The sequence below is a fragment of the Pleurodeles waltl genome, chromosome 1_1 (assembly GCF_031143425.1).
Source record: "Pleurodeles waltl isolate 20211129_DDA chromosome 1_1, aPleWal1.hap1.20221129, whole genome shotgun sequence".
Taxonomy (NCBI): Eukaryota; Metazoa; Chordata; class Amphibia; order Caudata; family Salamandridae; genus Pleurodeles; species Pleurodeles waltl.
Window position 1 is genome coordinate 930,984,904 of NC_090436.1, and position 72,089 is coordinate 931,056,992.

Genomic DNA, 72,089 nt, shown 5'->3' on the forward strand with positions numbered 1-72,089 from the left:
TCTTAGAAAAGACAGGAGTCATGCCCACCACCCCAATGGCCAGCACAGGGGACAAGGGTCCCCTCGGCATAACCACTGCACCCTGTGCCATGCAGGGGGCCCCAAGTTGGACCACCGATGGCATTTTAATTAAAAAAAATAAAATACTTACCTATACTTACCCTATTTAGCTAAGATAGGGTCCCTTATCCCACGGTGTCCCTCTGGTGTGGGTGGAGGTGTTCCTGGGGCTTGAGGAGGGCACCAGTGGACCCATTCCATGTTGTTCAACCATGGAAATGGGTCCACAGGTCCCCTAACACCTGGTCTGACCCAGGAATTAAATAATGGTGTAAAACAAGCTTTGCACCATTATTTAACATCTCCTCCCACCCACATGGGGGATAAATATAGGGCTATGGAGTTAGCACAGTTTTTTAGAAGGGAACAACTACCTTGCATCTCATTGACACAAGGTAGGTTCACACATCTGACAAATGGTGCAAACTTCAATATTTTGACATTAGACAGGCCTAGCATCAAAATATAAAAGTGCAATTAGTTTTGAGCCGTATTTTACTAAAACAATGATGCAAATTCTGTGCAAATAGAGTATAAATATGCCCCTAAGGTGCATATTTATACTCTGTTTGTACCAAATTAGTGTCAGTTTTTTAAAACTTTAATTCGGTGCAAAACTAACTCCATAATTATACTTTGGCTCTAGACCCGTCTAGCACCAAATGTATGGAGTTAAAGTCATTTTTTGGATGTGGAAACCTACTTTGCCTTAATGAGATGCAAGGTAGGCGTTCCCGTGCAAAAAATAACTCTATGGCCTTCACGCCATATTTATACTCCCGTGCAAAAGTGGTGCACAGGAGAGAGGAGGGGTCAAAAAATGGGGCAAAGCTTACTTTGACCCATTTTTTAACGCCTAGGTCAGGGCAGGTGTTAGGGGACAGGTGCCCTCCCCAGGGACATCCCCACCCACATCAGAGGGACAGCAGAGGATGGGGAACCCATCCCAGGTAGGCACAGGTAAGTACAGGTAAGTATTTTATTTTTTCAAGTGCCATAGGGGGCCCTGAAATGGGCCTCCATACATGACCCAGGGTGCAATGGCCATGCCCAGGGAACCCTGGTTCCCTGTGCTTGCATTGGGGTGGTGGGTATGACTTCTGCCTTTTCTAAGAAAGGAGTCATGTGGTATGGATGGTTTTGCATCAGAAAATGACTCTAGGCAGGTTAGAGTCTTTTTTTTTTTTACTATAACCTGCCTGATGTTATTTTTTGGTGCAAAACCCTCCTCTTCCATACCGCCGGCACCATCCGACTACCGTCATTTTTTTCCCACTAGCCTACCCTTTGCACCGGCTTGCACCATTCCATAAATATGGTGCCTGGCTGGTGCACAGAAATGGTGCAAGCCGGTGCTAAACATTTTGGTGCAAAACTTTGTTACTGCAGTTTTGCCCCAAAAAGTATAAATAAGGGACTAAGGCCCTCATTATGACATTGGTGGTAAGTCCCGCTTACTGCTGCAAACATTCTTCAGCCGCCGCGGTTTACGGCTACCCATATTATGACCCACACATAGCAATCTGTCACTATACAGCCACACACACAAGTACGTAAGCCCAAAGGTCAGTGATTAACTGGCAGTACCAAAACCCACACTGTTACGCCAACAGAACTACGCCTAAAGCATTATATCCCACGAATCACCACAGCGGGCATTCAACCACGGTAAACCATTGGCGGTACATACCGCCACGCTCAAAATACACATACTCAAACAAAGCAACACTACATTCGACAATTCAAACTACAATCAACTGACACACATACACACACCCACACCACTATAAAACACACACATACTACCCACAACCCTTTACGACTCAAACAAATTGACAACTGAGAGAAAGACACACCAAGAGCACCCACAGAACCAGAGCCACAGAACACCATCACCCATACACCATCCACGCACCTTACAGCACACACCCCAATATATCACCCCACACACCCTCACCCACACCACACACACTACACCCATGGCACCAAAAAGACACCCCAGATTCTCTGAGGAAGAGCTAAACGTCATGGTGGAGGGAATCATCTGGGTAGAGCCACAGCTATTCAGAGCACAGGTGCAGCAGACATCCCTTGCAAGGAAGTTGGAGCTATGGAGGAGAATTGTGGACAGGGTCAACTCCGTGGGGCAGCACCCCAGACAAAGGGATGAAATCAGGAAGAGGTGGAATGACCTACGGGGGAAGGTGTGTTCTGTGGTTGCAAGACACCGGTTGCTGTACAGAGGACTAGCGGTGGACCCTCACCTCCTCCCCCACAACTAACAACATGGGAGGAGCAAGTCTTGGCAATACTGTATCCTGAGGACCTGGCAAGAGTAGCAGGAGGACTGGACTCTGGTAAGTCAACTCTCTATTACTATCACCCCATACCTGCATACTATCACACACCCCCACCGCAACCCTCACTCCTATCACCCCACCACCTCACATACACCCTACCATCACAACCCACCCATCCCAATACCAAGCCCTGCATGCACCACCAATGCATGGTCACCACTCACAGCCTTGCATGGACACCCATCACTAAAGCATGCACATTAGAGAGAATCACCTAGTCCACACAATCACTATTCACACAAGGCAAAGCTGACAAGGCAATTACAACCATACAGGGCAACACACCCATGCACAAGATGTCACACGCAGAAACAATAACACTAAATTTACATCCTCACAGGTCCCCCACACAACGTCACCAGAGAGGAGGTGCCAGCAACATCCAGTCCCCCCACAGAAGAGGCCCAAAGTGATGACAGCAGCACTGGAAGCCTGGATCTGGATGACCAACCTGGCCCATCAGGGATCTCCGGACAGTCGGTTTCCCAGGCACAGTCCCATACCTCCACAGAGCTTCCCCCCTCAGGAAACACCAGCACAGCACCCACCCAGCAGGCCCATACCTCTGTCCCCAGGACACATCAATCAGCAGTGTGTCCACCACTACAAGGACCCCAGGCAACCCAACAAACACAGGACGATCAGCGACCTGGGGTCAGTGGCAGTAGGCACACGGGTCAGGGGACAGAGGCACAGGACAACAGGGATGCTGGGAGGACTGCTGTGTGCCATGGGGAGGACAGGCCCAGGGAACCGACTCTCCACGAGGCACTCACCAACATCCTGGGAGCATACCACCATTCCCAGGAGACGATGGGCCAGATACTGGACAAGTTGCAGGAGACCCAGCGGCTGCAGGAGGGACAATGCCTGGGGATCTGGAGGACCTGAAGTACATCCACTCTACCATGGTCACCATTGCAGGGGTGCTGACAGACATAGCCAACACCATGAGGGAGGCAGTGGCACACCACCTGGTCCCTGACACTAGCTACACTGATCAACAGCCCTCCACCTCTGCTGCCGCTAGTGGACAGGGGGCCCCACCACAGGAACAACAGGCCACCCGCACCCCTCCCCCTGCAGAAGGAGAACCACCCTGCAAACGGTACCTGCGATCCAGGCAGATGCCAGAGAACATTGCCAAGACCCCTTCAGGAAATAAGACTCACCTGATTGTCACCCTTGTGTCCCACTCTGTCACCCTGTACACCTTGAACGGCCTTTGCTCCCCTTCTTATACCCCCTTGGGCAATGCAACTGTGATACAAATAGACTGGACTCTATCCTGGACTTTCCTCCACCATCACCCCAGCCCATTGAACACACCCCTCTACATATTAGCACTGAAATAAACACCCTTTGAAATAATACAAGTATGGAGTATGTCAAATGATTTAAGTATGTATTTGTTTAACAAGGTTTAAACACTTCAATATAACTGTACAGTAATGTTTACACAGGAATGACCTGTAGTTGGCTGCAGTCAACACACCAGATGCCAGAGTGGGGCACAGATATCTGAAAATAGAGATGCCAAAGAGTACAGTAAGTGGCCATAGAATCGGGAGAACCTGCCTGCCATGTACAATGTCAAATACAAAACTGTCAATGCAAAGTGAAGTTACAGTGTTTTACCTGTGTGTCATTGGAAGTACTGTCGTTTAATAGCTGTTCTGTTGTCATCATCCTCTTCCTCTGCCTCCTCATCTTCACTGTCCACAGGGTCCACTACTGCCACACGCCCATCTCCAGCCTCATCCTCCTGCAGAAAAGGCACCTGGCGTCTCAAGGCAAGGTTTTGCAACATGCAGCATGCCAAAGTTATCTGGCAGACCTTCTTGGGTGAGTAGTACAGGGATCCACCTGCTAGATGGAGGCAACAAAACCTGGCCTTCAGGAGGCCGAATGACCTCTCTATTATTATTCTTGTTCGCCCATGTGCCTCATTGTAACGTTCCTCTGCCCTTGTCCTGGGATTCCTTACAGGGGTCAGTAGCCATGAGAAGTTGGGGTAACCAGAGTCACCTGTAAAAATCGAGGGACACCTGTTAGCCACACACTAACCCTGAGGGCCCACACCATACCCATACACCAACATATACTGGGTGGGAACCAGGGCTCACCTATTAGCCACACCCGGTGCCTCTGGAGTTGAGCCATTACATATGGGATTATGCTATTCCTCAGGATAAATGCATCATGCAGAGAGCCAGGATACTTTGCATTGACATGGGAGATGTACTGGTCTGCCAGGCACACTATCTGCTCATTCATCGAGTGAAAGCTCTTTCGATTTCTGAAGACCTGTTAATTTCTCCTGGGTGGGACAAATGCAATATGTGTACCTTCAACACCCCCAATAATGTTGGGGATATGTCCCATTGCATAGAAGTAAGCTTTCACTGTGGCCAAATCCTCCACCTGGGGGAAAACAATGTAGCTGCACATGTGTTTAATCAGGGCAGACAACACTCTGATCAGCAATACTGAGAACATTGGCTGAGACATTCCTGCTGCCAAGCCCACTGTCACTTGGAAGGAGCCAGTTGCCAAGAAATGGAGCACAGATAGGACTTGCACAAGAGGGGGGATCCCAGTGGGCTGACAGATAGCAGATATCAGATCAGGCTTCAATTGGGCACACAGTTCTGTGATTGTGGCCCTGTCCAGTCTATAGGTGAGGATAATGTGCCTGTCCTCCATTGTTGCCAAGTCCACCAGGGGTCTGTGCACTGGGGTATGTCGACATCTCCAATTCATCCACAGCAGTTGTAATCTAGGGTGCAAAACGGTGAGCAGCTGGTCAGTATTCCACATTTCCAAACACTACACTGCATTGCATGTTGTGACTGTAGCAGTATGTAGTTGGATAGGCCCAAATGGTGCCTATGTGTACTGTGATGCAGTTAGGTGCCATGGCCTGCCCCCCCAAAATGGCTGGACATATGGAAATTAGGTAATGCCGCTGATGTTGTGCGCCATTGCGGGAGGCGGTCAAGTACCGCCGTGCAACTCCTCATTGGTTGTCATTGGGCCCTATGGGTTACAGTGGCCAATGGTGTTGTACGCCGGAGTTGACGGCACGCACCACCACGGACGTGACTGCCATTTTCTATCAGTTCACTCACTTGCTACCTGACCTTTAACAGGAGAGGATCTACACTGCAAGTGCTGCTGTGACCTGTGTCTGGAACCTACCATGGCTCGTGTCACTGGGGAAAGGGCCTCTGCCTTCACCGCTGCAGAGTTGGAGAGACTGGTGGATGGGGTCCTACCCCAGTACCGAATGCTGTATGGGCCTCCAGAACAACAGGTAAGTACACTGTGAGCACGATGCAAGGGGCATGGATGCATGAAGTGCTGTGTGTGATGGCCTCGTGTAGGGGGTGTTGGTAGAAGGGTGCTGGGCAGCGTGATGCATGTATGGTGGGCAATGCCTGTGCATAAGGGGATGTGAGGGCTATGATGGGCCATGAGTGTAACAGGCCAGACGGTATGACTGATACCTTTTTCTTTGTTTCTTTTTCTGCGGGTCAGAGCCCATCAGAAAATGTGTAAATGGCTTACCATCGCAAAGGATGTGCGGACCCTGGGGGTCTATGGCAGGGGCAGCACCCACTGTTGCAAATGGTGGGAGGACCTAAGACACTGGGCAAGGAAGATGGCGGAGGCCCAGCTGGGAATGGCCTCCCAATGAGAAAGGGGTGCCCGTCAAAGCCTGACCCCCCTGATGACCCGCATACTGGCAGTGGCCTATCCGGAGCTAGAAGGGCACTTGAGGGCATCACATCAGCCACAAGGGGGTGAGTTCAGTTTCCAAATATACTACTTGCGCGTGGTGGGGTGCTCTCCGGGCCGGGGATTTGGGCCAGTGGGTGCCCCTAGGCCAGGCCTGACATTGCAGGGTAGGTCCCATGTTGGTCAGGGGCTGATGAGCACCACCTCCTACCAAGCTAGTAGGCATCCACTACTGGGCAGGGATCTGTGGGTGTCATGTATGCTGCTATTGGCATTAGGTATTCCTGTCCATGGGCTGGTGACTAGCAGTGTGACTGGTAGTGCTTTGCCTAGGGCATAGGGCTGATCCCTGTGTGTGTGTGTGTCGTGTACGTCAACAGTGATGTTGTTGCTGCCATTGACCAAGTGTATCTTTTGTCTCTCTCCCCCGTTTATGTTTTCTCACCCTGTCCTTATGTGTATTAGCATCATCTGGTGGAGGAGCAGAGGCACTGGTGACGGAGCTGCATCCCACAGGGCCCAGGAGGCCAAATCCACGACGGTGAGGGCACCAGTGACACAGAGGGTGAGGGGAGCACCACAGCAGGGACAGGAGGGGACATTTCTGACAGTGATACCTCCTCTGATGGAAGCTCCCTGGTGGTGGCGGATACCTCTGTGCCCACCCCAACTACAGGTACAGCCGCCACCCCGTACCAGCACCACCCTCCCAGCAGCCCCTCTGTGAGTTTCCTGTACCTGCTCACCCAGGAGGGTGGGCATCTCCTTCGCCTCAAGCACCTCAGGCCCTGCCACAGTTAGTCCTGCTGCCCTGAGTGAGGAGGCTATTCACCTCCTACAATCTCTGTTGGGCAGTCAACCATATTGAATGCCATCCAGGGGCTGGCACCCCATTTGCAACAAACAAATACATTCCTGGAGGGCATTCACTCTGGCATGGTGGCCCAACAGAGATCCATCCATGCCCTGGCCTACTCCTTGGTGGCAGCCATTATCCCTGTCTCTAGCCTCCCCCTCCAACTTCCTCTACTCATTCCTATTCCCCTCAACCCCAACCTATCCCAAGCACACATTCAGACTGGCATGCTCCCAAGACAACACACAGGAGTGGCTTAGGCAAACACATGCACCACACATCATCCCACAGGTACTCACAAAAACACCATCCAGATGCAAACATACCAACATCCACTGCCTCCACTGTGTCCCCTTCTTCCTCTTCATCCACCACCCTCCCAGTAGCGTCTCCACTCACACCTGCATGCACTACATCCTCATCCACTACCCCCATCACCATCACGCCTATCACTACAAACCCCTCACTGGCAATCACCACCCCACATCCATGTACACGTCCCTTGTGTCCTCTCCCACTGTGTCTATGCCCCCTTCTCCCAAAGTTCACAAACGAAAGCACTCAGGCACCCAACAGCCAACCACCTCACAACAGCATCCAGCCCATGCACCTGCACCCACACACAGCAGACAGACACCTCTTACAACCACTCCCTCTTCCTCCACTCCCAAATCTTCACCCTGTTGCCGCCACAGTGTCCCTAAGAAGCTTTTCCTCTCCGCCGTTGACCTCTTTCCTAAACCTCCCTTGTCCTTCACGTTGGGCCAGGGTGGTCAGAACCCAGGCGAGCACCTCAGCCACCCAGTCCACAGCCACAGTAGTGTCAGCAACTACTGCAGGTGGGAGAGGCTCCAGGGGACCAGCCATCAGCACTGACAGTGTGTCTGCACCAGCTGCCAAAGGGAAGGGCAAGGAGGCACCACCAGCTGCCGAGGGGAAGGGCAAGGATGCACCACCTGCTGCCAAGGAGAAGGGCAAAGAGGCACCAGCATCCACCAGCTGCCAAGGGGAAGGGCAAGGCTGCACCACCAGCTGCCAAGAGGAAGGGCAAGGATGCACCACCAGCTGCCAGGGGGAAGGTCAAGGATGCACCACCAGCTGCCACGGGGAAGGGCAAGGATGCACCACCAGCTGCCAAGGGGAAGGCCAAGGGGCCTGGTGCTGGGACTGATTCTGAGCCCCCACCACCAACCATGGTGGTTCAGCCGTCCGAGGCTGCAGGGGAAGGGCTGGAGCCTCCCCCCATCACTGGCATCCCCGACACCAGCACCGCCACCAGCACCACCATCAGCACTGCTACCAGCAATGCCACCAGCACCACTGCCAGCAGCAGAAGCCCCAGTGGGAAGCCGTCCGAGTCTGCAGGGGATGGGCTGGAGCAGCACCCCACCACAGCCTGCACTGCCACCAGCACCACTGCCAGCAGCAGCAGCCCCATTGGGCAGCCGTCCAAGCTGCAGGGGATGGCTGGAACCTCCCCCACCACTGGCATCCCCGACACCAGCACCACCACTACCACTACTGAGCAGCCATCACCGCTGGTGGGCAGTGTGTAGTCCTGCCTCCATGGGCTGTGGTGCATCCTGGTCCCTTCAAATCCTGTAGGTGTGACACCCAGTTGAGAGACTGTGACCTTGCACTCCCCTAGGCTGCATCACAGGGCACAAGGCCCCCTCCAGGACCAGTGGAAGAAGCCAGCCACTCACCCCTTCCTTGCCAGAATGAAGAACACTGGGTACAAGACCCTCTCCAGAAACAGTGGAAGAAGCCATCCACCCACCCCCTCCTTGCCAGGATGAAGAACACTGGGCACAAGGCCCCCTCCAGAGCCAGTGGAAGAAGCCATCCACTCACCGCATCCTTGCCAGGATGAAGAACACTGGGCACAAGGCCCCATCCAGAACCAGTGGAAGAAGCCACCCACTCACCCCCTCCTTGCCAGGATGAAGAACACTGGGCACAAGGACCCCTCCAGAACCAGTGAAAGAAGCCATCCACTCACCGCATCCTTGCCAAGATGAAGAACACTGGGCACAAGGCCCCTTCCAGAACCAGTGGAAGAAGCCATCCACTCACCCCCTCCTTGCCAGGATGAAGAACACTGGGCACAAGGCCCCCTCCAGAACCAGTGGAAAAAGCCATCCACTCAGCACATCCTTGCCAGGATGAAGAACACTGGGCACAAGGCCCCCTCCAGAACCAGTAGAAGAAGCCATCCATTCACCCCCTCCTTGTCAGGATGAAGAACACTAGGCACAAGGCCCCCTCCAGAACCAGTGGAAGAAGCCATCCACTCACCCCCCCCTTGCCAGGCTTAAGAACACTGGGCACAAGGTCCCCTCGAGAACCAGTGGAAGAAGCCATCCACTCACCACCTCCTTGAGGGGATGAAGCACACTGGCCACAAGGCCCCCTCTAGAACCAGTGGGCAAACCACCCACTAGAGAGACTGTGGCTTTGCACTGCCCAGGACCAAGCAGTGGGGAAACCACCCACTTGAGAGACTTTGGCTTTGCACTCCCTAGGAACAAGCAGTGGGCAAACCACCCACTTGAGAGACTGTGGCTTTGCATTCCCCAGAACCAAGCACAGGGCATGTAGAACCCTCCAGGACCAGTGGTGTTGTACCATTTTCTGGCTGAGGTGCCACCTATTCCCCGCCCCCCTGAGGTGCCTGTGTATTTTCAACCTGATACCCCTGCAGTGTTCGCTCCGTGTTGTTGCAGGAGTCAAGTGGGGCCTTGGACTATGTGATGTGGCCCTGTGGCCCACGAACATTGAGGACTGGGTAGTGTCCCTCCATTAGTTTATATGTATATACCGTTTTGATTTTGAAGCATGAATTTCTACTATTTTATCGTATTACACTCACTTTAATCAATTCCTTTTGTACTTGCATTATTCCTGAGGTGTAGGGGGTGAACATGTAATGTTAGTGCATCTGGTTGTGTGTATGGTGCTGGGAGTGGGGATGTTGCATGTTGTGTGTGTGTGTCACTCTCTTTTTCCTCCGCCCTTCCTTGTGTGCCTGGCGGCGTTACTCACCCTTGTCATCTTCGCCGGAATTGCTGTTCGTAATGCATAAAGAGGTATACAAGTATGGGGAAGATGTGCAACTCGGGCTCCATAGCGTTGTGGTTGTTCCTTGAGTCTCCAGAGGTGAATCCTTTGCCTTCTGTGTACTGCTTCCACCATGCTTTTGATGTGGCTGGTACCATCCCAAAAAAGGTGGCAGATAGGCCTGTTGTAATACTGCGGGTGGTACATTGTCTTCCGCCTTGCTGTTGGCGGTTACCGCTGCGGTGCTTGTTGCTACCGCCGTGGCGTTCAGTGTGTTAAAGTGGCTGTCTGTGTGGGTGGTTTCGGCCGTAGTCATAATTCCATTTTTTTACCGCCGGCCTGTTGGCGGTATTACCTCCGCTTTATCACTGACCGCCAGGGTTGTAATGAGGACCTAAGTGTCCAAACCATATAAACCTACTGAGGGTCTGCTCTATGATCCGCCTGTTTCTGGAATGCTAAATGATGTGTACCCCACACTGTTGATATAGATTGTGGCCTGTGTTTATTGAAAAATGCAAATTGTGAGTCTGTTTCACAAAGATAAACATACACTTCTGTGTAAGTTTAGAACTGTTTGCTATTTTCAAAGTATTGTACTAGTAGTATCATTATGACTGTGGAGACTCCACACATAAAAAAGACAAGACAGTCCTATCTTATTATGTGCAGAAACTTCACAGTCATGAAGATACTACTAGTAAAACATCTTGGTGAATAGCAAACAATTGTAAACCTATGCAAAAGTTTAAGTTTACCTTTGTAAATCATGACCAAGTGAAGAGTAACAAATTTTTAACAGTCAGAAACAACCAATTTCTACAGTAAGCCAGGCTCAGTCCAATATGGAAATTTTTTGATAGCTAGATCACTGGAACTTTTCTGTTGTCATCATCCTCATTTCATCCTCAAAGAAGATTAGCGGTGGAGTGTCTAATACTGGATTTTAATTTTATTGTCTAAAACACCATTGACCTTTGGTTTGGTGCTGGGATCTGAAGGGCCAACAATGTTCGGGGGTTCTTCTGGCTCACGATTCTACTAGGACCAAAGTGTTAATCTGCACAACACAGATTGTGCTGCTAATGAAACCTCCAAGAACAGCGGTATGTGTTCAAGTGTGTGTTTGTGGGTGAGGGCACAACAGCACTTGAATCGGGAAGGTGAAGTTTTGTGTAAGAGCCATTATGGTATCAGTGGCCATAGTTCACTAGTGTTGGGATTGGGAGAGTAGCGTGTGGTGGCCTGAAGCATTCTGGCAGTATTCCTCTTATGTGAGTGGGGTGGGGATTAAAATGGGATGCTCTGGTAATGCCAATACTGGCAGCCCTGGGTTTCCAACAAAGGACAGGTTGCCAACTGATGCTTGTTTCTGTCCCCAAATAATGCATATTTGTGAGTCATGAGACCACACAATGTAGCACCTCTAATTACAACCACAAACATAGACTTTGGTCCAGAAATAGGAGCTGATATACTCACACAGACCAAAAAATTGACCTACAATAAGCAATTAAATTAAACTACCTATGGAACACTTTGAACCTTAGATCCAAGCTTGACTTTCAAGAGAGGGTCCTTGCATGCTTGTACAAGGGCCACCCTCATCTTCAAGAAGGGGCTGAGTTCTACCAAGAAGCACAGAACTGATTGAAGAGATGTTTACATTTTCTCTCTGACCTTCATTTCAGTCCATTGTTTTGCACCCTTTATGCCATGCCAGAAAAAGCCAATTTACACACAAATCTGTTTTGTTTTTTATCCGTATAAATAAATAAATAGCAGGCCTCTGACCTTGACATCAGGACATTGGTTATCCGAAGGCTGTAGGCTGAAGTTGACGGGGTAGGAGCTGTAACACTCCATGACAGAAACAGTTGTAGGCTAACGTGTGTGACAGCTATGCACAAAAGTCAATTACTGTGTCCATCTCCATTGTGGATTGCATACACCATGTGCTTGTATGCAGTGTCTCAAACAAAGCTCACTTGCCTCCTACATTGCAGCCAACAACATCGCTTTCACTTTTGCTGCTGTCGCCAACCTCTGGGAGCCACGATGCCGGACAAAGAAGAAGACAGGACCCTTGACTTCTCCTCTGAGGAGTTTGGGAATCCTCACCATGGAAGCCCGGTCCCTGTAGACATGCCTCTTACTTCCAGTGTCCACTAGAACTTTTACAACTAGAATAAAATAAAATAAAAGCCACATGTCAAAATGAGATAAATGTATAGTGCAAGAAGAAACTTACAAATTATAGAGTTGTCTTATGTTTTTGTTTCAACTGAAATTACATCCCATTTCCTGAAAGATGAGTGTATGTATGTGTTATCCATGTAATGGTGCCATATATGGGGAAAGGTATATCCTGTGCTTCAAGTATAAATGACACAGTTTCTCAATCACCCATACAAGTATGTCCCATTACTACACACACTTGTTCATACATCACTGAAATCCATACTCAAACTGACAGACATGGTACCCCTTCCACAAAGCCCTTAGTCATTGTATGTGTTTCAAACCATAGTATCTGCATCTAATAAACTTTGGCATTAAATGAATGAAGCTGTGCATGTGGGTGTGTCCTAAGATTGTACAAGTTGTTTAGCTGTTAGTAGCTTACAATGATTTAACTGCTCAGAAGTGGCTTTCATTACAGGAAAGGTTTCAGACGCCTGGCCTAGATGATGATTGTGGCTTGGATTAGTAACATGAGAGTTTTGAAAATGTTGAGGGTACTTATCAAGTCACTACAAATTAGTATTCCCTAGGAAAAAAATGTTGGTAAGTAATCTGTACTGGCTTTTTAGAAATGCTTGTGAGTGATGTTACAAAGCTGTGTCAAAGCAATACAGACAAACAAATCCACACAAAACTTTTTTTTAAATTTCTTTATTCTCCTATATACAGGTCAATACCAATCAGAAGAAGGCGATATAGAAGACCATCACCAAGAAGGTGCTGACCCTGGGGTTCTATCAGCAGCACAGCGTCCATTGCCTAAAGACGTGGGAGGAACTACAATGCTGGACCAGAAAGTCAGCCGAAGTCCAGCTCGGCCAGTCCTGCCATCGTGGGAAGTGCATGTAGCATGCCCTGACCCCTCTACTGGCCCACATGCTTGCAGTGGCCTGTCCAAACCTTTATGGGCTGTTGAGAGCCCAATCACAGCATCAAAGAGATAAGATCTAATGTGAGTTAAACATGTTAAATATCAATTCTTTGATACAGCAACAAATTGTGCCATCAACATTAAGGTTGACATATGTCCAATGCAGAAAAAGACTTCTTGACGGTTTGAGATTTGCTCATGATGATGATGTGTTTTGTAGATTAAAAATTGAGAAAAGACACCACCTGATTTGTGTTCACTACCAAAAGAAGGGTTTGAGCAGACACATGCCTGCTTAAACACAAACTATACATCAGGTAGTTTGATGTTGTAAAGGACGGCAATACCAAACAGGCCACAGGTCTTTATTGTGTCAGGTGTGATGCTCCTTCAATATTGTGAATGTTGTTACATTAGCTCCATTACAGATGACATTGCATAAAATGATATTATAATGCAGTGGATGTTCCAAATGTCACAATGGTAAGTTGGTTTTCTACACACACAAGAGTTAGCATGTGACCTAAAATTACTAGTAATAATAGCTTAAATGGATACATTTGTGTTTCAATACATATTCCCTATGTGTTTTCAAAACAAAATTTCATTCATGTTTGCATGATGTCTTACTCCTTCACAGATGTGCATGTAAGCCAGTCTGTTTTGTGAAAAATATTTATGATAGGCATAGATTGTTTGGTACAACACAGACAGGAATGTGTACACATTGGTGACAGGCTATCACATACCATAAACCATTTACAAATGTCCATTGTAATGTCCAGATCATAAAGCATGCTGGAGAAAAATGGGAAATTAAATGGACTTATACGGATGGAAGGTTCCCTTTAATAGATGTTGGAATATCCCATTTGGAAAACTCAATATCAGGTCCAAGTTATTATTAATTTTGTAAATGTATAACTGCATGAAGGCGTAATCTGTAGCAAATTGTGGATTGCAAACGTATATAATATTTGCTGTGATGTTGGTACACTTTTTGCCTAAAGTGAGTGCTAGCATATTTTGTGATACAGAAATGTATCAAGGCCTATGGCTTTACTTACGCTGTGTGATTCATTTGTCAATCCACCACAAATATTATTCTCAATGTCTTCAACTGCATAGGTATATACTCAGTGTGTGACACATTGATCAGCTACTTCAGAATAGAGGCCGTATAATCTTTTTTAGGTTTGAAATATACATTAGTTACTTGAAGTAAGTGTTCCCATTGTGATATGCAAAGGAAACAGACTTTCGGGGCCTGATTTAAGGTAAAGTGGTGCTGCACTCAGAGCAGCGCCACTTTTCTTGCTTCCCTTAGCACCCCCCTAATGCCACCATGTGTGCAGCGTATCTAAGAAACAGCACACCATGGCGGTTCTTAGGGGAACTAACGTCAAAATGTTTGGAGGCAGTTCAGAGCTTTCAGGATTAGCATAAAAATTGTTGACGTTAATTCTGCAAAGCTCACTGAGGCCCATTGTAAATAATGGTGTGCCTGCTCTGAGCAGGAGTTAAAAGTGCTGAAAAAATGACACAAAGAAATCTCTTAGATTTTTTTGCGCCATTTTTTTATCCCCCCTAACGAGAGAAAGACCCCTTTGCATATATTATGCCTGGTGTAGGCATAATGTAGCTGAAAGTGTTACAAAGTAGCACAATGCATGCATTGTGCCACTTTGTAAATTTGGTGTGACAATTTTGGCCTCATTGGGCCACATTAGAGTTAAAAAAATGGCGTTAATGTGGCACAAGGAAGTGCTAGGGTCTCTTAAATATGCCTCTCAATGTGTACAAATAATGGAATAACTTGGCAAAATTGTTGACTCATGTTTTACTTTTTGTGATTGAAAATAATGCAGATTTTTAGGACTTGTATACACACTGTCAAATGCTTTTTTGGTTAATTTCCTTTTTTGGAGACATAAGTTCACTATTCTAAACTACAAAGCCCTCAATTGAACAGTTTCTGCAGAGTAATTAAATTGCATATGAAAGTAAAGGTCATATATGACATGGGAGCCAACATGGGAAATTACAAAACTGTAAACAAATTGTTTCTGAAAATGTTCCCTACATGCATGAGATAATGATAATAAATAACTAAAGTTTAATAGCCTTGAAGCAGGTGAAATATTAAAACTTGGAAAATGTTTTTTGATCAAATTCATGATCAGTTCTATAAAACTGTTGTATCAGTCATTTCAGGAGCAGGTGGAGGAGACATCAGCCACATTGGTGGGGAAGCAGCTGACAACTGTGGTTCAAATGCTGATTTCACCAACACTGAGGGACCTAATGGCACACAGGGTGAGGAGACTGGCACAAAGGCCACAAGCTCAACATCTTCATCTTGTGAGGCCTCCACAGAAGACCAGTCCCCAGTGGTGGAAGACCCTACAGCTACTGTTCCACCTGCACACTTGTCTGCCACCCAGATTCACATCTCAACCCTTCCTCTTCCTCCCCCACAGTTGGTTGAACCCATTCCCCTAAAATGAGTGGCATCTCATTAGCTGCTGGCACCTTTGTCCTGTCACTCTCCCCCTAGCTGTGCTGAGTGAGGAGGCTATTGACCTCCTACGATACATTTCAGTCGGCCAAAATACACTCCTGAATTTCATCCAGGGACTTAGTGGCTACATGCAAAAAATGGTAGCATACCTGGAAGGCATTCTTAGTGCTATGTCTGGCCTACAGAGGTAATTTCAAGTTCTCACTGACCTCAGCCTCTCAACCATTCCAACCTTATGCCGCAACTCCAACCCCTTCCCATCCCAGTTCCCTATTCTCTGGCCTGTTCTAACCACACTCACTTTCTTGCACACACCCACCCACAAAGACACAGGCAGCACACACACATACACATAAATGCAAACACACAAACACAAGCATGCTCCCAGCCAACATGCACACACTGCTGCTGCAACACCCACCACCACACTCACCACCACGCCCACTACCACAACACCCACCACAGACACAACCACCACTCCCACACATCCAGTACCAGAGACATATCCACTATACCCACACCCAGAACACCCACTGCCACAGAAACATGCACCAACACCACCAGCCCATCCACAAGTACACCCGCAAGTACCACAAGCACAACATTCACCTCTCCATCACACTCATCCAAGCATATACACTCTCACACACACACCAACACGCAAACAACACCCACCAGTCGCACATGCTTACAATCACCAGATTACACTACATGTACAAAACCACGCACATCCTAACATGCACACTCATAGAAGAGCACAGACAGCTGAACACTCACCAACCACAGATGCACACACTCACCCGCACACCATACAACTTCCAAACCAATACCACCCAAACATGTTCCACATACACCAGACCCACATGCACAACAGACAGAAACACATTGGCATGCACTTCATCTTCCTCTACCTTCCAAATCCCATTCTCTCCCATCACTTGTGACCTTTCTCCTCCAAATGGTTTTGCTCTTGCCCTTCCCTGTCCTTGACCCCTGTTAAACCCAAACGTGCCACAAGGAAGAAACATAATTGAAATGCCTGATATGGCCACTATAAGCCCCTTACAGAGGAGGTTGTACCTAGCAGTGCAATTATGAGGCAAGTTCCACATCTGAAGCCCAATGTTCTCAGACTGGACTATTCCAAATCTGTATATATTTCCCATTATATTTGAGAGAATTATCTCATTGTCATATTAAAATTTTATTTATTTTCAATACATTTATCCTTGCATTAATTTTATATTATTAGTATTTGATTGTTGATAATGTTATTTATGCAAATGTGTGTGACATGCACTCATTCTCATTTTTGACAGTGACAAGCACAGGCTATATTTTTGACATATTTATATAGTGACTATATTAGTGTTGGACATTTGTGATGGACATGTTAATTTTGTCACAGGGATTCATCATGACATTGGACACTTACACCAAAATTATACATGTTTATATTTTTGTAACTTTAAAATTCAGGCGTGTTTCTTTTAATATGATATCTGTTAATAATATGTATATATGCATTACACAAGGAAAATGACACTTTAGAGTTGATTGACATCTAATATTGGACAGAAATTGTACTACAGGTGACATGTGACTTTAATACATCTCTGACATGTTTGAAGTTTAGAGGTGACATTGGTTGTACAATCTGTGTAAGCCCATTTGTTACATTTTGTAGTGCAATTACTAACTGAAATTGGATTTCTGTAGTTACAATGATGTGTGCTCTTTATGGACACATTTTTATTTATCGGTTGATGTCACTTTTTGTGTAGGTGTCTATTGGCATGAAGGCAATAAGCATCAGAATGATGAGTGCTATTGATATACAAGGTGTGTTTATTTAAGTTTTTCTCACTACCACATTGCACACATGTGAATTGCACATCATTGTACTATTGCTCTCACATATTTTTTAAACATTCATGAGTCCAGAGCTAATGTACACACACAATTACAATGAACAGTCACTTACCTTTGGTTTTGGCAATGACTGGGTTGTTTTTTGTCATAGTGCAGTAGCAGCAGCAAAGGTAGAGCGTATACGATCAGGTTCATGGTGGCAGTAAATGAAGAAAGACAGAAAAAAGGTAAAGTTTGTGCTTATATACTTCCCAATCTGCCAACTCAGGTGTGGAGGTTTAGCCACCACAGTTATGTAGGCAGGAATGCACATCATGATTGTTTCAGTGGGAAAACTGGTTGAGTCCCACTGCCAGCAGCTTTTGCCTATGGCGCCATTGTTGCAAGTGTACAGTCCTGGCGGTGACAATGGTTTGTGATGGACTTTCATCAATGGAACCGCCAACATCTAAAGAGATTGGTCGGACCGCTAAGGCGGCAGTCAGGCCCATGATGTGGTTTGTTGAAACCAGTAAATATCCAGCACTCTTTCATTGTAGTATTATTGAATTAATATACAAAAAAGACTAAAATACTGCTAAATACTCCTTAGAAAAAAAAGGCATCAGTGATGTTTAACCGTTCACACAAAGCTCTCCAAATCTTGTTATAAATCGATGCTGTTATATAAAAAACCTGCACCATAATACTTGTTGCATTAACAAAATTAGTCAAATTACTTTCGTTATAATTTGCAAGCCACGCTCTGAAAAAAGCATTATCGCAGCAAATTATCTTCTAATTAAAACTAAACAAGGCAGGCCATGATACAGAAATTACTTTCTCATTATAATTAATCATGAACAAAGCCACAATAGTAATGCACACACGTATAATTCAAAACAAAATTAGAAGAAATTCGGTAAAGAACTGTCCGAGATCACTCTTCTCAAAAGGTTGCCATGGAAAAAGACTCTTTAATTTATCGAGCATAAATGTGCATTAGCTATCTGAACTGCACGGAGCTAAAATGTAGTATAGCTAATTAATCTATCTAGCCAAGCCACTTTCTTAGCTATTTTAATTTTACGGTCGGACTAAGAATAACACCTTGGATTGTAGTCAGGGGCGAAGCTACAATTAGAGCAGCAGGTGCAGTGGCACCAGAGCCTAGAGCACTGAAGGGCCAATTGAAACCTGATAACTGATGTATTTACAGTCCCACCAGCTCTGGGGATATTTTCTTTGCTTACACTAGGGCCCATAGCATCCTTGCTACTCTGCTGCTAATAGTCAGGTAAATACAATTTATCTTCATTGTCTTTATGGTTATTTCTCTTCTTGGAATCTATACTTTGTCCATATTCATGTTCTACTCTGGTACTCTGCCCTGTATGTATCTATGTATACATATAAGGAGCTATCACTTAAGATCGCACAGATATATCATATATATATATGCAGAATCCTCAAACAGTTACAGTTTGGTGTGCCAATACAACGAATGCATACCTGCTACAAAGCACAGAAAGGTGTATAATGTGTAGCTATGTGTTGCCTGTAGCTTTCATAGAAATCCATTGCACATTGTGAAATTATTTGCAGCCTTTGTCTGTTGCTGTGATACCATGCCATTTCACAACGGAATGATGCCAAAATACCTTACACTACCTAAGTTGAATCTCCTTATATTGGAGGCATGGGGGGAAGGGTTGCTGCAGTAGCCCAAGGGATGTACTTAAAAGATGGGAGCTTAAGCTCCACCCACTAAATCCCCTTGATGTGCATCCACTGGGCAATCTGTTTTTGCATGGTAAATATGCTATCCTTTTAAGTGTATTTTTGAATTCGAACTTCCAACGTTTTTATGGAGAATTGAATGCAAAGAAAAGTAATTAAAAATAACATTCATGGGTTTTTCAGTGACCTTTTCTTTTAAAGATGAAGTGCTATCAACCTTATCTGATTCAGTGTATTTGAAACATTGATTAGATTCTCTGCACCAGTTTCTGGGACTATTGCCAGGCCCTGCACCAGCCTTATATGAGCCCCCATTTCATCTAAAGCAGCAACACTTGTCCTTCAGCCAAGCATATCTGGGCTACCCAAACAAGATGTTTACAGCTCTTACTCAGGTACAGTGGGCTTTGGTTGCAGAATCTGTCTTTTGGCTAGGCAGGCTCCAATACTGCCGATCCCAACCCAACTATGCCAGTACTTTGGCTATAGACTATAGACAATGGGTTCTGGGAGCTGAGCAAGCTGCAGTTGCCAACTTTGGTGTACATAGCTGTCATTTATGGCCAGGCTGTGTATCAAACTCATGCCCTAGTAAACCAAATGTACATTGTCTTTGACTGTTCAGTGAGATTTTGGCACTTGACATGGCCTACGACCAGGCCCTAAGCACTGACCAGCCCAGAAACCCATTTGCATGAAGCCTTTGATCACTGGCAGTGACTGCGGTTCTATGCATTGAGACATCCAACACAATTTGTACATGGCCATATGCCATGTCCATTGTGCAACAGATTTGTGTCAAAGGTCGGGTCTATGACAGGACTTGCATACAGGCCCTATCTCAGATAGCCAGGCAGAGGGGGCAGGTTCTGGCTTGAGGCCATACCCTGCTGTCAGTCCCCATTGTCAAGACAGGGCCACTCCCCTGAAAAGCATGATGCCTGCAGGGGCGATGGTATGTCCCTGACCTCCTGGAACACCTCTCAGCACTTCCTGGTGGACACAGAAACCCCGGCAGGTGTCCCAAAAAGAAACGGGGAGTGGAAGAGAAAGACACAAAACACTGCCACGTCTTGCCGGTCAAGCCAGGCGCCCTTTATCTTCGGGGGGCAAGTCATTGTTGACAGAGTGATAATAGAGTTAGTGCACTCAACTTCCTTGAAACTGAATCTTTCCTTCTGATATGGGCACGGGAGCGGTAGAAGAACACTGGGATGCTCCAGCACTTTTCTTGGATAATAATAACTGCTGGCACAATTACTATCACTACATTACCAAAAACCCAAACTGAGTACTATAACAATAAGTACTGTGACACTAGGGCTGGCTTCACAGAGATTCACTGTTGCACACTACAATTAGAACTGTGGTTGCACTTATGCACAAGAAAGACAAACAAGGGCGTTAATTATATCACATATAACTTTCCTGCATGCATAGGGTTAAACTAAAAAGAACAAAAACAATCCAAGAAATACAAATGTCCACTCTGGGTTTAAACAGTTAGGGTGGCACAGTTTGGTTTGGTTTCACTGTGTGTGTGAAAAACCCTTCAAAAGCAAATTCCTCAAACTTGATACACAGGCATGAAGGACACAATTTAAATCCAAGAGTTATGCCATTAGAGAAAGCAAAGTCACGTAAATGCTCTTTAAAAATTGCACTGTCGCTTTTTGTAGTACTTGAGCTCAAGCAGATTTCCTGAAGCACATTTAGGCAAGTAACTACAATAATAATGTAGAATGTTCAGAAATGCATTTGTCTCTTCAAGATAAGCACTCTGCTAAAATACGAAGTCTGAAATACACCAGCTGTTCTAGGAAAGCGCGGCGCTCAAAGAACAAACTCCCTGGAGAATACTAGTCACTTAGTTGCAGTCTTTTCCGGAGTGCTGGAGGAATGCCTGGTGTCAGCTGGTACAGGAACGAAGAAGAGAATTGCCTCAAAAGTCCTGAATACGAGGATGACAGAAGGGGCTGGACTGCCAAAACAGATGCTGAGATCAGGAAACAAAACAAAGCCAAGCAGGGAGGCATGCTTCACTCTGCTATTTATAGCCAATCAGGAAAGCAGTTGAGTTTCCACATGTGGATGAGTCACCACACCCAATTAGAAGCACATGTACACACCACACCCAATTAGAAGCACATGTCTACACCTGCTCACATTAGCAAACAAGCATTGGTAAAACAAGCATTGATAAAAACAATTATGTAACACAGCACATTATGTTTACTTAGAAACATGAAGGTTTAACCAAGAACGGAAATATGATTTAACCCTAATCCCTGGGAATGCTGACAGATAACACAGGAGGCACCTTGGGGTTCCTGACACCCATCAAAAAGAACCAACAGTGGCCATTTGTACTGAGCCCACTGCCAAGTCTTGTGCCATTACCACCCATTCCTCCCCGGGGAAGCCCCCTCCTGGCAGCAAAATGGACCTGTTGATGTTTCTGACCCCCCAGTAACTACCTGAGAGACGCAAGGGTTGCATCTTTGCATGATACCTGCCCTTAATGGTCCACAATGTGAGCAAAACCTAAGGCAGATCGGAGACACTTGCCTGTCTGGCAAACCCAGAATCATCCTACCTCAGTGCAGCAGTAGTGAGTGAGCATTGTGCCCCTGACTCACCTCTTCTAGGCCAACAGAAAGGAGGTATGAGGGACCACAGCTGATGCCTTCCTGTGCACCCTGCAGAGTGGGTGTGGTCTAATGAATCATGGGCTGCTTCCAGTTCTGGACAGCATCCCCAGAAGATGATACTGCATGGACCTGTCACTCTCACTCTAAACCTGGGACTGTAAAAAGAGGGACAAGACAGTGTGGCAAACTGCAGCATGGGCCTGATCTCCCTACAAGGACACATCTGTCTAGTCACTACTGTTGCTACGGTCGTGTCCTCCACCCATCAATCAATCAATCAATCAGGAATTTGTAAAGCGCACTACTCACTCCTGAGGGTCTCAAGGTGCTGAGGAAAGGGGGGGAGAAAAGAGGGAGTCCCCATGCTCCCCATGATCAACATCCTCCACAGCAGATTGCCTCACCAAATCCATTGATGGACTTCGACTCACTAACTTTGCTTGGGACCACCTGACTCCTCTTTCCCCTCTTATGCTGCAACTCACTTGAGCAGGACACAGCACACAAGGGTACACCATGGCTAAAGATAAAGGGTGCTAAGGCTGTCCAGGCAGCAGGTCAAATGAGGGCAAGCGTGGCTTCAATGAGACAACACATCCACACTCCAATGCACCAATGCAGTGGAACAAACACTCCAGGAACATTCTGGGAGATTCAAAAAGATTCTCATGGTTATCCTTGACATTAAATCCTTTCTGGGGCCTGAACTGGATGCCCTTCAGATTGATATGGGTTTACCGTGGACCACAAAAAGTTGAAAGAGAGGGTTGACAATGTTGAATCAATGCTAGCAACACTAAGGCCCTCAGGCCTGGATGCCCATTCAGAAATAAAGGACCTCCAAGACGAAATATGTCCCTTGAAACAGCTAGTCAAAGATGTAGCTGGCCGGTCAAAGTGTGACAATATCAGGATAGTGAGCCTTCCAGACTATGCAGAGGGTACTGAGCATGGAACATTTCCTGGAAGATTGACTGGTTCTCATGGTGCTGAGGGTTTGTCAATCTACATCCTTCTCTTTAAGTTGTGCACACAGGGTGCCAAGTAGGCAAACCCATTGGGGCACACCTATTCAACTACTGTGATAGAGACCATACTCTCCAAGTGGCCCGAGCAAAAGCCCCCTGGCAGGTATAGAACTTCAATGTCAACATTTTCCCTGATTATACCACTGAGGTTTAGAAGAAGAAAAAATCTTTCTTGAAGTCAAAAAGCACCTGCAACAACTGGACTTACAATATGCTCTCATGTTCCCCACCAAGTTCATGGTCATACATGGGGGGAGCACTCTGTTCTTCATGTCATCAGGTGAGGCCTGAACTTAGATGGAGGGCAGAGGAGATGAATCACCCAGTGAGCAGAGGTATAACTATGGCAAAAATGACAATGGATGGTCAACTGTGCTGTGCTGATGCCACATAGACAGGGACTCATGGAAAGGACCAACCAGGGAATAGGCTGTTGTGAAAAGATGCCCAGAGCTCACTCCTTTGATTGCCAATTGAGTACTCTTGAGTGGCTAAAGATTTACATGCTCTTACACTGCTATAGTGGGGGAAAAAACCCTTTATAGATTTATTTATTCTATGGGGGCTGTGCTTGGAGGGCACACCCATACTTGCTGCAGGTATAATGCTGGGTGGTCATTGCAGAGTGGAAGGTGCTTTCCTATCATTCTGGGTTATGGTTTATTGTTTTCCTGTACACCCTCAGCACCAGGGGAGAAACAGATTAAAGCAATACAGTGAAGTTGGATGAAAATCTGTTGGAGCATTGACCTGCGTTTGGGAGTTGGGGTATTCTTGGTACATTGGTTAACCTATGTTGTTTTCAGTGTCATCACCAGCATTCTTCATCCTTGGCCTAGGTACATGGAGGTTCAGGGGTATGCACATGGGGAACAGGGTACCCAGAGAACTACTTCACGCAACACAGGTGATGTGAGATGCAGCCAGTAATGGAGTACATCACTACAACATTCTAACATGGAATGTTTGGGGCATGGCTAATCATATTAAGCACTATAAGGTCCACCTCTTTATGAGACCATATACACATTGCCTGTGTGCAAGAGACACACCTCACCTTGGAGAATTAGCCAAACTTCACAAGAGGTGGAGGGGCACAGTAGTGGAAACCTCACACTCTAGGCATGCCAGAAAAGTTATAATATAGATCCACCTGGGGTTCCTTTCACAGCACAACATTCCTCTGTAGACATGGAAGGTCATTTTGTAGTGCTAGGCAGACTATTATGTGGGACCCTCTGTCACTGGTGGCATTCTATGCCCCTAATGAGCACTAGGCCACCTTCCTGAACATGTTCACTCCCTCACTTCTGATCAACACATTTTCCCCATGCATCTGGGGCAGGGACTTTAATACCGTTTCTGACATTAGCACAGATTGGTCCACTTCCCCATTCCTGCAACCCAATCAATTGCGGCAATGAAACACCTAAAAAAATGGGCTGCTCATGCTCAGGCATCCGACGTGTAGTGGCTCACACACCTGGTCACAAAGGAATATTCACATTACTCTGCGTTACAAGACCAACATATTAGAATAGACGTTATCTACCGTAACTCAGAGCTAGGGGCAAAGATGCTGGCTGCTAAATACCTGGGACTCATACTGTCTGACCACAGTCCCCTTCAGTTAATGCTTGACAGGGGGGGTGGTGGATGCACAATCCTACCCACATGGCATCATCCCACAGAGGCACCCCAAGACACAGTGTTTCACTCATCATTAGTGTACATAGTAAAACATAATTTCTGAAACAATACGGGTACAGCCTCTGATATTCTCCTAGAATAGGAGGCTTTCATGGTGGTGCTAGGGGCTGTGTATTATATCAATCTACAAGAGTATAGCGGTGCATTGCAGGCAACAGGTGTCACTGGAATCCAAGATAAGTGCATAAGAAATAGGCTCTATCTCTGACCACACAGTCTACGTCAAATTAGCCCAAGCCAAACTCAATCACAGGGCCACCCTAAAGTGGCTATGGGCACTGGTTACAAAAAGTACCTGGCTCAACAACATATGGAAGGAGATAAGGCAGGGCAGCTACTCACCTGGCTGCTAATCTCTTTCTAGTAGAATTTGATGCCACCTTTGACCAACTATTGGCCCTCAGATTGCTACAGGTGTGCAAGGTGGTGAGGGCAGGTGGACAACTTTCAACCACTGCCAGGGAGGTGACACTCACTGCTCTCCCTAACCCAGGTAGGGATCCACTCTCAGTAGAAACATAAAGCCCCTAATCTCTATTTAACTGGGATTATAAGATTTTAGGAAAAATACAGGCTAATAGACTAATACGAGTAGGGCAAATAATAGTTAACTGTTAGAAATGGGATCTATGGATGGCAGTCATTTTGCACTCTGTCCAAACAGGGACCCTCACTCTAGTCAGATCAATGGAGATATACACATTTTTTTTTTTTTTTAAAGAAAAATAAAATAATAATCTTTGCATTTATTTATGCGATAAACAACCACACACTCAATTCACAAATACTTATTCAAGCACAGATTGATATTACATCTTATCCCCTCTTAGGATTTCTGCTGAGTGGTACCTCTCTGTGAAGGCAGTGTCCTCCCTCACGCCCCATCTCAGTTGAGCACAGATTTATGTAATGGAATTTCCATCGTCATCCCTTATGTTTCTTTGTGTTCGCCTGGTGTCCATGTGAAGCTGGGCTGGGATCCAGTGTAATGCCTCTATGGCTTGCCCACCCATGTTAGATCTTCCCATGTTTTTGGGGACATCCACGTCTCTAACATATCGGTCCTTCAACTGTCCTGCAGTGATCCATAAAGTAGCTCATATGGTGGGTGGCGGGGTGGAGGTTTTTATTTTATTTTATTTTTTATTTTTTTATTGAGCATTTTTTCGTTATAAAAAATACAACAAACAAACTTGCCAATTATCATCATTAGTGTGTTACATATAGTATGCATTTAGGTGTCCTACAAGAAGGAACATATTACAGTAGTCATCATGTCCATATCAATAGAAATTACAAGCACCTAGACTGGGCACAGAGGCTCAGAAGGGTCACAACATTCTGCCTTGGTGTTTAGAGAGGGCAGCCACGGGAGAAAAAACAGGGGTAGCGATCAGGGTCATGCTAGTATTAAAGACATATCCTTCCTGATGTGAGAGGCGAGGAGTGCGATGTATCCCCACTGCCACCCCCCTCCCAAGGATCATTCACTTAGGGTATCTCCCTCTGATTCCCGGCTCTGATGTTCACGAGCCCAGCTCACAAACGGATCCCAAATGTCACGGGGTCTAGATGCAGCCGGCATTAACTCCCAGAATGTGGTTAGCTGCGTGTGCCCGTAAGTTACATCCGCCAGCCAATCCCTCACCGCGGGCACCCTCTGCCTACCCCAGTGTATCGCCACCCGTCGCTTAGCAAACAGTAAAAGTAATGCATGCAGCCTGTGCACTGCTGGCGGAGTGTCTCTGACATAACCTAGTAGCCCAATCAGAGGGGAAGGGACGTCAGAGCGGCCCACTATCTGGTTTACCGATACAAAAACCTGAGACCAATAACCCTTCAACCTCGGGCAGGACCAAGCAATATGTAGAAAAGAGGCCAAGGCCGACCCACAACGCCAACATTCATCCGTCTCCCTAAGCCCCATTCTTTTCAGGCTGATGGGGGTTCTGTAGAACCTATGCAGGTATTTAAAATGTATTAAACGCAGCTTGTAATTTGGCGAAAGCTCAGCAAGCTGCCCACAGCAGAACTCCCACTGTTCCTCAGAAATCTCAGGCTGGAGCTCCTCGTTCCAATATAGCACAGATTTAGGCACTATCACTGGTGTCATGTTTTGCATATGGCGATAAATACGAGTTACTAGCTTTCGGGGAGAAGGGGAGCCCACCACCGCCTCCAAAGCTGTAAAAACCGGCGGCGCATCAGGGAACCCCCCGAATAGTGTCCGGCACGCCGCACGTAGTTTATGGTACAGAAATAATTCGGAAAAGGGCACCGTACCTCCATCCTCCGGCGCCGGGGGAGGCATAAACTTGCCATTGGGAAAAAGGTCAGCAAAGGTGCGGAGATTCATCCTGTCAATCAGGTGACCAGCTATTCCATCAGCCACACAGGACAGCATCGGGTTATGCAACAGAGGGAGCGATGGAGCATACAACAGTGGGACCCCGGCCCTCCTGCGCAACTCCTCCCATACCCACTGTAGCATCCTAGCCATATCTACATCTTCTCTAGGACGCCTTGCCTTAGCGCATATCGCCACTCCAAGTGGAAGGGGCGCCACCATATCTCGTTCCACTGCCACGTGAGGTTGAAAAGGGACAGGGTGGGTCCAAAAATGCAGGAACTGAGCCTGAGCGCAGAGGGCATACAGTTTTATATCTGGGGCACCAAACCTCCCTGTCGCAGTGGCAGCACCAGCGTGTCCCACGCTATCCCGGCCTGTCCACCCGCCCACACCAGCTCAACCAGGCATGACCTCAAAGTGGTAAAGAAGTGTGCTGTAAGCGGTATAGGTATATTGACGAATAGATAAAGGAATTTGGGTAACACTATCATTTTTGTCAACGCGATCCACCCAGTTAGTGATAGGGGCAGGGAAGCCCATAATTTCACTTTCTCGCTCAGCCACATCATGGCCCTGCCAAAGTTAAGGCCCCAAATCTCCTGAAGGTCACGACTTATCCAAATCCCAGATATTTGACTTTTTCGGCCTCCCAGCGCAGGGGGTATTCAGAGCACACCTCCGCAGTGCCGTCAGTGAGGGGAAAGATTACCGATTTAGACCATTTGATGGAGATGCCCGCGAAACCCTCACAGCGGACAAATTCCCGCAGGATGGGATCCAAGTTATCCGCAGGATTGGTAAGATAAAGGGTCACATCGTCCGCGTATAGTGATATAAGAAGATTTCTAGAACTGAATCCTATACCTCTTGCAGTATGATGTTGCCTAATCCTCGCAGCTAGCGGCTCCATAGCTATGACAAATAGCAGCGGGGAGAAAGGACAACCCTGCCTGGTACCACGCAATACAGGGAACGGCTCCGACACCAGACCATTCACCCGCACTCTGGCTGTAGGTAAAGTGTAAAGCAGGCACATTTTTCTAATCAGCAGCGTACTGAAACCCATCCTTTTTAATATATGGAATAAATATGGCCATTCAATTGTATCAAAGGCCTTAGTGGCATCTAAAAACATTGGCCTCTGATGACGACCTTGAAGGCCTCCCACAGAGTCGCCTCTGTGTCCACCGACCCCGCATTACACTCAAAGTAGTCAGTAATATCAGTCCGTATCTCCTCCCTGAATGCAACATCAAGTAGTGCCTGGGGTGGGAGTCGCCATGAGAATGCCTGGGAAGGACCCCCAGGGAGTAGTAACCTCAGCATACAGGGCGCATGGTCGGACAGTGTACGGGGCATGTGCTCTTCCTGTGACGTCCACAGTGCAACATCTCGCGACACAAGCCAAAAGTCAAGACGAGACCACGCGCCGCTATAGGTCGATATACAGGTGCCTTCCCTCAGGTCCCCATGTCTACCTCGCCATACATCAACCAACGCGCCATCCAGCATTATTTCCTGTAGTGCGGAACCAGCCAACGGATTCAATGTGCGAGCTGCCCCCTTCCTATCTACTGTGTCATCAAGTACTGCATTGAAATCACCACACCATACAATTGTATCGCATCCAGTGGCTTTCACCTGCCCCCAAAGCTTATGGAAGAAACCTGGAGAGTCTACATTAGGCCCATACACAGCCACGAATACTACCGAAACACCGCACACAATGCCCTGTACCCAAACATATCTCCCCTCTGGGTCACATTGAACAGCGCCCTCCCGCCAGTCCAACCCGCGTCTTAACAGTATCGCCACCCCTTGGGCATAGTTGGAGTAAATAGCTGAATAAACATGGCCCCATCTAGTGTGACGCAGTCTTTGGGCAGGGGCAGTGTTCAAATGCGTTTCCTGCAATAGGCAGACATCCACACCATGCCGCACCAAATATGCATGTACCAACCTAGCCTTCCTGTGGTCGTTGAGCCCCCTAACATTCCAGGTGAGACAGTTCAAGGTTTTATCCACTTTTGGCATTTCTCTCACACATCGTGTAAAGTGCAGTAAGACATGTTGACAATGACCAGGCTGTACGTTCAAGACACCACTCAGGTAGCATACTATAGATGTTGGCAGTAAACAACAAGATAACAAACCAAACCCACCTCCCCCCACCCACTCCAATCCCCCAACCGGGTCGTAGATTAACCTTCCCCATATTATCCCCAAAGAGAAATTTTAATAAGCAAGGGAACATTCCCAAGGGGGTGTGGCGATGCCGGCTACTTCCCCGTGTGAAACGGGGTGGCCGGAAGATCTGCAGGGGATCCTCGCCGCACAAAACCTAATAATTAGATCTATCTAGAATAGCAGATGACAAGAATGAACAACAGGCATCACAAGTGCCTCTCCCCCTCCAGCGGGTAGAAGTCACTTTTAACTAGGAGCAATTCCCCACAGGGTATATTAGATTGGATCCACGTTTACTCATTGTCACAGAGCCTGCTATCCCCTGTCTCCACAGCATCCCTGGAACGTTGTGCGGATTTGCGTCCCACGTGTTTAGCGAACTTCATCGCCTCCTTGGCATCAGTGAATATGTGGGCATACCCCTCGAAGGACACCTTTAATTTGGTCGGGTAGAGGAGGGAGTACGGGATCTGCGCCTGCAGAAGAAGTCATTTTGCAGGCAGGAACTCACGGCAGGCGGCCTGGACAACCGGGGTGAAGTCAGGGTAAAAGGAGATGTTATTTCCCTTGTGTGTGATGGATCCTCTCCCCCTCGCCAGTTTAAGGATCAAGTCTCTGTCTTGGTAGTTCAGGATTCTCGCAATTATAGGTCGGGCGGCGCACCCACAGGGGGCCTCTGGCCCAGCGATCTGTGCGCCCTCTCCACCGCAAACACCGCCGAGAGGTTGGGGTCAAACAGTTCGTGTAGGAGTTCAGTGATATATGTTTCCATCTTAGTTATGGTAGTGGTCTCCGGGATTCCTGTGATGTGTAGATTATTGCGCCGGGACCGTGCTTCCAAGTCCTCATTCTTTGCATGTATTATTATCCAATAATTTGTCCATGTGCAGGATTTGGTCCCTTGTTTCCACTTGATACTCATGACATTCAGACTGGCGAGCCTCAAGCGTGTCCAACCTCGTCTCGTGTGTGGCCACCTGGGTTTTCACAGAGTCTAACTGACTGGTGAGATTGTCCAGTTTAGTATCAATATTACGGAGGCTGGAGCGCATCTCAAGCATCAATGTGCGCAAATCTTCGCCCGGTCGTCTGCTGCCAGGTCTAGCCCCTCCGCCGCCCGGGGCCCTTGCTCCAACTCTCCCTGCCGCGTGGAGCGCTTATGATCAAAGTTCAGTTTCGGCTGCTTAGCATCATGCTTCCCAATGGCAGAGAGAGATCCACCCGGTCCCGCCGCGAGCTACCAGCCAAGTCCCAGAGCCACCTCTGCTCCCGCGTAGCCGCAGTTGGGCACCCCTATCTCCTTCACGGCGCTCTCGCTGACTGATTCCGCTCTAACAAGCCAATGTCCACTCTGCCATCCACTAGCTCAGGTCGGCAGGGGGGAGGGCCTTCCGTTCACCCCCCCGCACTCACGAGGCAACCGGACAGGTCATAGCAGCACCTGTCCCTACTATCCACAATCCGCCTTCTGCTCAGCCGTGTTTTCTCACAGGCCCCCAGGCGCCTCACCTCTGCATCTTCGGAGCACACCACTCGCGGTGCCGGGCAGATTAAACACTTCCACCTTCTCAAGAGCTCTAGTTTCCACCTCAGGGCGCCTTCGGCATTCGCGAGATTCCGCGCCGGTGCACAGCCTCTCTACAGTCCACGCGCCACCTCACTCTGTCATCAGTATTTTTGGCCCCAAAATGGCGGCCGCCGCCTCTGAAATCTGTTACTCCGACCCCCGCCTCAGGCTCAGCATTGATGTTCAGCGGGCTGCCTCCGTCCGTCAGAGTGCAGCTCAAATGTCACCCGTATAGTTTTTATTGGGGGTCCCGCATCTCTCCGGCTTCGTCCGCGCTTGCGAGCAGCGCCCCGAGTCCAGAGCCGCTGCCCGGCCACGCGGCTCCGCGAGCTTACCTCCCAAGCCGCCCAGGGGCCGACCCAGCACCACAGCGCCGGCAGTATCCTCTGGGCAGCTTTAACAACTCCGGGACTTTTCCGGCTTGAGTCGCGGCACCTCCATCAGCGATCTCCGTCAGACGCCACCGCCAGTTCCGCCCTCAGGCCGCGCTGTCCTCCAGCTCCTCACAGGCAATAAAAAATACGATTCTCCCGCCTCCACCTGCGTCGCACCGTCATCCGCACATTTTTTGTAGGTTTTGGTAGTTTGTGCTCGCCCCGATGTGCAGGATTATTGAAGGATTTCAATCCGGCCGGCGGAGCTCACTCAAAGAGCGGCCATCTCGCTGCTCAGCAGGCCACGCCCCCCAATGGAGATATACACTTAAGATATCCCCTACTTGGTAGCTTGGCACAAGCATGTTAGGCTTATCTCAAAGACAATTTGTAAAGTATTTGTGCCAACACACACAGTAATACCGTAAAAACACTACAAAATGGACATCACACCAGTTTAGAAACATAGGTAATATTTATTGAAATCAAACAAGACCAAAAGGACAAAAATCCAACATACACAAGTGAAAACATGAATTTTCAAAAGAAGAAGGCCCGCCAGGGGAAATGTGACTGTAGTACCGCCAACAGGCTGACAGCACTACATTGTGTATTTTGACCGTGGTGAAAGTGCCACGGTCATACCGCCGGGACCGGCAGAATACCGCCATGGTGGTCAGGGCAGTCTTAATCCGCCAGGGCAGCGCTGCCCTAGGGATTTCGACTCCCCTTACCGCCAGCCACCGCCATAGAAAGGCTGGCAGTAAGGGGACTCTGGGTGCTCCTGGGGGCCCCTGCACTGCCCATGCATGTTGCATGAGCACTGCAGGGGCCCCCAGGCACAGCCCCATCACGCATTCCACTGCCTCAATTACAGGCAGTGGATTGCGCGACGGGTGCTGCTGCACCCGCTGCATGGCCACATTGCCGTGGGCTGCAATGTTATGGCCCAGCAGGGATGTCCAAATGCGGCCAGCGGGTTCCTGGCTGCATAGGTGGCTGACTGGCAGTAAAATATTGGCGGTCGGCCGATGTAATGAGGCCGAACTGTCTTACTCCATATAAAACAATAGAAACATTGATTTTACACAAAGTACTTGATTTGCCTCAAAAACAGAGCCGCACGGGTGAGTGTGCGTCAGAAAAATTAAGAAATACTTCAATTCTTTACTCGCAACTAAGGCCGTGCATCGTTTTCTCCTCCAGTTGGGTCGGTGAGTTATTGTTTTTCTTTCCCGCAAGAGAGCGATGCGTTGATTTCCAGACTGGCACCTCGGATCCGTGCAGGCTTGTGTTAATTTGTGACGCCCAGCAGTGATGTGTGAGAAATCCATTCGCACCTCCGGAAAACCACGCTGCAAGGGTTTGTGTCATTATCAGCAGCCGCAAGCAGATGTTGTGTTGTTTCACCAGCTGTGATGCATCGATCTCCCAGCCGCGATGCAGGTGGGGCATCGATTTTAACCACAAAGCAGGTGGTGCTTCTTTTTTCAGTTGAGTTGCAGGTGCTGCTTCGAAATTTTCCCTGCACGGTGGGTGGATTTCAGTCCCTGTTCTGACAACTTCACCTCTCTAGGGCCTAGAGACTGGATAGGGTACCACTTGGCAGGGCAGGAATCTCACAGAGGTTCCAGGTGTTGGAATTCTTTGATGGCCCTGAGACTTCATACAGGAGGCAAGCTCAGTTCAGGATCTTGGAGATTATTCACAAGCAGGACTATACCACACTCTTTGTCCTCTTTCAGGAAGAAGCAGGAACTGCAGTCCAACCCAGCAAAGTACACTCACAGGCAAAGGGGCAGTAATCCTCCTCCAGCTCTTCAGCTCTTCTGCTTGGCAGAGGATCCTCTTGATTCCAGAAGTAATCTAAATATCTGGGGGTTTGGGACCAGTACTTCTACCCTTTTCTGCCTTTGAAGAAGGCAAACATCAAAATAATCTCTCTGTTGTTTACAGGATCCTGCCTTGCCTGGGCCAGGCCTCAGACACACACTGGGGGGTTGGAGTCTGCATTGTGTGAGGGCAGACACAGACCATGTAGGTGTAATTGACCACCCTCTCTCCATTCCAGCCCAGATGACTCACCAGGATATGCAGGCTATACCCCAGCTGCCTTTGCCTCACTGTCTAGAGGGGATTCATAAACAACCGAACTACCAGTCTGGCCCAGACAGAGAATCCACAAACAGGCAGAGTCCCAGAATGGTTTAAGCAAGAAAATGTCCACTTTCTAAAAGTGGCATTTTCAAACAGACAACTTAAAAACCAACTTTACCAAAAGAGGTATTTTTAAATTGTGAGTTCAGAGTCAACAAACTCCACATTTCTATCTGCTCCCAAAGGGAAACTGCACTTATTTAAAAGCAGCCCCCATGTTAACCTATGAGAGAGATAGGCCTTACAACAATGAAAAACGAATTTTGGCAGTATTTCGCTGTTAGGACATGTAAAACACATCAGTACATGTCCCATCTTTAATATACACTGCACCCTGCCCATGGGGCTATATAGGGTCTACCTTAGGGGTGCCTTACATGTATATAAAAAAGGAAGGTTTGGGCCTGGAAAGTGGGTACACTTGCCAGGTCGGATTGGCAGTTTAAAACTGCACAGACACTGCAGTGACAGGTCTGAGCCATCTTTATAGGGCTACTTGTGTGGGAGGCACAACCCGTGCTGCAGGCCCACTAGTAGCATTTGATTTACAGGCCCTGGGCACCTCTAATGCAATTTACTAGGGACTTACTAGTAAATCAGATCTGCCAATCATGGAAAAGCCAATTACACATACAAATTACACAGGGGCGCTTACACTTTAGCACTGGTCTGCAGTGGTAAAGTGCTCAGAGTACAAAAAAACAGCAAAAACTAAGTCCAGCACAAAGTCAAAACATGGGAAGCAGAGGCAAAATAGACAGGGGAGACCACGCAAAGGATGCCTGTCTAACATTAATCCTGACCAATCTGATTCTGGGAGGAAATATATTCCTAAATTTGTCTTTCTTTGTTCATGATAATAGATGGAGTATGATACTCTGACCCTTCCCATCGGTTGCATCACTAGATATAGAAAATGCCATTGATTCCCCGGGGAGGATCTTTCTTCTTACCGTGCTCTGTAGGCTGGGGCTAGGACCAAGGACTCTAAAATGGGTAAAGATTCTCTACTCTTCCATGACAGCGAGAGCAAAAACAGGCAAAATGCTATCAGAACAAATACATTTAGAGCTCAGTACTCACCAGGGATGCCCACTGTCCACCTCCAGATTAGTACTAGCAGTGGAGCCATTGACGTTCAATCGAAGGGCCCAGATTGGGGTGTGCAGGTAGACGGAAGATGCATATCACGTTCTCATTTGGATGATGCTCTGATCTACCTTCGCGGGCACAGAGAAAACATAGGGTGTTTGATTGCCCTACTTGGAGAGTTTGGCAAGGTGGCCAGCCTTTGAATTAACTAGGACAAATCATGTATATTCCTCCTGGTTCCAATACCAGAACCCCAACAATCAACACTTGCTGCCACTTCTTTTTAGGTGACTTTTGACACTAATGAAATATCTGAATATTCATATCTATGACCTGAAGGGTGAATTAGTAGCGAAAGTGGACTGTGCATAGAGCCCTATGAGGGCCTTGATCCCTTTCTGGTATGGCTTTCCATTACCTCCCATGGGAAGATAGCTATTTCTAAGATGCTGATACTCCCTCTCCTATTGCACTTTTTCATAGTCATCAAAGTGGTACCAAATAACAGGTTTTTAAAGAGAGCTACTATCCAAAGTGACTGCACTAATTTGGGGCAGGCACAGAACATCCATCACAACATGATTTGCTCCTGTGATGGAAGGCGGCCTAGGTGCACCAAACTATGAACTATGAACATTATTACATTGCCACCCAACTCCAATGGCCTATATGACTATTAGCTTATAAATGTATTCACAAACTGGGAAACTGGTTTCCCGACACACAGGTAAGACACATTTTGCAATGGCCCCTGGATTCAGCCAAATATATATAGTAGTAACCATCTTCGCCAAGGAAGGATGAGCCACGCACTCTCAGAGGGCAGAAAAATGCTTTATCACCCCAAACAACCAGAACCAGGCCGTGCAACCCACTGCTACAGACCTCCACCCCAAGCTGTGGGCCACAGGCAGCCGACTACATGGCACACATGGCCAGCCTCTGCATCTAACCCATTCGTGCAACCTCCCTCGCCAAGACACTTCAGGCGCGGAAGACCCCAACACTTGGACCTTTTTTGAAGGGGAGGAGGATCACTACCCCCTCCCTGAGTTATATCAGGTCCCCGGGAACACCACTCCCATAGCCTTTTTTTGTAAGTGGAAGGGGTTCCCAGGACCCCATTCCCTATGGCCTTTATTTTTTATTAAGGGGAGGGGGGTGAATAGCCCTGAAACCGGTCCCAGGATGCTTGTTTCTGGTCCAGGTAGGACCCGGCCTGGCAGTTCTGGCTGGACTGTTTCCATGAGGAACAAACTCAAGATTGATTTGCATAAGGCTGGATCCAAACTGGGGTAGCATGGTGTGCAAAAGAACGATGGATTAAACCCAGATCTGTGACTGGGTGTGAGTGTTTGCATTGTTCAGCACTCTGTCCATCATCTTTTTGTGTTGCTAAAGTTGCCATAAGTGGTAAGGGTATGCCCAGGCGTGGGTCCCGTGCTCACTGTGCCACTGGATTGTGATACCCTGTGCTTCTGCTGGGTTGGCACAGACATGTGTTTCCCTGCCAGCACTGTTTCAGGCATCGAAGCTACTGTATCCCGTGGTGAGTTTCCTGGGATAAATTAATTGAGCTTGTCAGTGGAAATGGGGTCCCCAGGGCCTTTACACACCGAGGCGTGTCACTGTTTGCCCCCTCTCCAATATTTAAAGGGGGATGGGCAGCAGAGGGCCCATTTGTAGCTCAGAGAGGGGGCCCTGCTATATTTGTGTCTAAAAACCCAATGGAAAATTGCATGGGGAAAACGTATTTTGGGACCCTCCTTTTTTCTCAGCCCCTGCTTGACGAATCACCCCGAAAGTGAGTGTCAAACAATTTTTGAAAATGTAATGAAGATTCATCAAATGGTGATAACCATTTTGGAGTATTTGAGTGGGAGGGGAGTGTTTTTTTATCCAGGATATATCCCCAGGTATGCCACAATCTCTCTACAGAGACAGATGGGTGCTGCCATGTTGGAATCTACTGTGAATGGTGCATTGTGAAATAGTTTGCAAAAAGTAAAAAGGATGTGCTCAACATGTAGGAAGGTGTGCCTAGCAATCATTTTACCCATTGGTTACAGAACATTAACTCTTTAAGTTATATATGTATTAATATTATTTTACTAATTAATGTGTTATTGTTTTGTCACCACACATGCAATTGCAAACCATTGATGAGTTTATGATTCTCAAATTAACTAACTTGGCCCAGTTTGAACCCTGTTTGCAGCCTTGCTAGAGTAGACAGTGGTCTGGGAGACCACTGCCTCCTCTCCAATTGTTTTCCAAATCAGGACCTTTTTCTTCAAAACGGCACTGGTTCCCTTAAGGAACATAAGCTGCTTAAAAAAATACCTTTCCTCTTTAGGAAGCGAAACACAGGTATATTAGTCTGCTGATTCTTGCAGGCCATCATCCCAGAGTGTGTAGCAAATTATAGGCGGTCACAAACATTGAACTGTGAATTAATATTTTTTAGGTTGGTCATTCTGTAACCTCCTGGGACAGGAGATTTTGTGACAATCTTGGCTTTGGCAAAGTTGATGCTTTTTAAAAGTCTCTCTCATTGGTAAGGTCAATAAAGGTTGCTGCACAGCATTGGCAAAGAGAGAGTGAATGGGTTTGAAATCCCACTTACTCTCAATTGCAAAAAAGATACCTGTCGCGGGCTGACACCCACATCGGACCACTACACCAATGAAGGAATCCCCGTAAAGTGCCCCGGGGTCACTTTAGAGGAAAACATCACCTCGCAGGATGTGAAGCACTTCTGGGGTCACGACCTTATAGCTCAAAACTCACTTGAAGAGAAGGGAATCCAGAGAGATGCGGCGCTGGCCCCAACCACAGAGGGAGGAAAACAGGCAGATCGTGGAGGGAAGGACGACGCAGGACCACACAAGCCCCTTGAGGACCCACAGAAACACAAAGAAAACAGGGAGGAGTCGCTGGAGGAGCAGACGAGGAACTCAGCTTCTCTCCAGGGAAAAGTCCTCGCGAAGCAGCCCAGCCATGCTCCAGGAGGAGCGTGGCTCCACACAGTACAGTTTTTTTGGAAGGAGGGTCAGGCAACAGTAAAAAGGCATATAACAGAACAGGGGGGAGACAGGAAGTAAAATCCCAGTAATGAACGGGAGACTTTACCTCCCTTGCATGCAACCAAAACAAGTTATCATTAGTGTATGGGTGTAAAAGCACAGTATGCACACTTGAGAGAATATTGTTCCACCCTCACTTATCTCCCACACCTCCCAGGTGCCCTGGACTAATACCCCGATAATACCCCAAAGGGGACACTTACCTGCCACTGTCCTTTTCTGCTATTTTGTTTGAGGGACATCCTGAGGAAGGCTGATGACAGGATCAAGCCAGGACAGTTTCAAAGGGTCTCCATCTGGACAGCTGAAAAAGAGAAACAAAAAGACTTGTAAAGAGAAAGGCTCCTAAGCGTGTGTTGTTTGGAAAAGAAAGTAACAGAAAGGGACAAAAAAAGCCATATTATGAAAAATTCCCTTACAGACCCCTTCATACTTATTCCGTACACTTACAATACCCAACCATGAACAGGAAGTTGTTGATTCCAAACATGCACCAAACATTGAATCCAGCACTGCTATAGAGAGGAGTTGTGTTGTTAATTATGGAGAGAACTTCATAATCATGCATGCAGCTCATAGTCCATCCATTCTGGTGGAGTGACTGGGCATCCTAGGAAGTGGATCTTAGCCTCAGTAATCTAGGGTGTGTTAACCAGACTCCCCACTATCAAATATGCAATCTCATAGCTCACAATTCTGGCATGGCCTCAGAGAAATTTAGGGGCATATTTATACTCCATTTCTGCCAAATTTGTGCCATTTTATTTACCCAAACTCAGCACAAAATGAACTCCATATTTGTAGTTTGACGTTAGACCTGTCTACTGTCAAACTATTGGCGTTTGCACCATTTTTTAGATGTGTGAACCTACCTTGCGTCAATGAGATGCAAGGTAGGTGTTCCCATCTAAAAAATGTGCTAACCCCATAGCTCCATATTTATCTCCTAAAATGACACATGGGTGAGAGGAGGGGCTAAATAATGGTGCAAAGCTTTCTTAGCATTATTATTTAACGGCTGGGTCAAACCAGGCGTTAGGGAACATGTGAACCAATTTCCATGGTTGAACACCATGGAATGGGTCCACAGGTGCACTCCTCAAGCTCCAGGAACACCCCCACCCCCAAACACACCAGAGGGACACTGTAGGATGGGGGACCCCATCCCAGGTAAGTAGGGTAAGTATAGGTAAGTATTTTTTTTAAATTAAAGTGCCATTGGGGACCCAACTTGTCACTGGTCCCCAGCGCTGGCCATTGGGGTGGTGGGCAGGTGTGGATGGTTTTGCGTCAGAAAATGACGTTAGGCTGGTTAGAGGCCTTTTTTTGCCTCTAACCAGCGTAACGCCATTTTTTGCTGCAAAACCCCCTTCTCCCATACGACCACCCCCACCCGGCTAACATCATTTTTTTTACGCTAGCCCACCCTTTGCTCCGGCTTGCAGCATTCCATAAATTTGACTCCCAGCTGGCGCTCTGGAATGACGCAAGCCGGTGCTATACTTTTTTATACAAAACTGCGTTTGCGCAGTTTGCATCAAAAAGTATAAATGTGGGCCTTTGTTCCACCTTATCTGCACTTCTCTTTCATTTGCTCTTCAGACAGGGAAGTAAATCAGTTTGATGAACATTCCAGTGTGGTAGTTGTTCTATGAATGGGGATTTTTCATGGTTGGAGCATGCAAACTAATCCTTAATCAGGGTGTTTACTGGTGGAATCAAGTGGCCTGGTATACCACAACAGTGTTTTGTGGACATGATGGCATTTAGGGGGTCAGTCAGTCAGTCAGTCAAATAACTTTATTCGGCAATTGCCATAAAAGTACAAACCAAGACACATTTACCGATCTATAAATAGTATAAAATAAAACTTAAAACCATTACTGAAAACACCACATGAGCATCCAATCTGAAACCCCTTGACATACATAGATAAATATACTAGACATGATTAAAAATCACAAAGTCAGAAAAAGTACAAATATTAGCTTTAAAATGATATATTATACGTACATAAATTTTTTTAAAAGGAGTAGGCCTTTTCCTAATACTTAAAGAAGCTGTGACAAAGTCTAATACATGATGACAAATTTGAATATCAGGCAATCTCTGAAGATATAGTAGGGCTTCCTTATAATGAATGGGTCTAAGAAGGCGTAACATGGGTAAAATAAAGGCCCCTCTAGGAGCGGCATATAAAGGGCAAAAAAGAAAAAAGTGCAAAGTGCTCTGAGTTGATTTGGAGTCACAGGGACAAAGTGGTAAGTCCTTTTTCCAGAAACATGGTTCGGGGAAAGCTACCTTAAAATGAATTAGATTAAGTCTAAAAAGTGTTAAAAAGGAAATTATTCTAAAACTTGAAAACCAAGTCAAATAGGGTTCAAGGCATGGAACAGTCACAATCCGAGAGTAGGAATCAAAAGATTTCAATTTCAGGGAACTATAAAATCTCAGCTCTGATATGTGCTTGGAGTAAGTAGACTTCAAAACAGACCTAGAGTTTGTGGTTAACAAATGAGGATCATCAAACATGTATCTAAGCCCTAGGTTCTCAAAAGAGTTTTGCAGAAACATAAGCCAGGGAATCCTATTTGAATTTTCCAATTGTAGACAATCAGAGATACAGTCTTGGACCAAACTTGCCATAGGGTTTGACCAACATCTGATCCAGAGCAGTAGGGGGGCCATAAAGACCCTGTCCTCCAAAAAGCACTGACCAAGTTCTTCATGGCAGATTATTTTGCGGTGCATTTTGGAACCAACAATAATCTGCGCAGGAATTTATTTTCAACACTCTGAAGAGACGGTATTTTATTATAGCCCCAGACGCCTGCCCCATAAAGGACTGATGCAGTGCATTTGGAATTATAAAGAGTTTTCAACTGTGCAGGGGGTCTGTGACCTAGTTTATTTGAAAAGCGAAAAATTGCTTTGTTGTTCCTTATCAACTGTTGGAGCTTAAAATTAATGTGTGTCTTCCAGGACAGAGAAGAACTCATGTACATGCCTAGATAACAAAATTCTTTGACCTTATTAAGAGTGTGCCCTCCCATAGTAAATTGTTTAGACTTTGTATTGCGTGGGCCACAAGTCATAACGAAAGTCTTGGGGTAATTTACTTTCAGATCAAGGTTCAACATAAAATCATAAAATACATCCAGTAGTCCCTGTAAACCGTTTGCAGTATGATCAATTAAAACTGCATCGTCAGCATATAATAAAACTGGAAGTTGTCTCTGGCCCATCTTCGGTATGTCCTTTGCATGTTTTAACAGTGAATCATAGAGCCCATTAATGTAAATGAGAAAAAGAAAAGGGGCTAAGATACATCCCTGCCTTACACCCCTAGTTGATGGGATGGGGGAGGTTCTCTGCCCATGTGAGCCGGCCTGAACAGAAATCGTTAGGTCTGTGTGTAGGCGTTTGATAAGCTCCAATAGAGGCGGATCGCAGTCTAAGGCTTCCAAAATTTGCCATAACTTTGACCTATTAACCATATCAAAGGCACTGGTTAGATCAATGAAAGCCATGTGAATAGACTCTTTTTTGACTGTCACGTATTTGCTGAGTATCAGCTGCAAGTTTAAGACTTGCTGAACTGTGCCTACACCAGGTCTGAAACCAAATTGAATAGGGGATAAAATCTGGGCCTCGGACACCCAATCTTCTAAACGGGACAGGATCACGCTACCTAAAATCTTTGCAGTCGAATCGATAAGAGAAATTGGTCTGTAACAAGAAGGATCTTGTCTATTTCCTTTTTTGAAGATAGGAACAATAATAGCCGATTTCCATGAGAGGGGCACGTTACTATTTACCACACTATTCAACACATTTGTAACTAACAGACCCCAAAGATCAATTTCTGGTTTAAAAAGGTCAGCGGGAACCCCATCGGGGCCAGGAGCTTTTCCCTGCCTTGATTTATCAATGACATTTTTGACCTCATGGAGGTCAAAAATAATGTTTGGGGCCTTAGTTTTGGAGTCTAAAATAAAAAGTGCAGAAGGATTTACATGCGAATTCTCATAAGTTCCTGAACAGAAGACTTTCCTAAAATGAGTTAACCAGACGTCCTCAGCAATAAGACAGTCATTGGCCAAAGAGTGGTTACCAGAAAAGTAAGAGTGATTTATCACTTTCCAGAATTTAGAAGTATCCTTCTGCTCAGAAGCAGCCAAAAGTTCGCCCCAGGCCCTAGACCTAATTTCTGATTTCCGTTTGTGAATGGCAGCCTTATAATCGGCTCTGGCTATTTTAACTAATTGACGGGAGAGAGGAACTGCTTTAAGTGCATCTTTGAGTTTTTTGTGGGCAGATGAGCATGCAGAATCGAACCATCTGTGGGCCACCGGCCCCTTCGTGGGCCTGTCCACCGCCAGGGCGCGTGAGATGTCAGTGCTTAAAGATTCAAATTCACACACTATGCGGTCAGAATCTAACTGCTGGGCCAGACACATATGAATCGAGTCAGACCTACTTCTTACAATTTCCTGGTTAAAAATTTTTGGATCTATTTTGTCCCATTTTAAACGTATGCCACAATTTGGATTATAAACAGTAGCAGCGCTCAAGCTTTTATTCTTGGGTGCCTGGAAATTTTTTAGGTCCAATATAATGCTAAGGGGGTTATGATCGCTCGCACAATGAGGCGTAATCTTAAATTCTTGAATTACATAAAAATCAGAGGAGCTGATAAGTATGAAGTCGATAATGCTCCCCCTCAAATTCCCTGTAAAGGTTGGTGTATTGCAGGCGTCGGGGGCCAATTTCTCAGTGACATGAACCAGATCAAATTTACAAGTAAAAAGGTTTAAGGCATCTCCTTCAGATGTATGGTTAAAATGAATTACTGACTCTCTGCCCTCACCAGGAAAGGCACACAGGTCAATGTGTTCTTTGCTGCACAGAGTAGTGTTGAAATCGCCCACCCAGATAATAATTAGATCACTATTCTGCAAAACATGTGAAGAATCTATGAAGTCCGTTACCTCTTCCAGATGACCCATAAGGAGGCCCCGAGGGATGTTATTGTAAAAATTTAAAATTAGGATATCCTTTAGGCCACTAATAGAGACCAAGACAACCATAAAATAAAGGGAAGACCAGATTAAAGACACATTTAAAAGCGGAAGATGTACGGAGACAAGAACTAAAAGGCCGCCACTAGCTCTCCCCATTTGGGAGGTCAGTGCCGGCTGACACAGAGAGGTGAAACCGTTCAGAAGGAACGTATCTTTGGACCAGGTCTCCTGTAGACAAATTATATCGTAGGAGGAAATAAAGCTCTTCCAGTCCGAATTGTCAGATTTGGATCGCAACCCTGCTATGTTCCAGCTAAGCAGGGTTAATGGTCTAAACACAGGACATGACATTAGAACTTTAGTATTTATAGGAACTTTCAGATCCAATTCAGGCTTTCCTGTGTCCCAGGTACATTCAACGTCGACGTTCCCAGTCTTCGGTCTCTCCATGTTAGAAGAACAGGGGTGAATCACCGATAGTCAATCGTTTTCGTCAAGGTGACTAAGAGTCGAGAACCGGTTGCTAGAGGGTACATTAACCTGTAAATGAAGCCTTTCTGGGTCTGGTCTGTGAATACTTGAATTAGTGACAGTGCGGTTTGGTAGGAGCACAGCGTCGTAAAAATGACACAGGGGATGTATTTGAATCCTGTTAGTTGACATATTACAGTGGCCCAAATTGGTCAAAAAAAGGTCTACTGAACGAGGATTAGCAAAATTTAAAACGACATAGTCTCCCTCCTCCAATACCTTGGAATATCCTACCCTCCTCACTCTTCGGGCCATGAGAATCTTATCATTGTGAAAACAATTAGGTTTGAAATTGGAGTTCAACCAGTGACCAGATTTTCTAATTAGGGAGTGGGTATCTTCTTGTTTGGAGCACTCCAGAGGAGGAACATTTGAGAGAACCAGAACGTACGGATTGCAGGCAGGTGGTAAATGTAAAAAGTCTGCATGGTTAGTAAGTTTATTTGGACCTTTGTCGTGTGTCCTAGAGGAATAAACTTTCCTTGTCGGCCCTAATACAGGGTTGTCAACGTGAGTTCCTTGACCAGAGACGGCTTGTGGATCAAGCGAAGAATTACTTACTCCTTGGGGTACCAAAGTAGAGGGAGGAGTGGATTGATGGGCTGGTTCAGGGCTATGATGTATTCCCGTACATAAAGGACCTGGTTTTAAAAAACTAGATAAAAACCTGGTCATGTCATTACAAAAGCAGTCAAGCTTCCTAGCGATCAAAGTGGTAATTTTTGCCTCTAGAGTTGCGCAAAAGGATTTGAGTGTCAAGTCAATAAAACTAGAACTTTCTTCAGGAGCATCCTTACTCAGAGGACATTCGGGGAAGGAGACCAGGGAGATTGGGGGTTGGTCACTTTGGGCCAGGAAGGTAGGTAGTTTCTTTTTGGAGCCCAGGGCCTTTTTTGTGTTTTTGGGCTTTTTCACGGCTCTCCTCTTCTTCAAAGGAGGAGAATCGGCCTGAGAGCAAGAGCTTTCAAGAGGAGGAGTAGCTAAAAGGGGAGAAGAATTGATTCGGTCGGTAGTGGGGAGTATATCGACGCCCAACTGACTGGTATTCAGAGGCGAGATCAGTGATGAAGGACCAGTTCTTGGAAAGGTGGAAATGTGAACGAAAGGTTCCAAGGGGGGGTGTTGAACAGTACTTTGAACAGCCCCAATCCTTTCTTCTACATGTTCAAGTTCAGATTCAATGGCCCCCATCACAGAAGATAAATAACTAGTAATTGAGGACTGAAGGGAGCTGGACCCGGCTTCCCCCTTCTGAACATTAGTCTTTCTTTTCCCCATATTTAATAACAGACTCACACAGTATCTGACACAGCACCCAGATGGAATTACCACAGGCGGAAGGAGTAGACGTTAGGGGGGGGGCCCAGCCCGGCCTCTTCCGGTTGATGACAGGCGAAGGACGGGCCTGCCCTTGGCCCGGGCTTTGCCCGGGCGCCGCCCGCGCGCGTCCCACGCAGCGGGAGCGCGGTACAGATTTAAAGGGCTCCTGCCCCTCCTCCGGTCACAGCGCTCCCCGCGACGGCGGGAGCGCGATTTGCAGAATTAAAGGGCTCCTGCCCCTCCTCCAGTCACAGCGCTTCCCGTGACGGCGGGAGCGCGGTACAGATTTAAAGGGCTCCTGCCCCTCCTCCGGTCAAAGCGCTTCCCGCGACGGCGGGAGCGCGATTTGCAGAATTAAAGGGCTCCTGCCCCTCCTCCAGTCACAGCGCTTCCCGCGACGGCGGGAGCGCGGTACAGATTTAAAGGGCTTCTGCCCCTCCTCTGGTCACAGCGCTTCCCGCGACGGCGGGAGCGCGATTTGCAGAATGAAAGGGCTCCTGCCCCATCTCCAGTCACAGCGCTTCCCGCGACGGCGGGAGCGCGGTACAGATTTAAAGGGCTCCTGCCCCTCCTCCGGTCACAGCGCTTCCCGCGACGGCGGGAGCGCGATTTGCAGAATGAAAGGGCTCCTGCCCCTCCTCCAGTCACAGCGCTTCCCGCGACGGCGGGAGCGCGGTACAGATTTAAAGGGCTCCTGCCCCTCCTCCGGTCACAGCGCTTCCCTCGACGGCGGGAACGCGATTTGCAGAATTAAAGGGCTCCTGCCCCTCCTCCAGTCACAGCGCTTAGGGGGTCATTACGACCCTGGCGGCCGGCGGTAATCTGCCGGTAACACCGCCAACAGGCTGGCGGTATTCCACCAGCTATTATGACCGTGGCGCAATAGCCACGGCCATACCGCCGGCCCCTCCAACATACCGCCAGGCTTCCGCCTGGCGGTCATAATCCCCAGGGCAGCGGTGCAAACACCGCTGCCCTGGGGATTATGAGTCCCCGACCGCCAGCCTGTCCGTGGCACCGCCATGGAAAGGCTGGCGGTAAGGGGACTTGGGGTGCCCCTGGGGGCCCCTGCACTGCCCATGCACTTGTCATGGGCAGTGCAGGGGCCCCCGGGCATAGCCCCGTCGCGCATTTCACTGCCCGAATTTCAGGCAGTGAAATGCGCAACGGGTTCTACTGCACCCGCTGCACATCAGCATTGCCGCCGGCTCTATTACGAGCCGGCAGCAATGTTGATGTGACTTTTCCGCTGGGCCAGCGGACGGTAACACTGTTACCGTCCACTGGCCCAGCAGAAAAGTCATAATAGGGAGCCAGGAATACCGCCGGCAATGGCGGTATTCTGGCTCCCGCAGCCTCGGCTGTCCTTTAGAAAGACCGCCGAGGTTGTAATGAGGCCCTTATTCAGCAATTGCAGATCAAGTCATCCTTGCTTAAGGAGGCCAGTCAAATCCTACTCATAGCATTTCAGTACAAGCAGAAGGTCTGCTACTAAAATAATGGAGCCTGAAGATTTCTTAGTCCCAGCAGATTGATGGTCCACTGGTGGGTAAACTGTGTAAGTGCCTGATTTCCAATTTACAATCCAATACCTTTTTCAGCAACATTGAGTCAGCCTAAAAGTGTCAGACGGCCTTTCTAACAGCAATGGTTTTGGAGTGATCAGGCAGGTAATCAGAACACCAATATCTAGAGTTAGCAAACTTTTTTAGCAGCTTTTTAGGGATGTTTTAGAAGATTCTAGATCCTTAGCCCCAGTAGCTCAAAGATAAGGGTTTTTATTTTGGGTGCAACTTGTAACTTACACGATGTAGCCTCATTTTGAGGACTACAAAATTATATGGTATTCATCTGGGGCTATGATGCTTTCAATGCTCTGCAAACAGGCATCCAGCTTGTAGCCATCCTAGAAAGCTCCATTCAGAGCTCAAGTGGTCATTATCCAATCTGGCATGTTCCCAATATCTGCATCCCAGGAAGCTGCCTTCATTGGAGGATGGGATGTCATAGCCCAACTCTGAAAACAACCATTATCCTATTCTTATCACAGTCACCTTCAGATTGGGGCTGTTTTTGAACTTTTGTGACAGGGCTAATTTTGATTTCAGTTAGACCCTTGCTCCATTTATATACAAGCCAAAAGTGTTGGCTAAAAACCGACAGGCAGCTCTGAAGAGGAACCAATTTAGTCTGAATCTATAAGGTCTGCCCTAGCTCCAAGTGTAATTTCTCGGACATGGTAAATACTGGACCGTATTTACTTATAGCTCAGCATGGTTGCTGCCCTGCATTACGAGAAATGGAGAGAGCAAAATTGCAACATATTTACTATGGTATGGCTCACTTATACTCCCTTTTAGCCCTGGGGCACTGTGTTCTGGCTAGACACAAAGCAGGCATCCTTGCACCATGCTACACGGATACATCCATACCTCCAGTGCAGCACCACTTTTCTTGCACCCCTCAGCTCCCCTTTAATGCCACCATGTGTGGCCGTATCTAAGATACGGCGCACCATGGTGATAGTTAGGGAACTAGCATCAACATTTTTGACACTAGCTTGGAGCTTTGCAGGATTCCATTGAGGCCCATTATAAAGAATGGTGTGCCTCCTTTTATCACCTGCTTTGAGCAGGCGTTAAAAGTGCCAAAAAGATTGATGCCAAGAAATCTCCTGGAGTTCTTTGCGCCACTATTTCAGCCCCCCTAAGGGGGGAACAACCCCATTGCATAAATTATGTCTGGTGCAGGCATAATGTAGCACAAAGGGTTACAAAGTGGTGCAATGCATGCCACATTAGAATAAAAAAATGACTCTAATGTGGCACAAGGAGTTGCTAGGGGCTCTTAAATATTCCCCTAAATATGCATATATGCTGGTTTAACAAAACGGCATTCATCGACTCTCGTGCATATCATCAACTGAATGTAGGTTAACTCTAAAGTCCTGAGTGGTCTGTTGCCAGGGTCAGACTGGCTTATGGGTCAATGAGGCAGTGCCTGAGGAGCTGGTGTGATAGGTCAGTATTTGGGCTGTTTTTTGTCTGGTTGTAGGCCTGTGTTATGGTCTAGTGGGCTGGTTTCTACTGTTGATTTCTCAGATATTAAAACAAACATTGCTTGCAGGAAGTATAAATGCATGTAGCCTCTCACATTCCGCAGTACACATGTACAAGGTGTCTTTTTTAAAGGGTGAAAACTGAGCTGATGTGTAATTGTAGGCCCCTTTTTTGCTGTCTGATTTGCTAATAGGGGCAATTTTATTTAGGTGCACTGGCCTATTTTCTGTCCAAAATTGACCCTGTCAATTGCCCTCTTTACATGCACGTCTTTTGCGTTTCCAATAAACTCTGTAGTACGGTATGAAACCCATAGTATAAACAACCCCATGTGACTGTTTTTTTAAAAAGTGTAATCTGCTTAAAGCATCTTCTCTATTTTGCACGTAACACTCTGCAGTATTTAAAAATTATGCTCTCTTTTTTTCTTTTCCGCAGTATAATTATGAATATTACCTTATCACACATCAAGTTCATCTAGCCATACCATTACCTATCTTAGCACAATTAACAACTTACACATATTTTGAAGACAATTATCTTTTAATTGATTGTTATTTCATTGCAAAGAGGCAGGCGTGAACGAATTATTCAAATATTACTTAACAGACCCCAAAAGGTATGTGAGATCATTATGCCGATATTTTCTTCTTACATTGTTACATTCATTTGCAACACCATTTTCAGATTTAATTAGACACAAATACAGCATATCTTTGCATTTCATCAGAGGTGGTGACTGAAGACCATGTTATTCAAATGGTGAAAAAAAAGAGTCGAAAAAGGAGATAAACCACAATAAAAAATCATTGTCAGAAAGGACATTTTCTTACTATTTCCATTGAGGGAAACGTACAGCCAATTTACATATGGTAGCTAAATTGTAGCTGGCAATTGGTTGCTGGCTATTGTTGTTTTTAAACAGATTTTATTACATTTTCACCTAGTGAGACATTAATACAAAACAGTTATCATATAGCTGTAGAATGCACAGGGACAGAATACATGTATTAGTTGTATTGTTTTCACTGGAGCTATAGCTGATGCAACACATCCTACTAAGTACCCTTCCCCTCCCAGTCCCGCCCTCGGCCGAGTCAAAATGCTACAAATTGATAGGATTACTTCCAATTGCTGAATTGTGAACCTGTTGTCTTGAGGCCTAGTATTTAGTCACACATATTGAACCCAGGGGCTTACCCCTGTGCTCTATGATAGGTAGCTGGAGAAGGATCACACGGTTGAGAGGTGTCAATCAAAGTACTGATGTAAATGCACTTGGTCAGGTGAGGCCTCTGGCAAACTCTCTTGTGAGGATGGATCTTGGCTTCTTAGACTGTCAATCAGTGCCTCCCATGCATAGGCAGTCTCCAATGTCCCTATACCTCATCCTCTTGTAGCAGCACCTCCCCCCATAGTCCACCCATTTTTCCAACTCTCTATGCCATGTAGGTGGACGAGGTTCCTTTGGGTCCTTCCAATGGCTTATGATCTCTTTTTTAGCTAAGATCAACTCCAAATCTTGAGACTTACTAGTAACTTTTGTTTTAGAGGTGTGCAGGAACCAATGGAGGAGGCAATGGCCCAGAGCAGTGGGAACCTCCCACTCTGCTAAATTAGCAACTGTCCATGTGACCTTCTCCCAGTATGGACACAGGTGAGGGCAAGACCATGTCATATGCAGAAATTCAGCACCCACCTCACTTCACTTAGGACAGGAGGTTTCCACCACCCCTAAGAATGTGTAAATACATCCAGCGGTAAGATATACACTATGTAGTTGATAAAAACTAATTAACTTACATTTTGCATTTCTGAAGACCCTGGGAATTGGTTCTAGGATAACCTCACAGGCCGATTCCATGCTAGGGATCCTCAGGTCCTCTTACATCGTACTCTTAGGACCTCAAGCAGCCCATTGTAGCTCTCTGTACAAGCATGTGACAGCTTTTAATGTACCAGCTGAAAGTGCAAAATATCGACATTAGGGGTGAGATTTAGGTTCAGTGTAACCCCACCTCCAAAGCTGGCGAAGGGTCGCTGTCACCACCTGATGGAGAAAAACGTGGCCTTGTGGTAAATCAAAGTCTGTATGAAACTCGCCAAATGGGAGGAGTACCGACTCATGAAACATGTCCCCCATCTTGATAGTTTCTGCCACTACCCACTCATGAAGACCCCCACACTGGCCCCCATGTGGCAGTACTTTAAGCATTTTAAGTGGTAAGTCTGGTGAGAATGGAATCAGTGTGTGTTTCTTTCACAACCTCCGGGCTCAGCACCTCTGGATGACAGTAAACTCCCTTGCTCCATGTGTTCTGACTAGTTCTTCTAAGTGCGGGACAAAGGGGCCCATCTCTTTTCCATAGTAGTGAGATGCTCATTGACTGTTGATGTATCAGCTAGCTTTCTTTCGGTTGCTGTAACATGTTCAGCAAGGCAGAGATGGTCATCTCTCAATAGCCCCAAGTCCATGTCAAGGGTGTCTATTTTAATTTCAAGTGCCACGCATGAAGCTGTAATGGCCTGCAAGACGTCCTGTAAGAAAGGGCCCGTGGCAGGACCAATGAGCCCGTTCTGATCAACACTCCTACCTAGAGGGGTCCCCATCTCAGGTGGCTCCACTTCACTCTTGTCTTGGTTTCATTTGCAATTATTTTCACCCATGAGTAACTCAAAGGCAGAGGTGTGAGCAGGTGGAAGGTATGAGGGATTCACCAGCGGGGGCCTAAAATTGCACCAGACACAGCCAGAGTTCAGGTGATAGGAAAATGTTTGCATGAGTATTTCAGTCAGGGCCAAGCAACGGTCATTTCAATCATACTTACTACCGGTCCCTTCAGCTCCCAGTTGGCTCAGGTCTCCAGTTCACGCATGCATATGGGACTGTGGACTATAACTCCAATCAAGAGGGCCAGACAATAGTTTTTGGGCAATGATCAGGGGCTGTGTCATTTAGAGGGTGTGCAGTTGGGCTTCTTTGGTAGGCCAGTAAGTCCCACTCTGTGAGGTGGTGGGTGCGGGTTTTCCAAAGATCAGCCTGGGTGTCAGAGTACCTTGTTCACCATTCCCAGTCCATTAGTCAGAGAGCTTTTGTGGATCCGTGCATCTATAGCTGAGGCTATGGAGCTCTAGGGGAGGTATTGTCTTCTATTGCACACCATGTACGCTGTGCTTAGTTCTTGACATCTTTCTTGGCTCTTAAAATCACACAGGCCCAGCTATGATGCAGCCCACTGCTCGAGACAGCAAAGGTCATGTCACCTCACCTCATCATCTATGGCCACCCTGAGCAGTTGCAGGTATGGTGAGATGGAGCTCTGCCGGCGGCTCCCCAGGGTGAACCCTTACAGTGGAGCTCGTGCCTTATGTGTTACATGAGTGCACCAGCATCATGGGGGTGGTGGAATAGCTAGAGCATCCCTCTACCCACCGTCTCAGTGCTGCAGACTGGCAAATGCGGCAGTAGTGATCACATTGGCAGTTGTACCTGTCTTCTGGTCTGCCACTCTGAACTGGGTATCTAACAGAGTAGTTAGTAGTCACTGGGGAGAGTGGCACCCCACCAACATCTCCCAAGGGGCCCTCAGCAGTAGGAGGAGTTGCGTTGAGCACCGTACCACCTATCATGGCTCATGGCCCCACCACAGTCGAGGTCAGCACCTATGGAGGAGCAAAAGGGAGGGGAAGGGGCGAGCCCACTCCAGGCAAACTTACCATGTGGTTCAAGTGTTCCCAGCAATCTGACCTCCAGCAATGAGGAAATCTAGTCTCTTCTCATTGCAGGGCAGTGACACTGATGTGCCCCACAAGGGGTGCCCGGCAGCTTTTACAGGTCACATCTTGCTGTTTTCTCTCTCACTTCACCACAGGGTTAAATGACAGACTTGGTAATGGTGGGTGCCCTAATGCTGATCGCAGCTCATGGACCTGCCAGTGCAGGGACCAGCACCAAGGTAGAGGCGAATGGGGGAGAGGGAGCGATCGTCCCAGACACACTCACTGTGTCACAATCGTGCCTCCAGCAGCTCCAAGGATAACGGTGAGCAGAACTGGACATCACTTATTGCAGGTATAGCTTCAAGATTGTACCCCACAGGGAGCACCCAATAGTCTCCATAGGCCGTCTCCCAATATGGCACTTTCACCCACCTCGCTGCAGGGCTGAGCAATGGCCCAGTTCAATGAGTGGTCCCTTCAGCACCAGGTGGGTTGACTGGACAGCAGAGATAACCCTCTGTCCACCGATGAGGAGACAGAGGTCATTGGGTCCAGCAACAGCGGTGTCCCAGGGAGCCTCTCCCTCTGTCAGGTCCAGAATTCAGTACAAAGTTGCGACCCCTATATTGAATCCCAAGCCTTGGCGGCAGCGATATATTCAAAGGTTCTACTTACATTGAAGAGCAGACTTCTCGCTCCGGCAAATGTCCTAACAGCACGCAGGGAGCCCCAACACAGCAGGCAGTGGCTTAAGGGCTCTCTGTAATGAAAGAATGGATTCTACTCCATTAGCAGCTTGCCACTCAACCCCTAGCAGCTGGCTGCTGCCCCAAAATATTGAGGGAAATATTGTGATTGGGAGAATGTCATGGGACATAATATTGAAGTTAATTTTTTGTGTTTATTAATAAAATCAATGTTTACTGAAATATTGCAATTGTTAAATTATCATTAAAATCCTATTTTCATTGCTTTTTTTGAAAATGTTTTATATGTGTGTGCTTTATTACTTAGTAAGGTTGAATGGGTTCTTGATTGTTTGGGTTTTTCTTAAGTATAATCAAAGGTCAGTAGTTACATTTTATTTTAAAAACTATCAAATAACTACTCATTCTAATGATTCTAGTAACTTGTTTTTGTTAATTGTTCGGATTCAGGCTTTTGTGATTACATTCTAACTAATATGTTAATTGTTTAAAGGTTTTTCTCAAAATACTTTTTCAGGGGTACATTATTTTGGTGTACTTTTAAAAAAATATATATATTTTATTTTAAGTTGTATGTGTGTCACAACCTAGGATTGTCATGGAAAAGGTAAAAAAAAGACTCTGATGCTACTCCACAAGCAAGAGCAGTAGGTGGAGAAGTGGATAACTTCCAGCCATGAGAGGAAAATGGGGATGGGAAGGAAAAGAAAAGGTAATGTAGATGGAAGATATATCTTTGAGTGCTTCAGGTTGCTACACAACTCTCTTTTTCTCAGATGTTTTAAAAGGACCACTCTAATCACTGCTGTAGCAGGTATGACTGTAATGGCAAGGGTATAGCATTAAACTTTGAAGTATTCGAATGCACATAGCCTTATGCAATCAATATACATATATTATTCTCATAATGCTCTGAAAGCAATAACAGTCAACAAGTCCGGAAAGTTCCTACAGACCTTTCAAGAGCTCAGGAGCATGAGAGGATGCCGAAGAGTGGAAGTACCATCAGCAGCAATCAAGGGAATAAACGCCAATGTGCAGCAGAAGCCATCAGCCCCATCCACAACCTTTTAATCTGTCACACTATCCACAATTCTTTTTTGTGTGCTTATGGCACTTTGACCTTGCATGTTTAATCTTTGGATGCTTTTCTGATTACATGTTACACTATTTATAATTTTAGGGATGTTAAATTTATGGTTTCATGAAGGTAAAGTAGTATGCGTCCAATCCCATACTCATTTACACATTTTACACAATGTTTGTAGTGCTGGAGTGAAAAGAGTGAGACACACCCCTCTGATGTATGCTCTTTCCCTAATGTTTGTGGGAAATTTGACCCTGTTTCAAATATATGTACATTCATTGCGGGAGGAGCTAGAATACTAAACCTGACAGACCCCTAATTTATTCACTTTGTTCAATCTTTGTGGGGCAGAAGTTAGAATTAAAAAACTGCCCACACCCCTCCATCCAAAATGCTGGCCTTTTCTCCAATACTTATGGGACTGGAGTTAGATAACCAAACGTGACCCTCCATCTTGTCTACAATTTCTCCACCGCTTGTGGTACCAGAGGTAGAATAGTAAACCTGATCACCCTCACCTCCAATTGATGCACTTTCCTCATAGTTTATGGGACAGAGGCCCAGATGTACAAAGCATTTTTCTAGTCGCAAACAGGCCAATTTGTAGAATTGGCCTGTTAGCGACTAGAAAAATGCTTTTTGGGATGTACAAAGCCCAAACTGTGAGTTGGTAACTTGTTACCGAATCGCAGTTTGGGTTTTGTGATTCGGTATTAGGAAGGGACGTGTCAAGGGTGTCCCTTCCTAACACCGAACCTAATGGTATGTATGATTGTTATGTGACCGTGAATGCGGTAACAAAACAATCGCAATTAGCACCAATTTCAAACTGGTGCTAACCCATTCGCAAAGGGGAAGGGGTCCCCAAAGGATACGTAAATATTTTTCAGAGCAGGTAGTGGTCCCACGGACCACTGCCTCTTCTAAAAAATGGAAAAGCTAAATTTTTCTTTTTCTTTTTGAAATGCTTTTCGGTTTCCTTTATGGAAAATATGCTGCATTTCTAATAAAACAAAATCTTCTTTATTTAAAAGCAGTCACAGACATCGTGGTCTGCTGTCCCCAGCAGACCACCATCCCTGCGAGTGCAGCCATTCCCAATGGGGTCGCAAATTGCGACCTACCTCATGAATATTAATGAGGTAGGTCATTTGCGACCCCATTGTGAATCGCAAACAATGTCATTGACACTGTTGTACATCCGGTTTTGTGCTAAGCAAATTGCAAAACCGGATCTTCATACATGTGGCCCTTAATACTTTCTCAATGTTTGTGGGACTAGAGGTAGAATAGTAAATCTCACCTCCTCCATTTTCCTCACTTTCTTCAGTGTTTGTGAAAATATTGTCAGAATAATGAATCTGAACCTCAGTATATGTATGTATATGGAATAGGTGTTAGAATGGTAAATATGATACCCCCAATCCATCCAATGTATGCACTTTACCCAATGTTTGCGAGGCAGGCGTATATGTAGTAAATTGGACCTCCCTCAAAAATATGTAGTTCCCCAGTGTTTGTGGTGTTCAAAGTAGAATGGTAAATCTACCTTCCATTTTCTGCACTTTCCCCAACGTTTTTTGGACTGGAGTTAGAATTATAAATCTGCCCATCTCCTGTTATGATATTTCTGGCTCATGAGTTACAATAGTACATTAGATTACACCCATATATACACATTCCTTAATGCCTCAGTTACTGGAGTTAGAAAAATACATCTGAAGCCCACCCACTTCAATTCATACACTATTCCCAAAATTTGTGGTTGGAGTTAGTACAGTGAATCACACCTGTTAGAAATTGGGTTTCTGCTTGGCAGAGGTACGCACCTTGTTCATGCACGAACCACAAACGTAGTCAGATACACACCATAAATTAACCTGTGCTTATCCACTGGTAGCATGGCAGAGAGCAGTCAGGTCTAACTTAAGAGGCCATGTGTAAAGTATTTGTACAACACTTTGGCCCTCATTACAACCCTGGCGGTAAATCCCGCTTTCCGCCGTGCAGAAGACCACCAACATACTGTTGCAGCAGCGGAATTCCGCTACAGGTATTACAACCCACATCTTGGAATCCGCCAAAATACAGACACCCACACAAGTCAGCCACACCAAAGGTCAGTGATAAACTGGCAATACCAAAACCTACACCGTTACGCCAACAGGAATACGGCCACACTGTCACGACCCACGAATCAACGCGGTATTCCATTGGCGGTACACACCGCTGCGCTCAAAATACACACACGTTTATAAAACACAATCACATTAGACAATTCAAAATACACACACCTGAAACACATACACAGACCACACCCACACACCCAATCCAATATAAAACACACACCCACATCACCCACAAACCCTTATAACCAAAATTCAGAAAGAAGGCCGGAGAGAGAGACTACGTAACACAACACCAGCATCCACAGACACACAACACCATCACTCATACAACATCCATGCACCTCAAACAACACACACCAACACATCCCCTCACACATCACAACAGACACCACCTCACACATCACCCACACCACATCATGGCACCTCAAAGACACCCCAGGTTCTCTGAGGAGGAGCTCAGGGTCATGGTGGAGGAAATTGTCCGGGTAGAGCCACAGCTATTCGGATCACAGGTGCAGCAGACATCAATTGCAAGGAAGATGGAGTTATGGAGCAGAATTGTCGACAGGGTTAACGCAGTGGTACAGCATCCAAGAACACGGGATGACATCAGGAAGAGATGGAACGACCTACGGTGGAAGGTACGTTCCGGGGTATCCAGACACCAGATTGCTGTACAGAGGACTGACGGTGGACCCCCACCTTCTCCCCCACAACTAACAACATGGGAGGAGCAAGTCTTGGCGATCATGCATCCTGAGGGCCTCGCAGGAGTAGCAGGAGGAGTGGACTCTGGTAAGGCAAATCTTTACTACTTTATCCCCCCCACTCCACCTGCATGTCATCACATACTCCCACCCTCACCCTCACACCCATCACCCCAACAACCCACAGATACCCCACTAACACAACCCACACATCCCAAAATCAAGCCCTGCATGTAACACCAATGCATGGACACCCATCACCAAAGCATGTCCAGTAGAGAGACTCACTCATGCCCCAAAATCACCAATCATACAAGGGCCACAACAAAATAATGCAAGCACTGGAGTAGAGGGTCAACCACCCATTGCACAAGATGGCACACACAGATACAATAACAATGCATTTACACCCCCAACAGGACTCCTACCCAACGTCACCGGACAGGAGGTGCCAGACATATCCAGTCCCCCCACAGAAGAGGCCCACAGTGATGACAGCAGCTCTGCTCACCTGGATCAAGATGACCAGCCCGGCCCATCAGGGACGTCGGGACAGTCGATTCCCCTGACACAGTCACAAACCACCACTAAACCTCCCCCCTCAGGAAACACCACCACAGCATCCACCTAGCGGGCCCATCCCTCTGTCCCCAGGACACGTCAATCAGCAGTGTGTCCACCACTACAGGGAACCCAGGCAACCCCACTAACACAGGACGTTCAGGGACCTGGGGGCAGTGGCAGTGGGCACACGGTTCAGGGGACAGAGGCACAGGATAACAGGGAAGCTGGGAGGACTGCTGTGCGACAGGGGGAGGACAGGCCCAGGGAACCCACTCTCCTCGAGGCACTCTCCAACATCATGGGAGCTTACCACCATTCCCAGGAGACCACGGGCACGGTACTGGCCAAGTTTCAGGAGACCCAGCGGCTGCAGGAGGAACACTACCTGGGGATCAGGGAGGACTTGAAGTCCATCAACACTACCCTGGTCACCATTGCAGGGGTGCTGGCAGACCTTCTCAACACCAGGAGGGACACAGTGGCACACCAACGGGCCCCTGACACTAGCCTGGATGATGAACAGCCCTCCACCTCCGTCGGCGCTAGTGGACAGGAGGCACCGCCACAGGAACAACAGGCCACCAGCACCTCACCCCCTGCAGAAGGAGAACCACCCCGCAAACGGTCCCTGAGATCCAGGAACAAGACAGAGAACATTGCCAAGATCCCCGCCAGGAAAAAAGACCCCCCTGAATGTCACCCTTCTGTTCCACTTTGTCACCCTGTCCTCCTTAAACTGCCATTGCTCCACTTCCTATGCCCCTTTGGACAATAAACCTGTGAAACAAATAGACTGGACTCTGCCATGGACATTCCTCCACCACCACCCCAGCCCACTTCACACACCCCTCCACTCATGTGCACAGAAATAAACACACTTCAAATAACAAAACAACCTGGTGTCTCTGTGCTTTCACAAATTTGTAATTGCAAAACCTCTGGAATATAGCAATGTCAATGTACTTGTTCACATACCAATATAACACAGCTGTAGGCCAGCAGTAAACATAGCATAGGGCACAAAGTGGGACCCAGATCTGTGAAATGGAAAGGTAAAGTAACACTGAGTGAAAATGACAGATGTATGCTAGCTCCAACAATAGTATGAGATGAGGGAAGCAGTTACATCTTCTTACCTGTGTCTCACTGGAAGTATTGCATGATTATGTTGTTTCGGTTGTCGACATCTTCTTCTTCTGCCTCCTCTTCTTCACTGTCCACAAGCTCTACAGATGCCACAAGACCACCACCTGGCCCATCCTCCTGCAGAAAAGGTACCTGGCATCGCAAAGCCAGGTTATGCAGCATATAGCAGGCCACAATTATCTGGCACACCTTCTTCGGTGAATAGTATATGGAGCCACCTATCAGATGGAGGCACCGGAATCTGGCCTTCAGGAGGCCGGAGGTGCGTTCTATAATCCTCCTAGTTCGCCCATGTGCCTCATTGTAGCATTCCTCTGCCCTTGTCCTGGGATTCCTCACTGGGGTCAGTAGCCATGACAGGTTGGGGTAACCAGAGTCACCTGCAAATTTCGAGGGACAACTGTTAGACACACACTAACCCTTAGGGACAACCCCATACCCAGACACTTATGTCAACTGTGTTGGGACCTTGGCCTCACCTATTACCCACACACGGTGCCTCAGGAGTTGCCCCATCACATAAGGGATGCTGCTATTCCTCAAAACGTAAGTGTCATGCACTGAGCCAGGATACATGGCATTTGCATGGGAGATATACTGGTCTGCCAAACACACCATCTGCACATTCATCAAATGGTAGCTTTTCCGGTTTCTGTACACCTGTTCATTCCTGAGGGGGGGACAAATGCCACATGTGTACCATCAATGGCACCAATGATGTTGGGGATATGTCCCAGGGTATAGAAGTCACCTTTCACTGTGGGCAAATCCCCAACTTGAGGGAAAATGATGTAGCTGTGCATGTGTTTCAGCAGGGCAGATAACACTCTGGACAACACGTTAGAGGATATTGGCTGGGACATCCCTGATGCCATGGCCACTGTTGTTTGAAAAGACCCACTGGCCAGGAAATGGAGTACAAACAGAACCTGCACTAGAGGGGGGATTCCTGTGGGATGGCGGATAGCTGAAATCAGGTCTGGTTCCAACTGGGCACACAATTCCAGGTTTGTCGCACTATCAAGTCTGTATGTGATTATGATGTGTCTCTCTTCCACTGTCGACAGGTCCACCAGAGGTCTGTACACCGGAGGATGCCGCCATCTCATCACCTGCCCCGGCAGACGTGCCCTATGGAGGAGAACAGTGAGCAGAGGGTCATCCAACACTGAGGTATCACAATGTGTTATTTGCTGAAACGTTGGTAAATCGCAATGTGCCAGTATCTGTCTGCATTCCCAGCCTAGATGGTGTGACACAGTTTTTATTCATCCCATGTGGCCCCCTCAAATGGCGGCTGCCTGACCTCTAAGGTGGGAGAAGGGAAATGAGGTAACTGCGCTGCCGTTGTACACCGTCGCAGTGGGCGGTTGAAGACCGCAGTGCAATTCAGCATTGGTTAACATTGGGCCCTATGGGTCCCAGGAGCCAATGACGATATACGCCGGCGGTGACGGTAGGCACCGCCGGGGACGTGACCGCCATTTTCTTACTGCTCACTCACTTGATACCTGACCTTCAACAGGAGAGGACCTACACTGCAAGTGCTGCTGTGACCTGTATATGGAAGCGACGATGGCTACAGTGTCTGGGGAAAGGGCCCCTGTCTTCACTTCAGAGAAGTTGGAGAAACTGGTGGATGGGGTCCTCCCCCAGTACACGCAACTGTACAGTCCTCCAGACAAACAGGTGAGTACACTGTGGGCATGGTGGATGGTACCGGAGTGTATGGAGAGTTGTGGATGGAAGAGGGTGGGGAGGGGGATAGGCCAGCATATCAGGATTGTGTGTGTATATATGGCAGGGCCAGTGTGGGAGGTGTTTGGCAATGCGTGAGATGAAATGTACGGGCTAGAAACATCCATTGTTACTTCACTTTTCCTCTAGGTCAGCGCCCACCAGAAGAAGGGTATTTGGCATGCCATCGCCGAGGACGTCAGGACCCTCGGGGTCTACCATAGCCGGAGCACCCACAGCCGTAAAAGATGGGAGGACCTGCACCGCTGGAGCAAGAAGACAGCGGAGGCCCAGCTGGGGATGGCCTCCCAACGTGGAAGGGTTGCCCGTCACACCATAACCCCCCTGATGTACCGGATCCTGGCGGTGGACTATCTGGAGTTGGATGGGCACTTGAGGGTGTCACAGCAGCCCCAAGGGGGTGAGGACACTCTCATTCAGCTGACTGCGTGCATTACGAGGTGTGTGGGTGGGGGAGGTGGGCTGTGGTTTCCCTTTTAGGCCAGGGCGAACTTGGTAGGCAAGGTCCCTTGTTAGGCAGGCTCTGTGGCACCCCAACCCCACTAGTGGTAATAGCCATCTACACCTAGTCAGGCTCCTGTGACTTCCAGGTGTGCAGCAATTGTGCTTAGGTCTCGTCCTCCATGGGCATGTGAATTTGCTAGGAACTGTTAGTGCATGGCTCAGTGCAGAGGGCTGCTCCCTGTGTGTTGTGTCTGCCGACTGTAGTGGTGTTGCAAGCACTGAACATGTTTTTCTTCTGTCTTTCCCCCCCTTTTTCTTTTGTCTCCCTGTTCTTGTGTGCAATAGCATCATCTGGTGGAGGAGCAGTGGCACCGGAGCAGGAGGGAGCTGCAACCCACTTGCCCCTGGACGGTGAAGCAATAGAGTCTGAAGCCACCAGTGGGACGGAGGGCGAGGGGAACTCCACGACAGGGACCTCTGTGCCCACCGCATCAACAGGTACAGCTGCCACCCCCCCCTACCAGCACCGCCCTCCCAGCAGCCCCTCAGCGTGTGTCCCGTGCCCGCTCACCCAGGAGGGTGGGCATCTCCTTTACCCAGGCACCTCAGCCCCTGCCCCAGTCAGCCCTGCTGCCCTCAGTGAGGAGGCTATTGACCTCCTGAGATCCCTCACTGTTGGGCAATCTACCATTTTGAATGCCATCCAGGGTGTTGAGAGGCATTTGCAAACAAATGCATACCTGGAGGACATTCATTCTGGCCATGCGGCCCAACAGAGAGCATTTCAGGCTCTGGCCTCCGCACTGATGGCAGCCATTGTCCCTGTGTCCAGCCTCCCCCCTCCAACTTCCTCCACCCAGACCCAATCCCCCGTATCTCAGCCTATCCCAAGCACACCTTCAGACCAGCATGCACACTCATCAACACACAAGAGTTGACATGGCAAACATAAGCACTACACATCCCAAAAGCACTCACACAAGCACCATACCTATGCAGACACAGCAACATCCACTGCCTCCACTGTGTCCCCCTCCTCCACATCCTCCTCCTCCCTCCCTGTCTCGTCTCCACTCACACCTGCATGCACTACATCCTCAGCCACTACATCCATCACCAGCACGCCCATCACCACACACCGCTCACGTGCAATCACCACCCCCACTACCATGCACACATCCCCAGTGTCCTCTCCCACTGTGTCGGTGAGCCCTCCTCCCAAAGTACACAAACGCTGGCACACCCCCACCCAACAGCCATCTACTTCAGAACAGCCTCCTGCCCATGCACCTTCACCCAAATTCAGCATACGTACACCTACTACAACCACTACCTCTTCCTCCACTCCCAAACCCCCTCCATCTTCCCGTCCCAGTGTGTTAAAAAAACTTTTCCTGGTAAACTTTGACCTCTACCCTTCACCTCCCCCCCGTCCTTCCCCTAGGGCCAGGCTTTCCAGGTCCCAGCCCAGCACCTCAGCCACCAAATCCCCAGGCACAGTGGTGCCAGCAACTGCGGGGTCATCGATTGCGCCACCCATCAGGGCTGCCAGTGTGTCACGTAGCGAGGGCAAGGACATTCCGCCACCTGCCAAGGTGAAGAAGGTGCTCACATCCCGGAGGTAGAAGCCGCACCTACCAGCCACCAAAGGCTCCGCCAAAACAAAAGGGGACAGTGGCAAGACACCTGCAGCACCATCAAAGGTGGGGAAGGGACAAAATCTGAAGAGCAGGTCAGGACAGGGCACGGTGGCCCGGACTGAGGGACTAGTGTCACCCCTTCTGTCCACGACGACACCAACCTGTACGGCGGCAAACACTGCAACCTGCCCTGCCACCTGCACCGCCACCAGCACCGCCACCTGCACAGCCACCTGCACCTCCACCGCACATCTGCAGCCTCAGCACCAGTCCCCAGCATCTTCCACAGTGGGCAGCCGTCCGAGGCTGTAGGAGACGTCCTGCTGTGTCCCTCAATAGATGCTGACACATGCACCACCGCCAGCACCGCCGCCACAGACACCGCCGCAAGCACTGCCACCAGCCCCGCGACGTGCTAGGACAGTGGCACCACCGCTGACATGGTTACCATCCCCAGTGGTCAACCGTCCGAGGCTGGAGGAGACTTCCTGGACCCTGCCCAGCTTCCCTGAATCATGACTTCCATCACTGTTTGCACCTGCAGGTGGAAGGCGAAGCCGCAGCAGTATGGGGTGTGTCTCTGCCTCCATGGCGTATCATGCTACCTATTCCTAGGCAATCTCGTGGCACACACACCCAAGTGAGGGAATGGGACTGGCCACACTGTATGTGGAGCACTTTGGGTTTAATGCCCCGTCCAGAACCAGTGGAGATTCACATCCACTCACCTCAGTTCTTGGCAGGATGAAGCACTCTGGGCACAATGCCCCCTCCAGAACCAGTGGAGGCTGTTATCCACTTGAGAGACTATGGCTTTGCACTCCCGAAGGGTACAGCAGTGGGCAACCCACCCACTGGAAAGTCTTGAGAGACTGTGGCTTTGCACTCCTCAGGATACAGCAGTGGGCAAACCACCCACCGGAAAGACTTGAGACACTGTGGCTTTGCACTCCCCAGGATACAGCAGTGGGCAAAACACCCACTGGAAAGACTTGAGAGACTGTGGCTTTGCACTCCCCAGGACAAAGCAGTGGGCAAACCACCCACTGAAAAGACTTGAGAGACAGTGGCTTTGTACTCCCCAGGATAGAGCAATGGGCATGGAGCCCCCTCATGCAGCAGTAGCGTCGTGCGCTCATCCGGCTGAGGTGCCCCCCCTTCCCTTCCCCCTGAGGTGCCTGTTTATTTTCGATCTGATGCCCCTGCAGTGTTCTCTCCGTTTCGAGTCAGGTATCTTGTGTGGGCTTCACCCATACATTTTGGGACCACTGGTCCATGGACAATGATTGGCACACTATCCAGACTTGTGTAGTTGGTGTGCATATTTGTATATACTGAATTTTGAAATTGCACTATCTTATTTTTCAATGATTACACTTGTTCCAATCATTTAATTTTGTCCTTGCGTTGTTCCAGGGGGTGAGGGGGTGTATATGTAATGTTGAAGCATGTATTTGTGTGTATGGTGTTGTGGGTGAGGGTAGGGGTGGGGGTATTGCGTGTTGCATGTGTGTGTCACTCTTTTCCCTCCCCCTCCCCTGTGTTGTAGGTGCAGTACTCACCGTGGTCGTCGACTGCATCTGTCCTGCTCGTGATAGAGCAGGAGGAAGACCAGCATAGGCAGGACGTGTAGTTCGGGCTCCATGGTGTCCTGGCTCCTCGTTGGGTGTCGAGAGGTGAGTGGTTTCCCTTCTGTGTACTGTTTCTGCCGTGCTTTTGATAGCGTTGGTTCCGTCCCAGAAAAGGTGGGGGATAGGCCTCTTGTAATACAGTGTGCAGTACTTTTTCCTCCGCCTGTCTGTTGGTTGTTACCGCTGCGGTGTTTGTTTCTACCGCCGTGGCAGTCGGAGTGTTAAAGTGACTGTCTATGTTGGCGGTTTCCGCCATGGTTGTGATTACATTTTTTTTCCGCCGGCCTGTTGGCGATATTACCGCTGCTTTACCACCGTCCACCAGGGTTGTAATGAGGGCCTTAGAAGAGTAAAACAGTGAAAACACCGCGGAAAAAGATACAACACATTTGCTTAGAAAAATAGGGCCTAATTTAGTGAACTAAACAAGACCAAAATGACAAAAAAATAAGTAGAAGTCAAGGTATTAATTTTTAAAGAATAGATGAAACTGCAGTGCTGAGTAATATAAAGAGCCAGAGGGCACTCGGACCATCAACCAAGATGGCTGCCTGAAGACAAAGCTCAAAACATCATGGGATGATTTTTTTAAATACCACTGGATGATTTGGTAAGCACTATAAACTATTTGGAATTTGGATACCGCCTTTTTCAGACTTTAATATGAGTATTCAAATTATCCTCAAGGCAGTGGCCAGCTTTACTCTAAGTTTTCAGTAATCTAAGGTGTACACCTGACTGATTGTTTACGCTTTTTCAGTGAGTGGTTTGTTCTTGCCCTCACATGAGCCATCTAACTTCTTGATAACTTATGGTACTTCCACATGTTTTTTTAAAAACTATTTTTGAACAATGTTTTTCAGCTGCTGGTATATAATACAAGAAAACTGTTTCAACACCATATATGTGAAGTTCCTGTATATTTCTCTGCCTTAATGAAGGTTTTTTGCATCGTATGGGCAAATTAAAGAAAATAAACCTCTGTCACATCAGTTATCACCCACTAATAAACTCTTACAGTTTTAAAGCTTGATACTTGTACTGCAACATCTTCCTTTAATGCGACAAATGTCTCTTTGTCATCTTCTTCTTTGCCTAAAATCTCTGAGACTATATCTACAACTACTCATAAGAAAGTCAAACAAGACCCGCCTTCTCCTGTAAAATCTCCTCCATCGATTTCTCTTGAACTTGTGCTTGACGAAATACATGCATTATGTCCATTTATTGAAGAAACTAACTCTCAGATGCAAAGCTTAGTCAACCAATGGTCTCAAATGGAAGTGAGGGTTTGTGCATTGGCACAAAGAGTTATTGATATACAGAACAAAACAAATACAATTAAAGTTTTGGAGAAGGAAGTGGCAACAATGAAGACACTCTCTGAAGAGTTGGAAAACAGAAACAGAGGAAATAATCTTCGTCTTTATGGATTACCAGAAGGCCTTGAAGGAAATGATTCAATATCATTTTTTACTTCATTTTTGCCCCAGTTATTGGGCTTACCATCTTCTACGGTATTGAACATTCAGAGGGCACATCGTTTAGGTCAATGCCCCCAGAACTCTTCTTCTTTATCTATCTAAACCAAGAGGAGTGATAATTTTCTTTCTTGAGTTCACCGACTTATTAAGAGTTCTTAACCCAGAAAAATTCAAAAAGCAAATTTCCTGGCAGTGAAGCAAGATCTGGATTTCACAAGATGTTTCAAAAGCTACAGCAGCCAGAAATTGGTGCATTCTGTTTCCTTGCTTTGCCTTCTTCACCCTGTGCTGTCACCACCCCTACCCTACTGTTCATTCATATCAGGTATGCATTTACAGTCGTCAGTATTCGGCAAGTACTGTCTTTCTATCTTTTTTCTTATTGTTTTCCCTTCCCTCTTACTTTCCTTTGCTATCCTTGTTCCCTTTGGCTTATATGTTTCTTCAGTTAAATATTTCTTGGAATGTCAAGGGTTTTATTAATCCAAGGACAAGGAAGAGAATTTTATCCTATTTAGCTAAATACAATTCAGATCTGGTCCTTTTTCAAGAGACCCATCTGACTGAAGCTGAAGCGATGAAACTTAAACGAGGTCGAGTGGGTAATGTTTTATATCTCATACATCGACAAAGAAAAATGGAGTAATATTGCTGTGCCATAAGAAATGACCAGTAAGTGTTGTCTCTCAGGACTCAGATTCAGATGGCAGATGGCTCCTTGTGAAACTAATTATTAATGGAGTTACATTGACTATTGGTAACATTTATGGTCCTACTCAACCAGACTATCTTTTTTGGCCTAACATTACTAAACAATGTATGCAATATAATGATGATTTCTTTCTCCTAGGAGGGGACTGTAATCAAATAATTGATCCTTTTATAGATCGACAATCCACAGTCAAATTTTCTCCTCACAAAATGCATGAACAGTTTAAGGGACTCCTATCGCATTGTAATTTAGTTGATTCATGGAGAAGATGTAATCCTGATAAGAGGGACTTTTTATTTTACTCTCCACCACATTGCTCCTTATCTAAACTAGATCATATATTTATTTCAAAATCACTTTCCCAAAACCTTATTAGCTCCTCCACTGAACCTATTGTTATATCTGACCATGAACAAGTTATTACAGATTTTGATCTAATCCTGGTACACCCCAAGTCTAATAGATGGAGATTTAACACCTCTTTGTTGCTTGATTCTAATTTTTCCACATCTTTTATTGTTTTTGCCGCAGAATTCCTCAAAATCCATGATGATTCTGATACTTCCCCACAAAGTGCTATGGGATTCATTTGAAACTGCAGTACATGGACATATAATTGATTTTGTTTCTGAAAAGGATAAAACCTATAACAAAGAACATCAATCTCTACTTTCTAAAAATTAAACCATTTAGAGCATCAATATTATTCTTCATCGTCTAACTTTAATTTACGAGAACTTGTTGGAGCAAAATTATGATTTAATAAAATCTCTTGGGATAATTCATCTTCTTTCCTTCTACGTAGTAGTGCCCACTATTATGGGGGTCAAAATAAAATGGGAAAACTTCTTGCTAATTATTTAAAAGTTCAAAAGCAACGTCATATAGTGTGATCTATAAGTAATGAGACAGGTGAATCTCTTTTTAAAGAAAATGACTTTTCAGCTGAATTTGTAAAATTTTGTCAAACTCTTTATACTCCTGAGTTGACCTCATGCTCCTTACAGATAGATGAATATTTGAAGAAAGTTCCAAATCCTAATAAGACTTTCATTGATGTTTCTTCTCTTGAATTAGATATCTCTCAGCCAGAAATTTTTTCGGCCCTTCATTCTCTCAAAAAAGGTTAAACTTCTGGTCCGGATGGCTTCACAGTGCAATTTTTCCTCTACTTTTCAAATATAATACTTCCCAAACTTTTACAGCTGTTTCAGTTCTTCTCAAAATCGGGATATACAGGGGTACTTTTCAAGAAGCCACTATCTGTCTTGTCCTACTGGTAGGGCGGTTCAGGTTGTAGCACCGCCCAGGCGCCTCAACCACTAGCATGGCTACTGCCGGATTTCCACCCTACATGTTGCAGAAATCTGGCAGTATCCATAATATTGTGGGCGGAAGACCACCAGCACTAGCAGTCTTCTGACGCCCATGGCTTTGGCGGTCCCAGTTTGAGACCACCAAAATCATAATGGGGCCTTATTCTCTAATGACACTCCACTTTCTCGTTCACAATTCCAACAACTATTTAATTGCCCTAGCTTCTTCATGCCTAAATATCTTCTCCTTATCAATATTATTCTTGATACCCTATTTTTATTGCCAACTCTCCCACCTTCTTCGGCGTTCCACTCTTCTTTATCTTCCTTTCCTACCTCTTTTCCCAAAGCATCAAATATTTACAATTGTTTTCATTCTCCTCTTTTGACAAGGCCTAAATCCAAAATTGAATCTCAAGGGGAATTGGATTTGGGATGTACCTAGACTATTCCTTTCTGGAACAAGATACGGCATAGGTCACATAACATTTCTAGATCGCCTTCTACTTCACAATCTTTGTTCTTTCTGTATCATAGATTATTTTTTACCCTCTCCACCACAGCTACATTTTCTATATCCTCAACTTCAAATTGTTGGTCATGTGACATCCAAAATGCAGATCTTATGCATATCCTCTTCAAATGCCCTCCTACTGCCTCCTTTTGTGGAAAGGTTTGGAGTCAACTCACCTCAATTTTTCATTTGCGATCCCAATTAACTTCCTTTGTGCTCTTCTTAGGTAGTTTATCTGATGATATTTCTTCAGATGTAGATAACTTGAGGTTGCTAGATCTTATGTTAGCTTTAGCCTTTCAGTAAATTGCCCTCAATTGGGAAAATTCCTCTAACATTTCCTATAAAGCTTGGTCGTATAATGTTTGCCACTACCATAGGCTGGATACTACATTTACCTCTTTATGCTGTCCCTGGTTATCTTTGACTGCTTAGCTTGATACTGTTGCTTGCAAATCTACTAATTGTACCTTATCTGAAAATTTTAAGCCGCCATAAAAGATTTGCTTTCTCTGTTATTGATTTCATACTTCTCAACTTTTACTATATGTTTTTAAATATAACTAATGTTTTTCTAGATTTTTATTATAAATTGCACCTTTTTTCTTTTTACTGGTCTTATTCCTTTAATTCTTTTTCCTCATTAAACAGGTTTCTAATTTCTTTGTACACTTTAAATGTTATCTTTGAGGTTAAAATTAAGTACTGTTAATATAAGTTTTGTATGTTTCTGATTTCAATAAAGCTGATCTACCTTAAGAAATATAAAGAGCCAACCGGGGCTATCTGGTCGCCCTAGACCGGGACAAGTCTGAAAAGTCAGACTGACCGCAACAGAGCACATGTTGGATACAGGGATCAACACTGCGCCTGCTGAAATCAGTAACTTAGTTTGGGGTTACGTGGATGGTGAGGGAAGATGCAAGAAGTGATGGAAGGGGCAACGTGAAGCAGATCTGTCGTCATTACAGGTGTTGTAGGCGGTGCATCGTTTCCAAAAGTGTAATCGGAGATGTGTCACTGTTGAACTCTTTGTGATAAAGTCAATTTGTCGTCATCATGTAGCGCAGTGGGCGATGTGAAGTCCTTTAGCAACAATGCGTCAGAGAAGATGTGACAAATCCGATCAGCTCAAGAGAGGCAATGTGTGAATTTTGGCAGTTGCAGCACTTTTTACCCACTTCCAAAGGCTCAGGACTGGATTGGCACCACTTGACAGGGCATGAAGTGCCACAAGCAAAGCCTTGGTGCTGTTGCAGCTTGTGTTGAAAATCTTTTGTGTTCCTGACACTTCAGTAGAACAGGAGGCAAGCCAATGGGTCTAGTCCTACCTCAGCAGGGCAGAGAGTAGCAGGCAGTAGGGCAGCACAGCAGGAAAGCAGTCCTTCTATCACAGCAGTCCAGAGTAGCAGTCCTTGTAGCAGCATAGTGGCCTTCTTCCTAGCAGAGGTCTTCATAGGTCCAGAAGTGTGCTGAGTTGGTAGGGTCACAAGTCCAGTACTGATTCGCAGTTGTGACTTTAAAGTGGGAGTGACTTCAAAGAAGAGTCCCTGAAGTGCAGCGAGGACCTTTCTTCCTGCCCTGGCTCCAGACTCACCACACAGGGTTAAGCAGTCTTTTTTGTGGGAGCAGGATACTGCCTATTTAGGTGTATCAACTGCTCTCTCCCATCCTGCCCAGGATGACTAATCAACATGCAGATGGCCACTGAGTCACACATACCCTTCCTTTGTCTGAGGCTGTCTGAAGGGAATTTGGGAAACCAGATGCCGGCATAGAGGGTTTGCCGTAGTCAAGCTTGCTCATGACTAAGATGTGGGTGACTGTCCTGCAACAGTCTGCTTGGATCCATCTGAAGATCTTCCAGAGTTTGCATAGTATGTGCCAGCAGGAGGAGGCAACAGAGTTTACATGGCAGGTCATGGATACAGAGTAGTCGAGGATGATTCCCATGTTGTTGGCATGCTCGGTCGGTGGAGGGGGTGCTGTGGGCCTTCAGGAGTCGTCCCAAGCTGAGGTGGCGTTTCCGAAGATGGTGAGCTCCATCTTGTCGAAGTTGAGCTTCAGGCAGCTTTCTCCCATCCAGGTAGCGACGGCTTCCATTCCTGCGTGAAAGTTCCTTTTGGCTGTGTCCTGGTCTTTGGTGAGGGAAATTATGACTTTTGGGGCTACAGAGTTTCATAGGTGGCTGAATGATAGGTCGGAGGATATACAATTTACCATACAATGTAGTTAATTTGTAATGAATTTCCTGGATATAACTATTAAAGTAGAAGAGGACCATCTATATACTACCCTGTATAGAAAAAAGAGTGAGAAGAACTCTCTGTTACAATACACCAGTCATCATCCCAGAAATCTGAGGGATAATCTACCCTATGGACAATTTGTCCGTTTTCAGACAAATTGTTCTATAAAGCAGGATTATTTTGAAGAATCAGAGGATTTAATGAGATGTTTGATCATGAGGGGCTAACTGAGGAGCTTGGTAAAAAAAAGCACAGAAGAGGGCATGTTTCTGCCATAGGGAAAATCTACTTGAGACTAAGACATGTACAGACGAAAGTAACACTAGAATGATATGTGTTACTGCGTACTGTATCCATAACACTGAAATAAAAAAGGTTATCAATCAATATTGGGCATTGACTTCAGATGAGCTTGATTTACATAATCCCCCCATGAATACTTTTAAAAGAGCTAAAAACATCAAGGATTTTGCGGTCAGTTCTCTTTTAGCTGAAACTCTTAAATCTTCTCTGTTATCAATGTGGAAATTACCAAAGATTGTTGGTAATTTTAAATGCAGTGATTGTAAAAGCCCTCATTATGACATTGGCAGTAAGTTCTGCTTACCACCATGCTGACTGCCGCCAACATGCCGCAGCGGTTTACCACTACCCATATTATGACCCACACATAGCAATCCGTCACCATACTGCCACACACACAAGTCCGCCAGCCCAAAGGTCAGTGATAAAGTGGCAGTAGCAAAACCCACACCGTTACGGCAACAGAACCATGCCCACAGCATTATGACCCACAAATCACTGCGGTGGACATTCAACCGTGGTAGACCATTGGCGTACATATCGCTGCGCTCAAAATACACACACACATACAAAACAACACTACATTGGACAATTCAAACTACACACACCTGACACACATACACACACCAAACCCACACACACACACCACTATAAAACACACACCCACATTACCCACAACCCTTTATGACTCAAAAAAATTGACAACTGAGAGATAGACACACCAAGAGCACCCACAGAAACAGAGTCACAGAACACCATCACCCATACACCATCCACACACCTTACAGCACACACCCCAACACATCACCCCCCACACCCTCACACACACCACACACACTACACCCATGACACCACAAAGACACCCCAGGTTCACAGAGGAGGAGCTAAGGGTCATGGTGGAGGAAATCATTCAGGTAGAGCCACAGCTATTCGGATCACAGGTCCAGCAGACATCAATTGCTAGGAAGATGGAGCTATGGCGAAGAATCGTGGACAGGGTCAACGCCATGGGACAGCACCCCAGAACAAGCGATGACATCAGGAAGAGGTGGAACGACCTACGGGGAAGGTGCGTTCCATGGTTGCAAGACACCAGATAGCTGTACAGAGGACTGGCAGTGGACCCCACCTCCTTCCCCAGAACTAACAACATGGGAGGAGCAAGTCTTGTCAATACTGCATCCTGAGGGCCTGGCAGGAGTAGCAGGAGGAGTGGACTCTGGTAAGTCAAATCTCTATTACTATCACCCCACCCACCTGCATGCCAACACATACCCCTCCCTACCCTCACCACATCACCCCACCACCTCACATACACCACACCATCACAACCCACCCATCCCAATACCAAGCCCTGCATGCACCACCAATGCATGGACACAACTCACAGCCCTGCATGGACACCCATCACTAAAGCATGCACACTAGAGACAAACAGCTAGCCCACAAAATCACTACTCACACAAGGTAAAGCTGACAAGGCAATCACAACCATACAGGGCAACACACCCATGTAAAAGATGTCAAACGCATCCCCACAAGTCCCCCACACAACGACACAGGTGAGGAGGTGCCAGCAACGTCCAGTCCCCCCACCGAAGAGGCCCACAGTGATGACAGCACCTCTGGTCGCCAGGATCTAAATGACCAACCTGGCCCATCAGGGATCTCCGGACAGTGGGTTACCCAGGCACAGTCCCATACCACCACAAAGTCTCCCCCCTCAGGAAACACCAGCACAGCACCCACCCAGCAGGCCCATGCCACTGTCCCCAGGACACGTCAATCAGCAGTGTGTCTATGACTAGAGGGACCCCAGGCAACCCCACAAACACAGGATAATCAAGGACCTGGGGTCGGTGGCAGTGGGCACACGGTTCAGGGCACAGAGGCACAGGACAACAGGGAAGCTAGGAGGACTGCTGTGCGCCAGGGGGAGGACAGGCCCAGGGAACCGACTCTCCACAAGACACTCACCAACATCCTGGGAGCATCCCACCATTCCCAGGAGACGATGGCCCACATACTGGACAAGTTGCAGGAGACCCAACAGCTGCAGGAGGGACAATACCTGGGGATCAGGGAGGATCTGAAGGACATCCTCACCACCCTGGTCACCATAGCAGGGGTGCTAGACATGGCCAACACCATGAGGGAAGCAGTGGCACACCACCGGGCCCCTGACACTAGCCACAACGATGAACAGCCATCCACCTCTGCTGCCGCTAGTGGACAGGAGGCCCTGCCACAGAAACACTAGGCCACCAGCACCCCTCCCCCTGCACAAGGAGAACCACCCTGCAAACGGTCCCTGAGATCCAGGCTGAAGCCAGAGAACATTGCCAAGACCACCGCCAGGAAATAAGACTCCCCTGATTGTCACCCTTGTGCCCCACTCTGTCACCCTGCCCACCTCAAACTGCCATTTCTCCACTTCCTATGCCCCCTTGGACAATGCACCTGTGATCTATATAGACTGGACCCTATCCTGGACTTTCCTCTACCATCACCCCAGCCCAATGCACATACCCCTCTACT